General features: G+C 37.6%; 3 protein-coding genes across 3 annotated transcripts; 1 reads left to right on the top strand and 2 right to left on the bottom strand.

The window, feature by feature from the left end:
- The first annotated feature begins 10619 nt into the window (after positions 1-10619).
- On the top strand, positions 10620-59255 carry LOC120535415 (ankyrin and armadillo repeat-containing protein-like). Its single transcript, XM_039763248.1, has 9 exons — positions 10620-10718; positions 16824-17002; positions 23397-23615; positions 27472-27609; positions 31525-31769; positions 37609-37765; positions 38968-39115; positions 58709-58828; positions 58963-59255. The coding sequence occupies exons 2-9, from the start codon at positions 16888-16890 to the stop codon at positions 59114-59116; spliced, it is 1296 nt and encodes a 431-aa protein (XP_039619182.1). The 5' UTR covers positions 10620-10718; positions 16824-16887; the 3' UTR covers positions 59117-59255.
- A 6295-nt stretch (positions 59256-65550) lies between these two features.
- LOC120534867 lies at positions 65551-70887 on the bottom strand. The gene is made up of 14 exons (XM_039762382.1): positions 70641-70887; positions 70402-70541; positions 70044-70246; positions 69866-69984; positions 69590-69780; positions 69365-69506; positions 68060-68223; positions 67841-67960; positions 67718-67765; positions 67559-67642; positions 67386-67451; positions 66129-66193; positions 65944-66052; positions 65551-65852 (listed from the first exon to the last, which is right to left on the bottom strand). Exons 1-14 carry the CDS (start codon positions 70885-70887, stop codon positions 65583-65585), a joined length of 1968 nt encoding a protein of 655 aa, XP_039618316.1. The 3' UTR covers positions 65551-65582.
- LOC120534868 lies at positions 70887-72038 on the bottom strand. Its single transcript, XM_039762383.1, has one exon. The coding sequence runs from the start codon at positions 71838-71840 to the stop codon at positions 70887-70889; it is 954 nt and encodes a 317-aa protein (XP_039618317.1). The 5' UTR covers positions 71841-72038.
- Positions 72039-72089: the final 51 nt, after the last annotated feature.

The raw sequence follows: 72089 nt of genomic DNA on the forward strand, positions 1-72089 counted from the left end.
GCTCTGTTTCAGCTTTAACTAAGTCATCTAGAGAAATTGGACTTGGTTTTAAAGTTCGTTTGTACTTTTTCATGTGTTTTGTGATTAGTAATTTTTGTTCTTTTGGATTACCATTAGTCTGACTGGCTTCTAGTTGAAATGTTTTTCTTTCATTTTTTAAGTGCAATAGTATGTCTTCAAACTTGAGAAACCAAGCTACTGCTTTCTTCAAGTGATGCCAATCTGAAAAGTAAGTGATTAGTTTGTTGATGGGTTCGGTTGCCTCCTCTACTCTTGTCAGGTTAACTGCACAAATTTTAATTTCTGGATCATCTTCAAACAGTGAATCATTCAGTTGATCTGGTCTTTTTGGCCACTCACATTCTGACTTCAATAAGAAACTTGGACCATGTGACCATGTGGTGTTCTTGAGAAAGTTTTCTATGCTTCAGCCCTCTAGAGCTTGATCAGCGGATTAAGGACAGATGTGACGTACCTCCACTGTGAAGGTTGTGAATGATCTCTGATCACGGAGATTCTGTTGGCAACAAAGGTCTTGAATCGAGTGCTTTCATTTGAGATGTATTTTAGCACCGTGGTGCTGTCAGTCCAAAATGTAGATTCTGTAAGGGCATTTGAAGCTCACCTTTAAGCATTTTGTCCATTTTAACTGCCACAACAGCTGCTGTCAGCTCCATTCTTGGAATTGTGACCTGTTTCAATGGTGCAACTCTTGACTTGCCCATCAGGAATGAACAATGCCTTTTGCCCTCTTCATTTGTTAAAACAAGGTAAGTGACAGTGCCATATCCATCTTCACTAGCATCTGCAAAATGGTGCATTTGTGCTGTCTTTATGGTTCCAAACCCAGTAGGTTTGAAGCATCTGTTCACTTTATAGTCTGTAAGTAACTTCAAATCATCCATCCATTTTTCCATTTCTGAATGTGTTTGACTTCTACTTCTTCATCCCACCCACATTTCTCTTTACATAAGTCTCTTAGAATAAGCTTTGCTGGCAGTAAAGCAGGTGCTAGAAAACCAAGTGGATCATAAACTGAGCTAACAACAGACAGGATACCACGCCTTGTAGCGGGCTTGTTTTGCAACTTAATCTGAAATTTGAAACTGTCAGTTTCTGTGCACCACTGGATGCCCAGGGCACGCTCTGTGGGAAGGAGACTGTGGCTCAAATCTAAGTCCTTTTGTTCATGAGCTCTGTCTTCTTCAGGTATGGACAATAAAACTGCTCTGTTGTTACTCACCCACTTAGTCAAATGGAATCCCCCTTTGAGGCATAGAGCTTGGAGGTCCTTTGCCAGCTTTATTGCTTGTTCTTCTGTTGTCACTGACCTTAAACAGTCATCCACATAGAAGTTGTTGAGAACGGTGTTAACAGCTTCCTCAGGAAATGTATCTCTGGCATCTTCGGCTGTTCTACGTAAAGCATAAGAAGCACAACTGGGTGAAGAAGTAGCACCAAAAAGATGTACTGTCATTTTGAATTCTTCTAGGTCTTTACTTAGATTACCTTCAGGCCACCATAGAAAACGTAAAAGATCTGTGTCTTTGTCTGGTATCTTAACTTGGTAGAACATTGACTTAATGTCTGCCATTAAGGCTACTGGCTCCTTTCTGAATCTTGTAAGGACGCCAATGAGTGTGTTAGTTAGGTCAGGGCCTTTTAGTAATTGTTCATTAAGTGAAATCCCCTGGTAGGTGGCAGTGCAGTCAAAGACTACTCGAATCTTATTTTTCTTTGGATGATGTACCACACTCTGCCTTCATTGCAATTCAGGCTTTTTTTGGGTACTTTAACAGCATAACCATTGCCTATAATGTCTTTCATGAAGGCTTTATAGTCTTCGTGGAAACCTGAATTTTTGCTCAATTTTCTTTTGAGTCCAATAGCACGCTGTTCAGCAATGCAGTGGTTATTCTGCATTTTAAGTGTTTCATCCTTCAAAGGCAAATTTAAACAATAGTGGCCACCTACCAGTCTTGCAGATTCTGAAGCTATGCATGAACTTGATGTCTTCCTGTGACATTTCCTCTTTTCTTCACAGTTGCGCCCTGGAAAATCTCTGTTATACTGTTACAGCAGCATATCTTCAATTTCTGTTATTGAGACACGATTGATTGAATATTAGGCATCTTACCACTTTGTTTTGCGAGGTCATATATCTCTTTGTATGGTCCACCAACTACCCATCCAAGTGCAGTCTTCATAGCGTGAGGTCCACCTCCTTGGCTAGGTATGATTCTTGACTGCTTGAAGATTTCTGGATAGTTGATTCCTATTAAAAGATCAACTTCAGAGTCAATACGAGATAGACGTACCTCTTTAAGATATGCCCACTTATCGATATCTTCTTGTAGTGGAATGCTTTCTCTGTTCACTGGAATGGAGACCTGTGTGAAGACCTTTGGCAAATCAATATATTCAACATCATTGAGACCACAGACTTGTAAATCTGATAAAACAGAACATTGGGTTAGCATTTTGAATCATCATCGTAATTACTCATAGTTTTGAGGAATACTTGCGTCCTTTTCCCTTGAAGGCTCAGTTGTCTCTGGAGCCTTTCAGTGCAAATTGTTACTGTACTGCCGAGGTCTATAAAGGCGTATGTTTCTACATACCTTTCACTTTTCTTGGATTTTACCTTAACAGGAACTACTTGTAGTGCACATTCTTCTCCGGCCCCTGTAAAGGTACAAGTTCCAGTCTCGGTTTCCATTTCAGTAGATGTTGCCACACTAGCCGTAGCTTTAAATACTGCTCCACTGTCCCTTTACTGTGCAGGATATCTGGGTGCTGTAAGGAACATGTCTGACATTTCATTCTCTCTTTACAATTCTTACTTAGATGACCCTGTTTGAGACAGCGAAAACATAAACCTTTAGATTTTAAAAAGTCAATTCTTTCTTTATGTGGCAATTCTTTGATTTTTCTACATTCGGCGAGAATATGCTGGTTAATGCACATGTATCATTAATAGTATTTTTGACAGAGATTTCTTGAGTCTCCTTTTCGGCTACATCAGAAATATTGGTGGTGAAAATACTTCCTGATCTCTGTCCGTACTTCTGAGGAGACCTACTTTTGTCAGTTTTTTCCTTTTTCTCCATGTTACCTTGTGTAACATCTCCATAAAAAGGATCCATCATCATCCTCACCTGGCGATGTAGAAAGGTAATTAATTCATCAATACCTGCCCTTCTACCTTCCTTTTCTTTAAATTCAAAAGCCCAGCTTCTCCACTTGTCTCGTAAAGTGTATGGGAGCTTAGAGATTATTATACGAATATTTGGGTTGTTACTGAATGCATCTCGACTTCCTGCACTTGTCATTGCGTCTATACAGCTATCAAGAAAGGATGCATATTCTCTCAGAGCTGCACTATCATTTTGTTTTATTTGAGGCCACTTCAATGCCTTTTCCATGTATGCATCAGCTATGAATACTTCATCACCAAAATAAATTTCAAGTTGCTTTCTGGCCTTTTTATAACCCCGACTCGATGGCAGTCGCACACAGCCTTTAACTAGATCCTGAGCAGGACCTCTTGTGAATTGGATTAAATAATCTAATTTATCTTGAGGATTTTGTAACACATCCCCAATAGCATTATCAAAGGCTCTGATAAAATCTGCATAAGCTAATGGGTCTCCTGAAAATAAAGGGGACCTGCCTATGAGGTACTTCACCACGCGGAGCTGGGGGTGCTGGAGCAGGTGTTGTCTTTTGATCAGTTAACGATTTAGCCATTTCGGTGATTGCTTTACTACATTCGAGTTGGCCCCTTTGACATTCGGTTTGATTCTTCTGATATTCGACTTGATTCCGCGCTAGCACATTTAGTATATCATTTCCAGAGCTCTGAGTGTCGGTTTTTGTGATAGATGTGGTTTGTTCCTTCCAGATCTTCTACTTTAACTTTAAGTTGACGTAGCGTTTCTAGGATACTATCGAGTGTCGATTGTTCAATCAATACTGCTGTAGAAGGTGACGATACGGCTGCGTTTTTCTGGGCTAAAGAATCAAGTTTGATATCAAGGGCACGCTTTAACTGAGGAGATGTCTTTCGTGTTTTTGACTTTGAACGAACCCGTTCTTGTAATTGCATCTCTTTGAATTGATTAAATAGTTGTTCATCAGCTTTATATGCTAACAGTTTATTTGCGTCTTTCAGCCATGCCGTTGTAGTGACAGCAAATTCATTCCATTTCTTAGAGCCTTCCGCGAATGTCATTTTCTGTTTCTTAATCGCTCCTTTTTTACTTAACTCGGATAGAAGCCTTTTATGTAGATCCTCTATCTCACTGTGCGTCTCACAAAAGATTCCAAGCTTTTGCGCTACTTCTGTAAGATTTTCTTTAGTATATTTAAGGCTGTCGATTTCGATCATAAGCACGGAAAGCTGATCTTTCCTTCTTCTTATATGATCTTTAAGATCTACAATTACATTCTCTGGCTTTGAGTCCGTACTCAAATCACTCCCGACTTCACTTGACCGATGCTTAGACGTTGCCATGACAGCAGCACGAGTAACTGACAGCACGTTTCCTGACAGCGACAAATGTCACAGTCGAACACTGACAACAGGCGACTTCCTTACAGCGAGACTTTCATGACTCAGGCAAAAGCACAACTGATCATCCACAATGTCTTTTATAATATCACAGTCTCTCAAATCTTCTCAAGGAACGGCGACCTTGCCTTCATTTACGATCATGCGAAGGTATAGATAAGAGCACAGTATACTTCTGAATGATTCACTTCTTTTTCTTCATTGACGAGTTTTGGAGCAGAAGTGTCCTCCATTCTGATGGTAGATTCCAATTCACGTTCAAACCCTTCAGATGACAAAGTTTTCTGAAGAAAATGTAGCTGCGTTTTCCCAAAATTACCAAAGTTCAGCAGCTTCAACTCAAAAATGGGATTCAACAAAAGCCTGACGCGCAGAAATGATTCCACAGACAAATATCTTTGTTTTTAAAAGTTTAGTTAAAAGTTTCAAAGTAAAACAGTTCACACAAAAAAAGGAAAATTAAAATGACAAAAAGGGTAAAATTAATGTTAAGAAAAGTTCAATTCTAAACTTAATCTTGTTACATCTCAAATCATTACTATTTACTTAACATTTCTGAACCATTTCAAAACGGCCAGAAAACTGTATGCTTATCCCATTTCTAAGCTTAAAATGGGTCTTTCAAATCCCTCTTTACTGGGACCTGTTCTAACAAAACTGAGCATATTATCACACTGTTACTCAGTTATAGTAAGAAGGTTCTATCTCTTGCTAGGGGGGAAAAGACTATACCATAGTAACTATGAAGACATTTATATTCTATTCAAATTAAGCAAACATTAATATGAGTTTAACTCAAAACTTTAACTTTCTAAGATTGGCTCTTACAGACAGTTTTGCAGTTAATTAGCCAATCATTGCAGATCTCGAGGGACAACTCATGTACATAAAAGTGTTTGGTGGTGTAGCTTTATCTGAGCATAACAGAAGGAGAGGGGGCATACACAAATCTGACAAGGACAAAGATGAGGAAGAGTGCAGGGGTAAACTGAAAAAGCCCATGGTAAATGTCAGGAAAAAACAAAGGTCTTTAATGACGTACAAAAAATAGCTTTTGGCCATTTCCAAAATAATGGTCGCTCATGCATGAGGCTGGCCTAAGAGTTATTAATATTGCTTATTATTTTGCTGACACCTTTATCAAAGCCAACCTACAACATTTGAGTAATACATTTGGCTAAATTTCTGTTGCTTTTCCAACTACAGCACAGGTAGTTGAAGTGAGTTGCTTGTGGTCACACAATATCAGTAGCAGAATCTGAACCCACAACTTCAGGATTTAAAGTCCAAAGCCTTAATCCAGCGTTTCTCAACCTTTAAGTATTTGTGACCCGAGTTTTCATAACAATTTTAATCATGCCCCCTAACATTTTTTTTGAAATGTAGATCCATATTTTATTATACCTACTTAACTTTTATCAACATTTATCTAACTCTATATTTATTGTTCTAGTATCAGAATGTAGTTTAAGTTAATTTGTTTTGGTTTCAATAGATGTTTTTGTCATAATTTTGATTCTTGTTTTCTTTTTTTCACATCTTCGCGCCCCCCTTTTTGTTACTTTGTGCCCCCCTAGGGGAGCCCACCCCACAAGTTGAGAACCACTGACTTCACTACACCCCACTGCTTGTTCTAAAAAGTGGCTCAATTTTGCAATGAGGAGTTCAGCCTGATGTGTCACAACACATACACGAGTGAATGAGAATGAGTATATCATCACGCAGAAAATGTATTCCTGCACAGTATGTAACTCGGTTTGAAACCCATGCATGAAACAGTACAGTTTTCTCTCTCCTAATAGTGCACACCACAAAATGAGGTGCAAACTTTATAATGTATACAGCCATATCAGACAATGATGTTTGGGCATAAATCCTGACAACTGAGCAAAGTAACATCCATTGCCTTATGACATTCATTCATTGATTGGCTTTAGAGACAAGTTTCTTGTGTGTGTGTGTCCAAGAAGGATCACAATGCCATGACCAATGGCCACCACTGTGACAAGCATCCATATGACCAAATGCTGCTGATGGACACAATGACTGAAGCTTGTCAGACAATCACTGTCAATTATTATTTTATTGTATTTCTGTTATAAAAGATGTATGGCATTTTTTTAATTATTATTATTTTATAACATTTTATTCATTTTATTAAAATTAGATAACATTCCATACATGCAAGTAAAGTTTAACAAAACCAGGTTTGAGACAAATTGACACCCCCATGAGAAAGAGAGCTAGGAGTAAAACTTTAATGATAGTAAAAGTATGTAAGTAAATAAATGAATAAAAATAAACAGAATGAAAAAAGAGGGGAGAGAATCCACTTCTTCAATTTAAATGCTTATTCTAAAATGTTATTGATCAGATCCTAGAAGTTCTGAAAAAGTTTTGTATAGATGTTGGTGGTGTTTTTTAGAGCACTAAAAAGGTGAGAACAGTTTTGTCTTTTGCAGTGAAGACTATATGTGTCTTTGCACTCTTGTTTCTCATTATGTTAGTCTGTCTGAGTTTGTATTTGTCTGGAATAAATGTCTCGATCTCTGACATAACACACAGTTAAGGAACAAGCATCACATTGAACAACCTACTGCACTGTCCATGTTCTGCTTCAGGAAAAGGATAGATAGATAGATAGATAGATAGATAGATAGATAGATAGATAGATAGATAGATAGAGATAGATAGATAGATAGATAGATAGATAGAATCTTAAATATTTTAGGGAAAATGGTCTTTTTACAGAAGCTCAATAAAGAAATATTATATAACGACAAACAACAAATACACATCAGAATGACTAAAAAGGCTGCTTGTACATGTTAGTAATGTAATACTATGTGCTACTCTTTTAAACCAATATATTAACTTTTGCTGCCAGTATTTTTTGTTTTAATTTTCTTAGTGAGGATTGCAGTGAGAGTGTAGAGTTTTCTTAAACATTTTAGTGTTTTGTGGGCCATGTTGACTATTTTGAGAATGTGGGTACTGTGTTGACCTGTGTGGTTGAGCTATTGAGAAAATCTGTAATGGAAATGTTCACAATTGTATGTCTGTTTCAGTTTTTGGAAAATACAGTTTTGGATGAAACAAGATTTCATTCTTATATACACTTAAAAATAAAGATGCCAGAGTGGTTCTTCATATCCATATGTGAAACATTTTTGGTTGCCAAAAGACATATCCTCATGAAGGTTCCAGCAAGAACTTTTATTTATTTAGACCTGTAACAGGTCCATACAGTAGATAACCATGAATAGATTGTAACAGATTTGTGAAATACCAATGGGTTATGATTTCAAAAGGACTCTTACTGCATACATACTGTAACATTGGTTTTCTTAATCTGTTAGTGTCCTGCTAGATAGTCTATATTACACATTAAAGATGTCTTTTTATACATATCAAAGCACAAAGAACCAAAGACTTCATATGTATAGAACCCTTCCCAAAATGAAAAGATGATTTGCCAAGCAATAGTTCAATGAGGTACCACACAACGCAGTAAAGAACAATAAACTACCACTAAAGAACTTGTATTTTTAAGGGTATACACAGTGTAGGAAAAATAAAGTCAATTGCACACAATTGAGACAATGTTAGAATTTTAAATGTACATTATAACTGTTTACACAATTGGGGCAACCACTACTTGTAGGCCACTGCAATGCTGGGTCCTGAAATTTCTTAGTTTGAAAACTGGACAGAAGAGCAGTTTTGGAAATATTACATTGAAAGCTAAAATATGTGCATACTGAAGGTCAAAAATAAAGAAGGAATTCAACAGAAGTCAAAAGAATAGTTTTACAGGCTTGCTGTTTAATCATTTTCAGTTCTGGTGCATGTCATCAATTGATTTGCTGAGTTTACTAGATAGAAAATAAAAGAAATCCAAATTTTTGGCTTGATGTTTCAAATTTATATAATTTCAGTTGTAAAGAACTATAGTTATCAATTTTTCTAATTTACACAGGATGGAATTTAATAATTTGTGTTTATTTTCCTATTTCCTCATTCAGTCCATCAACAGAAAAACTGTACCAGGCACAGAAGACAAACATAATAGACTTCTTTTGGATGGCAAACAGAAACTTTTCTGTAGATATCCATCGTCCATCCATCCATTCATTCATTCTCAAATCCACTTTGTCCAATTCATAATCACGTCCAGTTGGAGGGGCCCAAAACCATCGCGAACATCACACGAAGTTATTCAACCAGCTTAGGGAACCAAACCAAGAACACAACCTGACAAAATTCATATTGACAGAAAACAAAAAACGTGGGAAGTTTACGCAGATAGTGGCAATCATTAAAATAATAATAATAAAACCTGCATGCAGACATGTTACATTTTATGTATGTGTAAAAACCAAACGGAGAAAGTGCTTATAAGGATGTCTTGATTTATAAAACCAAGCGCACGAACTTCATTCATTACACAGTTTCACATTCATAAATCACTGCAAAAAGCTTGGCGCACATGAACAAACTTAAGTTAAAGCTCATGATAGTGCATATAAAGTCAAAAACACATCTAGTGATTACTGATCAAATGTATTATCACATTCAAATTATTTTTTAATTGAAAAATTGCAAAACAAATCAAAAATGCAAATAGCGAAATTTCATCCATGTGTGAGACCGACGCTCTTTTTGGAGAGTGGCAGTACTTGGAAGCGGAAGCTCTGGTATAACAAATACCACAGAGTGACCTGAACAGCACCGCCGCCGTTAATGCTGTGCGCGCTGAAGTTTGGAGTGACCTTACCAGCGAAAATATTGGTGCGATTTGAAAGTGGATGCGAAGTAGCAAATTATTACAAGCACAGTATCAGTATCTGTGTCACCCATTGAACACATTGTATCCATCTTTAGAAAAAATGCTGTGAGGGACGTGGTGATGGAACTGAGTTGGCGACACCATGGCAAAAGTAGAAGCTCCACATTAGACAGGTGTGTCCTCAACGCTTATTAATGTTACTTCTTATAAAGACTGAAAGACTCAAAGTTGCATTTCAGTAAAATTTTATTTGAATAGACTTGCAAGGGTATTTTTTTACTTAACTTTTGCTGTGGTACTGTAGCACAGAATGTTGATGGTGTCGTCGGCCCAGGAATCTTTAGATCATCCCGTCCATCCGTCAAGTTCTGTGTGTGGCAGCGTCTTCGCTGTTGCGGTCCTGCAAACCCAGGCAGTCCTAATAAAGTCTATTGACAACGTTACACAGAACTGAACCGAAAAAAGCCACAAATCACCTGTTAAAAAACAAAACGTTAAAAACATTTCAGTGAGTATTTTTGCGATAGCGTACCACATGACCAGTATGTTATCGTTTTGCCATCGGTGTCTCCGTTTCTTTACCCCCGCAACGTGCGTATGCATGGTTTCAATTTCAGAAAAATGTTTTTATTTACCTATCTTTACCCCAATCTCTGTGTAAAAAGTGGAAAGAGCATCTTTTTGTGCGTGCGCACGGTCTATTACTGATGGCCTGGAGACATTAGGCGCTACCATGTGAATACTGAAAGACTGACAACCAAGGGAAATATTATTTATTTTGGGAAGAAAAAGTTGGCTAACTCATGGTATAGGTTTATAATGCTATAGCGAGAATTCTATACAAATAGGGAAAATAATAATAATTATTGAAGTAATGTTATAATGTAATCTGATGGACTTGCACCATATCCAGGATATTTTCTTGCATTTCGAGGCTGCGTAAGAGCTCTGAAGATTAGCGATCCCCCAATTGGATTCAGCGTGTTTCGTACTAGACTGTAATCTATAATTTACCAGAAAATGAAAGGATGTACATTTCAGAACCTTAATCAAAATAATTACAACTAATTACTTAATAATTAATTACTATTAATACTACATTACTATGAATATATATTTTTGTACAAATTGCCACTGTCGCTATTAATACTGTATTATGATATTACTATCATTAACTATTATACCTCAGTCTCAGGTATGCAGCAGGGGGCGCCAAGGTAGCCGTCTTACACATACGGACCTCCCGATAACTGAGGTATTGTGTGGAGAACAGAGGAGCGGCTCGTTGTTAGACTTTGAGAAAGGGATGGGAAATGAACGGATCATCCACATTCGGACTTTAGTTTGAAATTTTGTGTAAGTAAATATTTTTTGAATTGTTTCCCTTGAATATCTCTAGACGGCCGGTGTTTCATTTCGCGGACACGGCACGAGGTACTCCACTGAGCACTTCCTTGGAAACGTCGTCGTCCTAGCAGTAGCCTACAATATTAGTAGGTTTTAAATGTTATCCTACGTAAAAAGTATAACCCCATCTAGGGTGTATTTGTCAGAATTCCCAACTTTAAGTCATTTACAGAATGTGAATTTTAATTGCGGATTAAGACAATTATTTCTATGTCAAAGTAAAAGCCATTATAGCAATCCTGGCATATTTTCTCCTATTCTCTGTTAAGGCAGTTTGTGACTACAGTATTTAAAAATGTTGTATCTTGTCAGTCTGTTTCTGATTATAGTTGCTTTTTGGCAAAATCTCAGTCACATTGTTAAGAATTATGATACGTTTTCAAATACTTAAACTGGATTCCGATCTCTGCACATAAACACGGTGCATAATAAACCGTTTAGTACCTCAGCGAATTCATGATCGGTACGTAACACCCTCTAGTAATCTCCACAGGAATACACTGCACATGTATTTTATTCTTAATCTCTTATTCAATATGAATGCTGATTACTTTTGTGCACGTGTTCTCTTATTAATTAAGTGGTGATAATAAACTGTCCTGCAAGTAAGAGTGACTGTGAATTTAAGTAACAGAGTGATATCCTCTCATAGCTTGAGCCTCCTCCCTATGACCCAATGATGGTAAAAAATTAATTACATTGTTAAATGATGCCTCAGTGAATCAATAAGTAACTACAAAATAATAATAATAAATAAAACTGCAAGTTCCATGTTGCTTTTTGCTTAGCTCAAAAATGTAACAACAGTGACCAAGTACAATGACCAATACGACTGACTGGCAAGCAACTTGAATTTTTCTTTTTATTTAGGCACTAAATCATTTATCATTAATAAGAGTCATGCACTAAAGTATGAGATGTTTATATCATTTTTCCTTTACTTTTATTTTTAACTTTCTGTTTTGTTTAAATTCCATATATGTCAAAATAGAAGAACTCTTTTGTCTGAAACTGACAAGAAAATAAAATGAAATGTGCCACAGGCTTTCTGTGATATTCCAAAATTTTTACACTGTATAGACTAGTAGTCAGGTTACTGCTTAAATGTATTCCTACTCCCTGTTTTTAAAGGATGCTTTATTTTAATAATTCATTGGAGTAAAAGAAAAAATCCACTTTATTTAATACTTAATGCATATTTGCATTATATATTTTATAATATTAACTTTTTTCCCTCCTGCCCAGTCATGGCCCCTCTAGTCAATTCTATACAAATTTTTCGGTTTACCAATTGATTTCCCAACAGATTCTTGCATGGTAGCAGGGTTTAGCACTGCCATTTTATGAATCTGATGCCCTGGTCACTGTCGGTGTGGCATCTGCATGTTCTCCTCTTTTAGTTTTTCCCCCAGATATTCCCAGTTTTCCTCACACATTACAGATAACTGCACATTGGGGTGACTGGCAATTTCAAGTGGGCTCTATGTTTGTGTGATCTCCCATGCAGTGTTGGTTTCAGCCTTGTACCACTTGTTGCTAGAACCAGCTTTGTCTCCCCGTGACTCTGAACTGGATTAAGCAGATTAAATAGTTTTTTAAATAGATAGAAATACGAAAGATGTCTCAGTTACACACACTGCTGGTTTGATGCCAGTTTAATATAACACATTTTATTCATATAGCAATCTTTTTTTTTTCCATCTTAACCACACTACTAAATAATGAAGAAGAAACTTCTTTATGCTTCAATGGTCATTTGAGCTGTGAAGAATTAAAAAGTGCAGCCAAAAGAAATTCAGAATATCTGATAGCCTGACAGCACAAATGTCCATTTAACATCTTGTTTCATCTTTATTCCAGTATGCTGAATGTTGCTCAGCTACCAAAATGTGTGAAACTCACAAAGTCTTGTGGTGCGGTAGGAAATTTGAAAGTGTGTTGAGGGAATTGTGTAGTCTGTTATCTCCTGCAGTTTCTAGTCGACATCCACAAGGCAATGAGGTCCAGCAACATTAGTCATTGACTACTGTCCTCCACCTCCAAATCATGGAGCGTGACATTGTCCTAAAGCATCTGGAGCCTGTAATCTAATTACCCCTTACATTATCGAAAACAATTTGAAGTTTAACAGCATAATCAATAGAAGACAAAAATAATCTACTAAGGCTAACAGATGTAACCAACAAGAGACCAATTAACCAATTTTAAATAGAACAACTGAGAAGAATGTCAGAAACAAAATACAAAAGATACTAAAATGAAACCTCAAGGCAACAAGAAAATAAAACTAAAGTGGTACAGTATTATCAAATTATGTCACCTGAACCATTGAGGGTTCTCTAGGTGAATTTTATAACTTCACATAAAAGGACAAACAGTAATGTAAGAACACATGCTCCTGGTGACTTAATGCTAGGAATATCAAAAATAAAACATGGCTGTTAGAGGTATGTGTAGCTGAAAATAATTATCACACTGTAGCAATAACAGGTTGATGTAACTTTGTGTAGATAAACAGCAGGAATGAAGGGATGAACTTGGTCAGCACAACATTCAGGTATATATTGTCTCAGATATTCTTCAGTGCAATAAGAAGTGAAGCAAAATGACACCTTTAACTGGCTAACAGAGTATATTACAATATGCAAGCTTTCGTGGCATGTCAGGCCCCTTCTTCGGGCAAGATTTAATACAGAGACTGGAGTTTATATACACACTAGGAAAGAAACATGATTCTAAAATGCGTTAAATATGAACAGTCCTCTACAACCTAAGATTCATTTAGCAAGAGAGGACAGCAACATATGATCAAGATCATCTGATAACTGTTCAACAAACCCTTTTGAAGTTTTTGTTTAGTTTTCCCTGCAATGTGGATCTGTAATCAAATCTCTTGGGCCAGTCAGAGTGATGTTAGTAGTCCTCATATCTGGTCATACAACTTTTGTTTCTATTCAAGCCATGTTGTAATGTGGTAAATTTCAGCATTAATTTAACTTTCCATTCCTTTCTTTCCTGTCGTGTCTTGAAGTTCAGCTTAATAAGCATTGTGACTTTAACATCATTCCTATAGTACCATTGCTGCTGGAGTGAGCTCCTACATGAACATCACTGATGCCATGATCAATATGAGACCTGTGTAAATTCATTCTTTGGTGCAGTGTTTCTCCAGTTTCTCCCACATAGAGACTATTGTTGGGACATGTCATGCACAGAATATGGTAGACCACATTAGATGATCTGCAGGAAAATGTTCCTGTTGGCAGTGTGGTATAACTACCCCATCTGTAGTGTAAATGTGAGCACAGGTTTCAAATCTTTTCTATAGGTGGGAAGAATCCCTAATTTGGACTAATGTTACTTGTGCCAAATTCTGATCTTTCTATGAGCATGATGCAGTTAATCACAAGTCACAGTTGCCAGTTTATATTCACCAACTAACCTAACACAACATCTTTAGGATGTGAAAACAAAGCTGATTAAATTCCCTTGATTAATGTGAACTCCCCACACCGAATTAGGGACAAACTCATTTCAGTGGGCAATACGGCAGTAATTTTACCCACTGTATCACCTGTCCTTACTATAAACTGGAGAAATGCCGAAGAGCACTGAGGGCAGCAGCAGTGAATATACTGTAGAACTGTTTGACAATTCGAGTTTGCTAGTACTCTGTTTGCTGATTTGTTCTGTTTTTAGTGACAGAGCAAACATTTACAGTCTAAAGAGCGCAAGTGTTCTGTTGCTATACTATACGCATAGGACTGGCTCTAAACAGTAGAAGGAATAATCTGTATCTTTTTTTTAAACAATGATAATTACTAGGGGTGTAAGAATGGCATTGTTAGCTCTATCACTCGAAACGCCTCTTTTAAACTATTGCACACTCAACTGAATGTTTGTAAGAGAGCTTACTATGTAAACAGTGCCGAGGAAGGGGCTGAACAGACTGAAGGCGACTTTCTAGAGATAATCCATCAAACAAACACATGAATCTGAAATACAACTTGTATATTCTTTAAGATAAATAATAGAAAACTTTCTTAATGGTGCCAAAAATCTTAAGCTACACAAATATCTACATATGCCACACTGTGACAATTATAATTATTCAAAAAAGTGCAGTATAATAGCTGACTTTTATATAGCACCTCATATTGTTTCATGACTAGACTGCTGAACAGACTTACATGAAGAAATTAAACTTCTTATTATATAAATACTCAAAGAAAACTAAAATAAAGTGTGTGCATCACACATACAGTAGTTGTATAACAACCATAACAAAATAAACTATTGCTTACTACATTAAATTAATAATAATAAAAATAATTCTTTACATTTATATACAGTAATGCTTTTCTCACTACTCAATAGTTCTTTACACGGTAAGTAAAATCACTTAAATCACTTACATTAAAATTAAAAATTAAACTAATTAATTAAATTAAATCAAAATTAAAACCACTTAAATCACCGCCAAGGTGTAGCATCCACCTGGATGATGTGATGGCAGCCATTCTTGCACTAGTACACTCAGCACACATTAGCTGTTAGGTGGTAAAAGGGTGAGAGGTATCACAAGCCAATTAAGGACAGGGGATGCTTAGGAGACCAGAATGACTTGGCCATAGTGGACATCTGGGTATACCCTTCTCTTCTTCAAAAATGCCCAGAGATCTTTTATGACCTCACATAGAGTCAAGACCTCAGTTTTACATCTCATCCAAAGGATGGCGCCATTTCTACAGAACAGTGTCCCCATCACTGTACTGGGGCATTGGGATCCACATTCAAATCATAGGTTAAGGGCCTCCTGCTGGCCTCGCCAACACCTCTTCCAGCAGCAACCCAAGCTTTTTCCTGGACAGCCTCCCATCCAAGTACTGGCCAGGCCCAGACATGCTTAGCTGTTCTGAAGTACAAGTGGTATGACTTCCACCATGAAACACCTTCAGAGGATTATACAGGGGAAAAAGCAAACAAGTGATAACTTTTTGTAAGTAATAACTATGTTTAAAAATTATGTATAATTTATAAATGCATTAAATTTTTTTCTGTAGAAGTGCTTTTTTTATTTTAAACCTTCATTTGTCAAATACTGAATCTGATAGAGCAATTCTGTTGCCAGATTTGGATTCAGCACCCTCAAATCTATAAAGAACACCTCAAATTTTTGACTGGAGTGAATTTTGTTTTTCAGATCAGTTTAATTTAATGCTGGTGTTAAAACCAAGCAAAGGTCTTAATTCCTGACTAGGCAGAGCTTAAATCTGTACAATTTCTGTTCAATTTTATCCTTATAATCAATTTCAGCCTTTCCAATCAAAGTTATACATCCTTCTGTGCTACATGTGCCTCAATAAGTCACCTTATTTAAAAGGATTTTTTTTATTTAATAATGCAATAAAGATTTGTTGATCCCGAGTTTATTGCTAGGGCAAACATAAATGCTTTTAAAACAATAAGTGTTTAAAATGCTGTATCTGTGCTTCTTCCTTTAAACATTTCCCAATTTTAATTTGAAAGCATCCATATAAGCTGTTAAGTTGTATTTTCTGTATTTTGCGTTCTCTTTTCAAGTCTGTCTTGTAAATGAAGAGAAGGTGAACACCACTGTGATCAGTAGAGCCCAGCGACACTTTGGCTGTAGATTTCTGAGGCCCCTTAGCTGACCTGTGCCTCCCACCACCTTGTACTGAATAAGCAGAATAAAAAAACAAACAGATGAATAATTGATGTTTATAGTATTTTATGTTAACAATGGCCTGGTCACTGTTTATGTGGAGTTTATACATTATGTACATGTATGCATGACATAAAGTTGAAACTGAATGTGATATAATCATTTCATATTGTAAGAAAATGTGAAAAAGTCCAAAAGAGTGACTACTTTTAGAGCCACTACTGGAACAATGATTATAGGAAATAATGAAAACTGTGCGTTCGTTGTCTTCCTTATAATGGTCCTATTAACATTGTGTCCAGTAACATCCTGTAGCTCACAGTCAGTTTTCACATTTACATGCATCCATAATGCTGTTTTCTCTGTAGTCTGGCAGAAGGAAATGAGGCCGCACAGAGGCTTGTTCAGGAGCAGGGAGGGGTGAAGCCACTGATGCAGCTGCTGAAGAAAAGTCGACTGGTGGGCACACAGGAGGCAGTGGCTGGAGCACTCTGGGTCTTGGCAGGGACAGACATTGATGACCAGAGGAATATGGCCACAATGATAGGTACTGTATGAAAGCCATCATATACCAGTCATATGTATTTCTTCACTTACTGTATTTTTCTTCTTTCTTTGCCATTTTCATAGTCTCTATTATGGCCTTTAAAGACTGACTGGATGAACTCAGATACTGGCATGTTTAGTTGCTGTGGGAGATATTTGTTATTATGCTTTGCCTTCATGCTTTGGTTATCCATTACTTTTGACTGCTTAAGTTATGTAACAGTCTGCTGTACACAATGCATTAGAAGTAATGCTCTTCAAATATTAACTTTAGTTCAATTAATCCCCCCCAAAAGATTGACATTATATTTTGTTTTAATTTTCTCTAGCTTTGTTATATATTCAAATGTGGCCTTTAAGGGCTTACTGCAGTGTATCTATTAGTCACTTATTGCTATATAATACAAAGAAAGTCTTTGTAAGGTCTTTTAACATAACAGTAAATGACTAATAGATGCTCTATAGGTAGCCTCCATTCCAAGGTTGCAATTTGTGTTTTGTAAGTCTAATTAAAACCAAATAAAGTGTTTAAAGGTTTTGTTACAAAGCAGTAATTGACTAATAGATGCACCAAGGTAGCTCCTTATCCAAAGAGATACCCCTTTGTTCTCTGACTCTCTCTCTCTTTCTCAATTAGTTATCTTACAATATACTCTACATCAAAGTAATTACAGTGTCATTATTTAAAAGTACAAGTTTCTGCATATTGTGATAAAGAGTTTGTGTGACTGAGGGATATAAGGAAGAAGAAGTGCAGTAGAGCTGGAGCAGCCATATGAGGATTATGTGTTAATGTTAGCCACAGTGGTGAAGGAAGAGCAACAATTATTGATGGCAACCATGTAATATTACAATGGAGGCATAGTGTGTCAGTAGCCGTACAACATTTAATATGATCTCCAGAGCTTGCCGATGGAAATTCACTAAAGGTTAGAACAATGCCAACACTGGTAACTGCAGGTACATGTCTTCATCCTTAGGAAATAAGCAAACACATACATTCACTGGACTTGCAGTATGGCTGACAACTTTGCAAGAGCACTTAAAGAACAGGGATGAGCCAATGAAAGCATGCTCCCACACTAATCTTAAACCCAACAAATAACTAGAGTAGTTTCATTCAACTGAACCTGCCTTTTCCATTGTAAAGTCATAGAGACCCAAGGGAAACCAGGATTCATGATACAACCAGCTATAGACAGGCAGGGCACTTCTCCATTCTCTAACACACACACATACACACACACACGCATTTATACACAAAATGTCAGTTTAAAGCAATGGTTCCCAACCTTTTCTCTGCCCTCTGCTTTATGTTCGCATCCCCTACAAAAGTAATATCACAATTGAAGATGAAGAAGTCAAATTTCTAATTTTTGAACTACATGCAGTACTATGGGTGAACACACTGAAGTAAAAAAAAAAAATTAAGTCAGTGAATAAAATTTAAATATAAGTTGAGTAATTTATGTTTATAAATCTCTATAATCTTGTAAATGTGTCCCCGTGAAGCTTTGACACTCAATTAACAATCCGGTTTTGAGGTATCCCTAAAAGCAACAAGTGCCACAAGGAATGACACATGATCAATGATCAAAGAGTTTTGGGGATTGGAGACCTTCATGAAGCAACAGGTGCCTGCACCTCTAAGCAATGGAACACAGTCAATGACCTCTGTCCCAAATAACACCTGCACTGCAGTTTAAAAGCATGTGGCGCACAGTTAAAATTGCAGCGTTATTCGTAGGATCACCAGCATGAGAGATGGGCTGAGTGTACGCAGCAGGTGTTGCATCCAATTAAGTGCCCCTTGTTCCAACCTGGCAAAAATATCAATCAAACCTTAATATCAGTGATGTTTCACAATCAGAGAAACAATGACCAGGACTTGAAATTCAACCAGACGCTCTGTGCAAGAAGGCAGATCACCACAGTACTGTGCCTTCCTGCAAAATATCATTAGTTAAGTAATTACATCAGTTTCATGTGTCCATAAGGGCAAGTAGAAAAGTGACAGGAGATGAGCCCTAGTCAATGGAAATATGTTAATCAATGAATTAGCAGCACAATGAAGCAGCAGTAATCTCGTAGTAAGGAGTCTGGTGGGTCGCACCCCAGGTGCTGCTTGTGTGGAGTTTACATGTACATCCTATGGTTTTGCTTTGGTTTCCTTTTACAGTCCAAAGAAATGCAGGTTAGGGGCACTGGCGATGCTAATGAAGTCTCTGATGTGTGTACGTGTGTATGTGTGTGTGTTCACTTTGTGTTGTGCTGGTGCTCTGTCCAGATGACCACAGGAGTATTCTCCAACTTTTCTGACTCACTAAGATTATGTAAATGATGCTGGAAAAGTCATATAGTGTGCTGTAATTACCTTTACATTCAACCATTGTTTACAAAAACTCAACACAATTAACTATTTAGTTGTGTTCGCATGTAGTTTTTCTATACTTCTGTCTAAAGACCAGGGCCCTCATTTCTAAAGTTCATGTAAACATAAAAAGAGCCACAATATGGACACAATTTAGATAAAGATAGTGCTATATACAATAAATGTCATCACTAATCAGTGCCTCATTGGGATTTATGTTTTAAACGGTTGTTTACCGTTTATGAGATATTGTTGCTATATTTACATATACTGTATATTTAGACTTTAATTACTGTATATATGTATGCCTTTGTTTTAGCTTGTACTGTGAATGCTTAAACACCATTAAGGATGATCTGTAAGCTGTAAGACAAGGCCCCTTTCAAATGTGAACACCTATGTACAAACTACTAAACCAGACAGATCAGTGAGTCAGGTAAAAGATTTTTTTGGTGTAAAAATGCGTACAAAAAGAGGCTCAAAATGTGTGTACGCAACTTCTCACGCAAACATTAGAATTTATAAAAGAAAAGTTGAAGGAGAAACATGCATATACTGTATTTACAGCAACTCTGACCCCTGCGTATGCAACATTTCAGAGAAATGTAAAATGACGACACCCTTGATCAAGTAAGAAAATGCAGCCCAATCAGCTAAATGATGACTCACATGTATAGTAATACGTATCACAGAGTTGTTATTATAATGTGACAAGGGATGAATATGATGTACAGACTGAACTTTGGTTCCCTTTTAAGAAGGCCAATGCTGAATATTTGCACTAAAGAGCTTTTTTGTTTTTTTCCTCAATTTATATCAGCTACCTGTTGTCACTTCTCAGACAGGTCAAGAATATCTTAACCAAGCTTCACTCCATCATGCCCATTGTGCTGGAAGCCATTAACCAACTGGTGAGAGGCTACATCCAGTTTTTTGTATTTTTTTTTTTTGCCAACATAAAAAGGCAATTTGCAACAGTGTCCAGTTCTAACATAATCAGAGCAATTTACTGCATTCATATTGTCATAGAAGCACCTAGCGAGAATGAAGAAGCTTTTGTTAACCGTGATCAGTGACATTCCATTAATGAACAAGTCATCTGTGATGCCAAGATAGACCTACAAACATTGTGGATCAGTGGGTCCAACCATGATTCATTTATTTTGAGGCAAAATAGCTTTGATAAATGTGACGGCTTATTGGTAATGTAACTAGCTGAACCTTCTATCTTTCATATGTTCATATTTCATTGTTAATTGTAACAGCAATCATGTCAGTAGATGTGTCAAATAAGAGTGGCTACCTGCTAAGACACTGGTGCCTTACGCCTTTCCCTGACCTCCCAAATGCAAAGGAGAGACTCTATAATGCTGCGCATCATCATGTGATCTCCGCTGTGGAACTGTGTCAGGGTGTCAATATGTCAGTTGAGAGGCTGTTCTAATAGTCAGTGAAGGTCTGCAGCATCATGATTGCATATTTATGAGGTTGATTAGCATGCTTCATATATGGACTTTCCATGGTGGTATTCGAGGTGCACTAACCTATGCATATTTACAAGGAGATTGTGATTTATAAATGGTAAATTTAGTAAAAATGTGCATACCCCAGGTTTTATAAATCTGATTTTTTTTTTGGTGTATACATTTTCCTGTTTTTTTTTGTTGTTTTTTTTGTAGGCGCTTATTTTCACACTCAAATCCTTGTAAAGTTATGAGAACTGGACCCTGTTGTAAATTGCCTTTTTATGATGGCAAAACACATTATGTTTCATGTACAGTATGTGTTCTCACACCATGCAAAAACTGCATGTAGCACCTCATTGGTTGGCTAATGGCTTCCAGCACAGCAGGCATGATGGAGTTAAGCTTGACTGAGATACTCCTGACGTGTCTGCCAGTTCCCTGAGAAGTGAAAACAGGTAGCCGATATAAACTGACAGATAACCACAAAAATTCTTCAGTTCAAACATGCAGCATTGGTCCTCTTAAAAGGGAACTAAAATGCAGCCTGTGCATCATATTCATCACATGTGAATTTTAATATGTTTGTCACGTCAACACACATTATAATAACAGCTAAATGATATGCAGTCATCATTTATCTGATTTGGCTGTATTTCCCTACTTGATCAAGGGTGTCATCATTTCCCAGTTTCTCCAAAATTGTGCATACACATGGGTCAGAGTTGCCATAAATATAGGCATGTTTCCCTTTCAAGTTTTCTTTCATAAATCCCAATGTTTGTGTCGGAAGATGTGTTTGCACATTTTGTGCCTCTTTTTGTGCAAGCACAAGCTTTATAAATGGGGCCGCAGAACATTTTTACATCTAAAAAATCTTATACCTGACCCACAGATCTGCCAGGTTTAGAAGTTTGTCAATGGATGTTCCCATTTGAATGGGGCCTTGTCTTATAGGTTACAAATCATCTTTAATGGTGTTTCAGTGTTTACAGTACAAGCTAAAATACATGCATACAGGTACAGTATATACAGTAAATGCAGTCTAGATATATGTGTAAATATAGCAAAAATATCTCAGAAACTGAAAATATAACCATTTAAAACATATATCCTAGTGAGGCACTGATGAGTGATGACACTGATTATACACAGTAGTGTCTTTATTTAAATTGTTTCCATAATCTTTTACAAGGACGCTAATGATGTTGGGATAACTAGGAATGTGCCAAATTAGTTGTTCACTGAAAATGTACCTAATTTTTTACTGGCATTTTTTTCTGAATCTTAAGGTTTTTCCTCCAGTGCTTCTTAACATTTGTATAGGAAAACTGAAATGCTGTGTCATTTTAAAAATGAGTCAAATAGCTTAAGTCAGTTTTGGAAATGTTTTCTTCTACTGAACTGCCTTAAAGACACATTTTGCATGGTTCAGGAGCCCAATACTAGGCAGCGTGGTAGGAGCTGGCACCACAGAGTCTTAGAGAGTGCAGGGTGCTCCCACACTTGTCTACTTTGTGATTTATTATGGAGAAAAGGAAAACAAAACTGTGCAATTCTTTAGATATTTTAACATATATGGACAACCTTGTAAATAGCAAAGCTTCTGAAGGGTTGATTTATTCTGTCTGGCTTTTAAAGTCTTATAGACTAATTGCAGCATTCCCTTTCTTGAAAACCAGCTAAGAATTTGTTGGATCTTATTTCAGAGAATATGATCTTTCCCACATATGAGACATATTACTTACTTGTTTTTTTTAAGCATCTGATACCTTCTACAGTATATATAGTATCGCCTATCAAACACTTTTAGTGCCTACCATGACTATACTCTACAGAGATATTTGATTTCAGGATCATTACTTTAAAATACATTTTTACCGTAGAATATATTAATCTAATAATAATAGATTAGAGAACCAGATGGGCAATAACCCATCTTTACTTTTTTCAATATCTGCTTTATCTTGCAAATCTGAAATGAATCCAGAAAGAGATGCCAGTTACCTCCAATGCACACACAAGCACGACCCACTCACCTTTAGATTCTCACACTAGGGTGACGACATGTTTTTGGAATGTGGATGGAAAGCAGAGAAGCTGGGGAAGTTTGAAAGGCAAACAACCTCAGATTTCATCAGGATTTCACCAGCTAGTGTGGAGTTGTCTCACAAGGTGAAAGTATAAGAAGCTGTAAGAAAGTTAGAAAATGAAGCTGTGTTACAAAGTTAAAATGAGTCTAAAATCTACATGTATGCTTCTATAAATTATCAAAATGAGTGTCAAAGTGAAAATGAAAGCATGAACTGTTATTTCAAAGAATTAGCACATATATTTAGGAGGAGGAAGAATGAATTGCTTTGTCTCAGTAAGTGAAGTGTTGCTTCATCTTATTTGCATTTGCCCTTGATAAAGGATATTGATGTTTCCTGTAAACTGATCCAGAACTGGCAACAATGAAAATTGGTAAAATCTAAATAAATCATAGCAACCTGTTAATATTACAATTTAAAACTTGTAGAAATGTTCAAAATCACATATTCTTATTTTTTCTTGCCCAGGTGTAACACATCTTAGTGAATTTCTAGACTCCCCATCTGAGCACCTGCAGTTGCTGGGTTTGGAAATATTCTCCATATTGGCTAGTGGTCCAAAAGATTTTGGCAGGGCCCTGGCAGGCATGGGTGTGCCACAGCTCCTGGTAAGACTGCTGCACTCAAACAATGAGAGGATTGTTTTGGCATCTGTTAGGACTATGAGGCACATCTGTTTAGGCATAAGTGAGTATTTATTAAGGTGGTGTTTCTCTGCTTTTTAAATTTGGTAAGCTTATAAAAATGTACCATATGATGGTAAAACGTGGCGGCACGGTGGCGCAGTGGTAGCGCTGCTGCCTCGCAGTTAGGAGATCCAGGTTTGCTTCCCGGGTCCTCCCTGCGTGGAATTTGCATGTTCTCCCTGTGTCTGCGTGGGTTTCCTCTGGGCACTCCAGTTTCCTCCCACAGTCCAAAGACATGCAGGTTAGGTGGACTGGCAATTCTAAATTGTCCCTAGTGTGTGCTGGGTGTGTTTGTGTATGTCCTGCAGTGGGTTGGCACCCTGCCCGGGATTGCTTCCTGCCTTGTGCCCTGGGATTGGCACCAGCAGACCCCCGTGATCCTGTGTTCAGATTCGGCAGGTTGAAGGATGGATGGATGATGGTAAAACTTGAGCAAGCACATTAAAATGTTCAGGACATTTTAAAATATCACAAAGCTCCTCTGTCGAAGTGCTGTTTCACTTTGACTTCCGTATTCAATAAAAGATTATTTCAGTAACCATGATATGCACACCTCTACAAAAATGTCTCCATGTTGTTTTGTTTGAGTGTCTGTTTTCTCCAACATTACCCACCTAGCCTCAAAAAAAGAACAGGAACAATACCTTTCCTAAATATGAAAAGGCTTGGTTATACTGATGTAAAGGCCCATATATTAAATAAAGATGTTACTTTAATTAGGTATTGCAGACTAATCTCTATGATTGCACTCATTAACAAGTAATCATTGTGTCTGAAGAGGTGTGGCTGCTTTTTTTTGTCCCTTTGCTACTATAACTGTAAATGTTACTATTAATGAAGAGGTTTCTCTTTTAGTTCACAGTTCTATGTAATTTCCATGTATTAAGTTCCCCTTTAATTAATGCCTTGTGTAACATTGATAAACAGAGATAATTTCATTGTTATGTGATTATATAAAATTTAATGTTACAGTGTTGTTTCCTGCTGTACATTGGCTTGCCTATCCCTTAATAAAATAAAAAAAAAAATAGAACAGGAACAATAACATAATCCTGCAATTTCAGACACATTAGTTACTACAGTTACTACTTTTTTGTTTGTTAAATATTTTTGTAATTGTGAGACATGCAAAATCATCAGTGATAACAATGCAACATGTTAGTAGATTACATTACATAAATGTTTTTTTAATAGAACTTTACAATATAGTATTTGAAAATGTAATGCTAATAGGCTTGTGGTAGTTCAGTATCTTACAAAGACAGCAGAGTTCAACTAAAATAGTGTAAAAATGGCAGTAATTGATGATCTATTGTTAGGTGATAGTTGGGGAGAGATCAAGTACTAAATGTTGTTCAGATTTAATATTTTCAAAAGAAGTACCCAATGAAGAGTTAAAATCGCTTGTTGAAATCTGAAGGTAAAACTGTTAGTTGCGCTGGAGTTTTGCAGATAAATGATAGCATCAGAGAAACACTGAATCATTATAATTTGCAGATTTAGTTATATTAGTAAATACTGAGTATATATTTATTCACTCTGTACTTTTAGAGTGATGCTTACATAATTCCTGTCATCTTATATTCACTTCCAGTTCAGTTACTTGTTTTTATTTATTTTTTTTTACTTTAACAGTTATCTTAACATCAAGCAGCAGGCGAAGTGAGCTGCTGTACAAGTGGCTTACATGCACGCCTGTCCAGCCGTTTGACTAACTTGTATTGGGGATCCGCTTTGCCTTCAGGAGCAGCTGTTGAGGGAGTAAAAAAGGGAAATATACAAAATATAGTATTTGACACAACCTCCCTTGAGGTAAATTTGAAGCAGCAAACTAATCTGCAGTTCATTTTACATAGAATGTTACTCTATTTCAAGATAGATCAGTCTGTAAACTTACCAATTCTTTTCAAAGGGAGATTTTGAAATTTCAGATATGTGCACAATACAGTGTATTCGGCACATCTCAATGACTATTTAATTTTCCCAACAAATCTCCCTGAAGAGTAAGTGTCCCACATTTCAACAAATTTGCTCCACTTTGGAACCTAGTTACAAGTTGCATAGCCTTGGAAAAGCATGAAAAGGAATGTCTGCTTATGCAGTGATGCAAACAGATGAAGTGTCTGAATATACCACATACACTGTCAGAAAACAATGCCAATCAGTCACCACCGACAATAAAGTTATGCCATATCTCAACCTGACAGCTTGCAAAATGTGCTCTTCTTCCTAAAATAAGCCAGATGAATACAATTTGTATTGATAAACTTCATTAGATTGCGATGTTAAAGATTGACTGATGGGTTTGTGCATCTTACCAGGATACACAAAAAAGAAAAGAAGCACCCAATGAAGAGTTAAAATCTCTTGTTGAAGTCTGAAGGTACCTTTAAGGACAGTAGTGCAGTAATCTTTACTTCAGAGGTTTTGATTTCTATTTTAAAAGAACTAAAAAAAAAAGCTATTGGCATCACCCACTTTAAATAGGTACTGGGCAGCTTTCAACTCTGCAGCCCTTCATAATAACTGCTTTATAGCCAAGCCAACTTTTAAGATAGTGATGGTCTTTCACAAACTGAAAGCAAGATACAAACAGTCAAATATTGTCCTTTCCAATGAATGACTACTGTATTTAACTTTAGTCTTGTCTTCTTGGACAGATTTTTTAAGTGTAGCATTATCCTTGAACCACATGTACAGCCCTCCTAAATCCTCAGTTCTGGTTGCAGACCAAAAATAATTTTAAGGCCACAATTCTGATCACTGGAATAATTGTGACAACCCCTAATGCAATAAATCATGCTGGAGTTTTGGTATTTTACTGGTCATATCTAAAGAAACCTTCCTTTCAAAATGTACACAGTCTGTGACACACTGAGAATAGCACTCAAGGCAGTTTTGCTCATTTCCCGCAAACATGCCACAAAATGTAAAACTGTCCATTTATGTATGAAGTCAAACACACATCAAATATAGCATAATGAATAAACAAGGCAAAGCCTAAAAACATCATGTTAAAAGAGAACAGAAGAACACAAACAACGAAATGATGTTGATTCAGGACAAAAGCAAATCAATATGGACCCAGAGTCCAACCTCCCACGCCTCTCTCTGGTCATTCTAACGATATAACAAAGCTGATTACCCTGCGTCAGCTTTTGTTGAAAGGACTGTCTTGTAGACATCCAAGCATTGATTTTATGCTATTGAGGATGGTTTAGGAGAAAAACAGATTATATGATGGGCTGTATGGCCTGTTCTTGTCAAAACTATTTGTACAGTACACAATATGTATAATACAATAATATAAAGAAAAAATCCACCTCTGTGATCATTGTTTAATGACACTGCTTCTGCCACATGTCCCAACTCTAAAGGACAAGACCTGGGGATTAACTTCACCACATACAAGATATCAAAGACTAATGAAGTTAGGATGAAGTCTCCAAATCATGTGTACCTAAGGCTTGCTGATTGTTCTGGTGGAAGGGTGCTATTAAAACATTTTCTGTGGTTTTCATATAAATGTTTTTAGTTTTTTTGATTTTCGTATACCCAAATTTGTTAATATACTGTAGTTTGCCAAAATAGCTAAACGAACAAAACCCCTTTTGATTTACAAAGTAGGAAAAGTACCTGCAATCAGTCAAGGCTGCCAAAAATTCTTCACACTGGGAGAATTGTTACGGATGCTGCTTGCACATGTGGAGGAAAATTCAAATGGCAGATTAAAATTGGTAGAATTATGCTTTACAATAGTTTACAGTTCTTTTTTATTCTTAGAAGGTTAGATTGTTGTAGTAGACAAAAAATCCATAATTGTTCATGTGGTTCAGTATGTACTTTACTCTTTGCAGGCTGGATTCCAAATACTGAAAACCAAGAAATGCTCTTAAATTCTCAGGGATTAAATTTCCTGGTAGCACTTATGTCTCACTCTCACTCGGATCTGCTGCAGGCAGAGGCAGCCTGTGCTCTCGCTTCAGCTGTGTTGGGTAAGCAGACTAAAAATGGTCATGCATGTAGCTTCTCTTTTCTTTTTTCATTTATCTTTCCTGCAAATGGTGGCTTCTTTAGAGCTTCATTGGCTTAGTGTAATACCTAATTACGTTTGCTTTTGGTTAGTATGTACCTTGAAATATACTATCTTTTCTTTCAGGGCAGGTTCCTATTTTACTGCCAGATTAGATTAGATTAGGTCAATTTTATTTATTTCAATGGGAAATTCAGATACATGCAGCAGCAGAAACATAAACAAGGATACAGACTCACAGGACAAATGATACAACCAATCAAATAATCAATAGATAAATAAATAAATAGAAACAGATACATGTATACTGTTCAGTTATTTCAAAATTAACTTAGCAATTACATCAGGAGGAAGCAATGAATTGCCTGATAACAGAAAAGAATAATGAATACAATAACAAGGTTTGAAACAAGACAGAACAATGCTAGAATTATAGAACAATGAATTTTGCAGCATATTATATATTTCATGTTTCCACTGAAAAATCTGGTAGGTTTTTTATTCTAGTAATAATTTATATTAAAAGCCAAGTATTGTAGATAATGTTACACTCATACAGTTGTGCTTGAAAGTTTGTGAACCCTTTAGAATGTTCTATATTTCTGCATAAATATGACCTAAAACATTATCAGATTTTCACTCAAGTACTAAAAGTAGATAAAGAGAAACCAGTTGAACAAATGAGACAAAAATATTACACTTGGTCATTTATTTATTGAGAAAAATGATCCAATATTAAATATTTGCGAGTGGCAAAAGTATGTGAACCTCTTGGATTAGCAGTTAGTTTCAGGGTGAAATTAGAGTCAGGTGTTTTCAATCAATGGGATGACAATCAGGTGTGAGTGAGCACCCAGTGTTATTTAATGAACAGGGATCTACCAAAGTCTGCTCTTCAAAACACATTTTGTGGAAGTGTATCATGGCACGAACAAAGGAGATTTCTGAGGACCTCAGAAAAAGAATTGTTGATGCTCATCAGGCTGGAAAAGGTTACAAAAATAACTAAAGAGTTTGGACTCCACCAATCCACAGTAAGACAGATTGTGTACAAATGGAGGAAATTCAGGACCACTGTTACCCTCCTAAGGAGTGGTCGACCAACAAAGATCACTCCAAGAGCAAGGCGTGAAATAGTCAGCGAGGTCACAAAGGACCCCAGGCTAACTTCTAAGCAACTGAAGGCCTCTCTCACGTTGGCTAATGTGCATATTCATGAGTCCACCATCAGGAGTACACTGAACAACAATGGTGTGCATGACAGGGTTGCAAGGAGAAAGCCACTGTTCTCCAAAAAAAATATTGCTGCTCATCTGCAGCTTGCTAAAGATCATGTGGACAAACCAGAAGGCTATTGGAAGAATGTTTTGTGGATGGATGAGACCAAAATAGAACTTTTTGGTTTAAATGAAAAGCATTATGTTTGGAGAATGGAAAACACTGAATTCCAGCATAAGAACCTTATCCCATCTGTGAAACATGGTGGTGGTAGTATCATGGTTTGGGCCTGTTTTGCTGCATCTGGGTCAGGACGGTTTGCCTTCATTGATGGAACAATGAATTTTGAATTATATCAGAGAATTCTAAAGGAAAATGTCAGGACATCTGTCCATGAACTGAATCTCAAGAGAAGGTGGGTCATACAGCAAGACAACGACCCTAAGCACACAAGTTGTTCTACCAAAGAATGGTTAAAGAAGAATAAAGTTAATGTTTTGGAATGGCCAAGTCAAAGTCCTGACCTTAATCCAATCAAAATGTTGTGGAAGGACCTGAGGCGAGCAGTTAATGTGAGGATATCCACCAATATCCCAGAGTTGAAGCTGTTCTGTATGGAAGAATGGGCTAAAATTCCTCTAAGCCGGTGTGCAGGAACGACCAAATGTTACCGGAAACGTTTAGTTGCAGTTATTGCTGCAAAGGGGGGTCACACCAGATACTGAAAGCAAAGGTTCACATACTTTTGCCACTCACAAATATGTAACATTTGATCATTTTCCTTAATAAATAAATGACCAAGTATAATATTTTTGTCTCATTTGTTTGACTGGCTTCTCTTTATCTACTTTTAGGAGTTGAGTGAAAATCTGATGATGTTTTAGGTCATATTTATGCAGAAATATAGAAAATTCTAAAGGATTCACAAACTTTCAAGCACAACTGTATATCTCTACAATGTTCCGCCTTTCCCTAATGAACAACATTCCAAGACATTTTCAAAGTTGAAAACTACAGTATCACTTACATGCAGGGAAGGTATATTTGAAATACAGGAAGCTCAAAGTTAATCAGTGAGACAGGACTTGGGATTAAACCGACAGCTGTGTGTTCTATGGTCTAACCGCTTAGACACTGCACAATAAATGATAGCCGGCTAGCATTCCAAAATGCATTGGTCTGCACTGATAGCATGTCGTGGTGTGGCACTCACGAAAGTACAAAAGATGGTAAAAGGGAGAAAAATGCATTCACAGAAATGTGCTATTGGATGGAATATAAGAAACATCTATGGATATAGTAACCAACCATCACTTTTGTGCCCTTTTTAGGCTCCATTATACAACTGGGATAGATAGATAGATAGATAGATAATGTTACTACAGTATATGATAACTAGATAAATAAGGGAGACAACATATAATATATAAATAGACTGAAAGTTACACATTCTTCGGTGAATTGACAAAAGCTTTTAAATGCTAATCTATAATTCCTGACCACTAAAGAGCCATTTTTTTTCCATTTTTAAACTCCAGTGTTTCTGGCTTAGTGCAATATTTTAATGCATAGAGTGGTGTCACTTTCTAGGAGAAGTGAAACCAAACCTTGTGGCACTCATAGAAAACACTGCCTTTTTAAGACTCATTCTGTGTTTTAGGTTGCCCAACTATTCCATCAGCTAGGACTATTCCTCTGCAGAAAGGACTTAAAAATAGAAAATAAAAAAATTTTTAAAAAAGCTGTGGCATTGTCCTGTTTTGTTTAATCTAGTTTGGGTCTCTAAATTTGTTGGTACAGTGCTTTAGTTGAGTAGGTTTAGAGTGCATGTCAAAAACAGAATATCACAGATAATCTGCCTACACAAATTGCTGCATCAGTGCATTTGAGTATATAGTACATTGCACATGTAGTGCTATGTTATATGGTGCTGCCTCACTGCTCCTGATTTTTGCGTTGTAATACAGGCCAGGATATTTTCTGTGTAAAGTTCCTATGCTTGTACAGACATTTCTTTCACTACTCTAGGTTTTGTCTCACATCTCAAAGACAGGCATGTTCTGTCATACCATATGTGTATGTGTATGTCCTAAAATGGGCCAGCACCTCACTAATGGTTAGTTCCAGATGTGTGTCCGATGCTATCTACATAAGTGCAGGGCCCACATAATCCTGAATTGGACAACCAGGAAAGGGTACTGGATGGTTTGTACAATGTCTGCAAGAAGAGGGAAGAAATTGTTTAATGTGACCCATATGTTGAAAGTGCTACTTGGCAGTCAGAGTATGGTTTTAAATTTGTTTCTCAGTTAGCAAAGGTAGTTTTTGTTGATGCAATTTCCAGGCATTGAGTTTAAATAAACAAGAACAAACTGCTCCTTTGAGATGTTACGTAACAGTCAGCGGCTGATTAAAACTTGTTTAAGAATGGTATAAACCAACATGGTAAAACACTTGACAGGCAGAAGAAACTTAATCACGTCTCCCTTTACAAAACCAAGTTTTGCAGACTGCTAATCCTTTGTTCTGGCTTCTTTTGAAGTACTGCTGCCTCTTATGTATGCCGAAAAACTACTTGACTTCCCTGCTTATTAGTCTCTTTCATTGTCTTCTGTAACATTTAAACCTTCTGATTTATGGTATCTATTTGTCCTCCTAGGCAACCGTGGGAATGCAGAGCTTCTTTATGGCCATGGTGACTTCAGTTATAGCTTCATCCTTAGACTCCTGTACTCCCAATTCAGAGAAGTGCGCCTGCTCGCTGGGGTTGCTATAGCAACTTTTGCCTTCAACAACATGGCTCAGCAGAAGCAGATAGCAGAGGCTGGTGGGGTGCATTGGCACAATTTTCAACCTTTCTTCCTTTCCAGTGACCCACTTGAACGTCTGAATGCTGCCTTCCAGGTGAGGAAGGACTAGGCTGATGCTGTAAACCTTTTGCTTTGTATGTATCTAATCCAAGAGGTGTCAAACTAATTAATCATGAATTCCATTTATAAAGAGAAACACTTCATGAAAACATTCACTAACATCAGTGGTCTCTAACCCATATATGAATCTGAATGTAAATTCACACCAGTTGACAGAATTAACCAAAACAAGAAGTAAAATCTTCCCTGACTACAAGCAGACTAGAAAATGAAGAATGGAAAGTTGTGTTTGGAGGTCTTACACGTGATGTTAAAAAGGCTTGCCCAAGAATATAAGACAAAATTGGAATTTTTGAGGAGAATGGATCAGGATGTGATGTTAGGGTCAAAATGAAAAAATTCTTGAAAAATGGGGTACAGTTCAGAAGCCAGGAAGTCAATAAATCTGATTATAAAAACCACAACAATACATAAAAATAACAACGCCAAAAAGTTCCCTTTTCCTAACTAGTCCTTTGTGAAAAGTTTGTTGTGTGTTTGTTTTTAATCCAAAAGCTTAGAAATCAGGTGAAAATGTTTGGGAACCCATCTCAGCCTGCATAATAATTTACTCTACTTTCAACAAAAAAGATAACAGTGGTATGTCTTTCATTTCCTAGGAACATCTGAGTACTGGGTGTTTTTTAGTGAAGCAGTATTTAGTTGTGAAATGTGAAAAATTGGCTGTGCAAAAATTTGGGTACCCTTGTAATTTTGCTGATTTGAATGCATGTAACTGCTCAATACTGATTACTTGCAACACCAAATTGACTGGATTAACTCATTAAGTCTTAAACTTCATAGAGAGGTGTGTCAAATCATGAGGAAAGGTATTTAAGGTGGTCAATTGCAAGTTGTGCTTCCCTTTGACTCTCCTCTGAAGAGTGACAGCATGGGATCCTCAAAGCAAATCTCAAAAGATCTGAAAACAAAGATAGTTCAGTATCATGGTTTAGGGGAAGGCTATGAAAAGCTATCTCAGAGGTTTAAATTGTCAGTTTCAACTGTAAGGAATGTAATCAGGAAATGGAAGGCCACAGGCACAGTTTCTGGCAGGCCAAGAAAAATACAGGAGTGGCATATGCACAGGATTGTGAGAATGGTTACAGACAAACCACATATCACCTCCAAAGACCTCCAAGAACATCTTGCTGCAGACGGTTTATCTGTACATCGTTCTACAATTCAGCGCAATTTGCACAAAGAACATCTGTATGGCAGGGTGATGAGAAAGAAGCCCTTTATGCACTCTCACCACAAACAGAGTCGCTTGTTGTATGCAAATGGTCATTTGGACAAGCCAGCTTCATTTTGGAACAAAGTGCTTTGGACTGATGAGACAAAAATGTAGTTATCTGGTTATAACAAAAAGCGCTTTGCATGGCGGAAGAAGAACACCCCATTCCAAGACAAACACCTGCTACCTACTGTCAAATTTGGTGGAGGTTCTATCATGCTGTGGGTCTGTGTGGGGCCCTTGTTAAAGTCGAGGGTCAAATGAATTCAACCCAGTATCAACAAATTCTTCAGGATAATGCTCAAGCATCACTCACAAAGTTGAAGTTACGCAGGGGTTGGATATTCCAACAAAACAATGATCCAAAACGCAGTTCGAAATCTACAAAGGCATTCATGCAGAGGGAGAAGTACAATGTTCTGGATTGGCCATCACAGTCCCCTGACTTGAATATCATCAAAAATCTATGGGGTGATTTGAAGCAGGCTGTCCATGCTCGGCAGCCATCAAATTTAACTGAACTGGAGAGATTTTGTATGGAAGAATGTTCAAAAATACCCTACCCAGAATCCAGACTCTCATCAAAGGCTATAGGAGGCATCTAGAGGCTTTTATATTTGCAAAAGGAGGCTCAACTAAGTATTGATGTAATAACTCTGTTGGGGTGCCCAAATTTATGCACCTGTCTAATTTTGTTATGATGCATATTGCAAATTTTCTGTTAATCCAATAAACTTAATGTCACTGCTGAAATACTACTATTTCCATAAGGCACGTCATATATTAAAAGGAAGTTGGTACATTGAAAGCTCAACCAATGATAAACAAAAATCCAAAGAATTAAGATTCCCAAACTTTTTCATATGACTGTCTGTATGTATCTCTGTCTTTAATAGTATAAGTGCAAAGTTATTATGCTTCACTCTGGTGCCCACATGGCAAGCAGACAATAATATGGTAATAAGTACCCGCTATAAAATAATATTCAAAAACCAATGCGAAAAGATAAAACTTTAAAATGATATTATTTTACCATAAAAGAAAAGAACATTATTTTCAAGCCTACCATAATTGAACTCACAAGAGTTCACACAAAGTGTGAGAAGATGAACCGTACCTCAGTAAAAAATCTGTATGCAAAAAAATATTAAGATTAAATGATGCTGAATGTTGAGATTACCATTTTATTTTTATTGAAAATATTTTGTTTTTTGAAGCTATTTTCAATATTTTAGAATCTTAAAGTATGTTTTGACCCATTGAAAGTAACACATTCCAAACGAGTGCTATTGCTTTTTCTCACCATGAATGGTCCTTGCTATAGCAGGACAGTTTACAACCAAATTCGCCACTTTACCACTAACACTAAGAACCAGCTGGAACTAAGCTGAACCAAATTCCTGTCTTTTTTGCATTATATTACTTATTAAAGGTTTGTGGAAGCAGCAATGTAATTTAGTGGTACAGCTGCTGTAGCTTCTACTTTATACGTAAAGCCCTGCCAACCTGAAATTATCTCAGTTAGGCTATGGAGACACTGTAGTCTCAATTTGTTTCAGACTCTCTCATTGTTATCATTCTATGCTACATTTTTAAACATGTAAAATTAAGTGGTAAGTTCCAAGAAAAGAATAAAGATTAACCCTTTTTTGACAGTGTCCTTAAAAATCTGTCAAACAGAAGTCACAGTATGTAAGGGGACATTAAAGGTATTGGTAGAAATAGGTGCCCTGCACTGCTTTACACTTTGCCAAGAAAAAAAGCAGCAACAAAAAGTGCAATTAGCATCATGACAATTTCTTCCATATGTTCACTGTCATAAAGTATGCAAATATCTGACCTACACACTCACTGAGCAACTTATTAGGAGCACCTGTTCATCTGCTTATCCAGACCTAGGTAGATCATCAACTACAGTGACAATAACATCTAATACCGCCACGACAATCAAACGGTTTGTAATGGATCATACCTTATCAGACCCATGCAGATTATGTGCATTGTTGTTAGTGACAGCTCCCCACTGATACCAAGTGACAGCTTGAAGAGCACCACATAACATCATCACACCAACAGTATTTAAGATGGAGGTGCATAGACCAGTTTGCCCAAGTTTCTGGATATTGTAAAAATCCTCATGGTGCTTTCAGTTATTCTCAGTGTTGGGAGTTAGGACTTTGAATGTTTTTCTTTGACTTCATATTTTGGACTGTGGTACTTTGATTAACAGTCTTTTTGGCTTCAGACCCTCACCTGTCTCTGACCACTTTTTTTTTCTCATCTCCAGGTCCTGTTCTTTAAGATTTTTATTTGTGTCTGCCTCTTCCAAAACTAAGTGCCTAAGCAGTGGCAGGTGCAGCAATGGTTACTTAAATATTAACTGTGATTTCTAAACAGATTCAGATTGATAACAGGTTAGCTAAGGTAAATATGGAAAATACCTGCTTTGAGGTAGAAAATTACCCTCTTCTATTCAGAGAACTCAAAGACTACCCTGAACTCGCAAAACTGTGATGTAAAGCTAATTTCTCAACTCATTTCTTTACGTAAGAAAAAAAAATAATTTTAAAAAATCATCCAGAACAATTATTTTCTGGTTATGCTGTATTTGGAGTATGGTGGCTTTCCTTTCTTGCTTTTTTATTTTGTTAGGTAAAAAAAAAGATGTCTAAAAAGAGAAACCCAGTTCTCAATGTGTGTTTTTGTACATAGGTACTCTTCAAAATGCAATTTAAAGATGGCTTTTACTCAACAGACCATTGTGTTAGATACACATTTCCTAGAAATTGATTATTTTGTGTGTTTAACTTATTTAGGGATCACTTGCTCTTATGCCACATAAAGCATAGCAGTAATGACTCTTTAACTACTCTATAAATATTGTCCAGAAATGTGTTGTTCATATTTGGCCTAAACATTGAAAGTAAAACCCAATGTCTAGTTTTGCCATCTCTTTATTTTGAAAAAATATTTAGAAAAGGTAAATTCAGGCTAACTCAGTGTTGCCCAAAACACCAGGTAAAGTTGATAAAACTTTCCAACAAAATCTCCAGGACAAATAAACATCCTGTTATGTGTTCTTCTATTTTACTGTGCTTGGCAAGTGAGACTTTCTTAACCTATTAGCTCCAACTTGCACTGGAGTGATTTTTATTTCCCAGTTTGAATCTGCTTCAGAGTGACTCCTCACTAGGAAATCTTTGCATTATACTCTGTCTGACTGAAATGATATCCTGCTCACTTTTTCCTGGCATTGATCAGCTAAAAATACATTTACCTAGAAATGTTTTCTGTTTTTAGAAATAACATCATGTCTAGCCCTCTGTGAATGTAATAGAAAACTATCTGTCTTTATTTAAATGGGGAAATACATTGGAAATTGTATATATTTATCAGGCTCTGGAAATATTATCTGCTGTGAATTATTAATGTGAGACATCAATGAAAATGACCCTTTTATTATTGAGATTGAATGGAGGGAAGAGTCATATTTTAAGGAGAAACATAACATCTGTAAATCATTTTAGAACAACATGCACAGCTTCCAAAGTCATGCCATCCAAAATCTTTTGAATTAGCCAGGTGTCTGATAATATTTTTTACAAAGCTTACAAGCATTCAATGTGAGACATAAAAACAAGTAGGAGTTTCAAAATTCATGCAACGTAAAGGGAAATCATGCACATGTCTTGACTTTCATTACTATCTAGAGGTTTTTGATAAAATATTCCCACAAGGATAGCGAATAATGATGTATTACTGACCCTCAATGTTTAGTAATTAATTTTGTTTAATTATATATGTGTTTCATTTAATTTTTCCAAAACATAACAGCACAACATTGTGGCAAATGGGAACGGTTGCTGGCTCTTGAATGTTTGCACTATTTGATACCCCAGTTAGAGTGTAGTGTTATTAATGCTGCATTCATCTGTCATGGCAAACATGTGAAATGTTGATTCAGTACAGAATGCCTGCTTTGCGGCATTCACAAAGATTTCCTCCAGCATTACAAAGACATGGTCTTAGGTTCATTAGAGACACTAGTATAGCTCATTATGGGTGTTCTTTTGAATGTTCCATGCAAAGAACTGGATTCTCATCCAATGTTAGTTCCTGTTACTAACTTGCTTTCTACAATCTTAACCAGGAAAATGTCTTTGATCTATCCTCCAAACATACCTGGTCCATTACATGGCTGCAGAGTGTCAGAATGTATTACAGCAGCACCATGTGCAAGGCAGGAATCACTCCTGAACAGACTAACAGGTCATTAAAGTGTAACTTACATACAGTGACCATGGCAGAAAGATTCACTGAACCATAAAAAACACCTGTCAATAAAAAATACTTCAACTCTAAAATTTTGCCTGTGAAGACAATTACAGTAGCTAGACATGTAAATTTATTTTTGAATACAAGTGTATGTATCGATACATACTTCTGTTGACCAAAGTCTCACAGTAACCCCTGCTTCTCTAGTATTTGTGAAATGGACTGGACAAATGGATTAAATAATGAAGGATATAGGCCCATAACTGTAGTTTTGAGAAAGTGGTATTACAGTGGATTAAAGTTTGTCTTTCTTCTTTCTAAGTGTGTAGTTCTATCTAGCATCATACCAAATCAAAAACCTGCATCAATCCGTGCTCTTGGGATTAAGACTATTGTGGACATTATGGAAGAACCACACTCCAAGCCTGTCCTAGCTCTGGCTGCAGATTGTGTGGGACGTCTTGCACATACAAGAGCAGGTATGGTAGCTTTTTTATCAAGTAAGTCAATGTAGGACATAACTAAAACACAATTAGACTAGATAAAATTATTGCTTAGTCTAACAGTGTTCATAAGGTCAAGCAACAGATAACCTAACCTGCTCACTGAGCTACATTATTCATTTTGAGATTCAAACCTAAACAACATAATCAATATTCTGCATTCAGGGCTGGTGAGGCACTGACCCAGTCCCCCAACAGGTGGCCCTGTTGTAATATAAATATTAACAAATTGTAAATATAAGTATTACTTAAGTCAGTGGTTCTCAGCCTGTGGGGCGGGCCCCTCTAGGGGCACGAAGTAACAAAAAGAGGGGCGCAAAGATGTGAAAACAAGAATCAAAAATATGAAAAAAAATCTGTTGAAACCAAAACAAATTAACTTAAACTACATTCTAATACTAGAACAATAAATATAGAGTTAGATAAATGTCAATAAAATTTAAGTAGGTATAATAAAATATGCATCTACATTTCAAAAAATTTTGGGGCGATTAAAGCTGTTATGAAAACTCGGGTCGCAAATACTTAAAGGTTGAGAAACACTGACTTAAGTAATAAACCTGTCTCATAAATGTTACATATTTTTCAAATTTGTACAGCAAACTCAACTCAGTCATCATAATGATATTTTTCCCATTTTCAAGTTAGGCTCAATGCAATTTCTTATCCAGAAATGTATTTCCTTTTGTAGTATGTGAAATTTTCTTTGTGCCTGACACTGTTAACTTTTTTTCTGGATTGCTTGGACAGGCCCCTAAACCCTGCCATATATACACATAGACAAACAACATTTTTTCAGCTCCTCCATGGGGCTTTAAGGCTAGATCCCTTTCAGTACAACCCATTGATTGACTTTTTGCGACTCAATTTAACTGGTGTGTGAACTTCCACATCTTGCTTTTTTGAAGTAGTCGTCATCATTATCATAAATTGATTAGTGCTGGTAGCTTAATATATTATGAATTATACATTGCCCTCACATTTAAAAAATAGTTAAATATTAATAGAATAAATTATATATAATAAAACATTTGAGCTGTCTGTTAAGCTGATATCCTTCCATTGTTTGTTTGGATTTCCACTGACAGTCCAAAATACTTTAAAATAGCCCATTGTCTGTGCCCTTTGATGAACCGTATTTCTGAGTCATGATGATTTGCTTTTGTTGCCGAGGTCAGGAATCCCGTCTGCAATTATTTCCATCAATTCAGTATCTGTTCTTTGTGATCTGATGACATCTTCTTCTGAGCAGATTCAGGGATCTGCTGCCATTGCATTGGGATTCTTGAGTTTCAACCACAATGGCAACAGGCAGCTGCTGAAATGGTCAGTAATGCATGTTTTTCATTATACTTTTTTGTTTATCATATATTCTATATTATACAGTATATAGTAAAGTGTTGATTATCTTAACTAATTTGGAGCAGTGTTGATTCAGTTAATTAAAAAGTTCAGATAATGAAACATACATGAGAATACCCGGTTATATGAAATAAAGTGCAATTAGGCCGACACTTAAAATATTGTACGCAAGAATATTACTACTCTATTTAGAAATACAAAGTATTACTAAAAAGTGATTTAGGAAATGGTCTGTAAATACAGAATTTGTCATTCTGTCTTTGACTGAAAGCAAATTGAGGTTTATTTTACCTGTAGACAACAATAGCATAATAGTGTGGAAGTATTAAATAAAAAAATGACACAGTATTTCACTTTGAATTAACCATGACAGAAAACTAGAACAGTGACTATTTAGAAACAAAATGCCAGAAATAATCTAAACACTAGTAACCGCCACTTCCTCCAATACTCCAGTGCTCACAACAATCAAAAGTATCAACAGACAGTGACAAATCAGTGTTATAGGAAACCATTCTGTGCTCACACAGTAACTAAAGCCAATATTTGATTTTTAACTCTTGTAATGACAAATTAAGACTATTTTATGTTATACTAAATATACCTCTGAACAAATAATCAGAAACAAATGCATTAAAAGCCAGCATAACAACCAGCAAAGTAAAAATAGTAGATATTATAATTTTTGATAAGGCTGGGTTTGGGGTGGGCAGCAATTCAGAAAATCGACAGTTTGGATTTTTAATGTCCAGATAACTTTAACTATATATAGTATATAGTATATGTCAAAAGAAAGACAAGAGAAAAGAAACGAATTGGTGATTAACAATATGTGACAACATTGGTATTGATTTTAATGAATTTATAGGAATACGAAGTAAAGTGTCTTTGTTCCCCATTCAGGTTTTGAAATAGCTGAGTTCTCTGCCAGTTTAACCTATATAAAATAGGAAGCAGTGGACAAAATCAGTCTGGGGCTAAAGTTCTAATTCCAGGTCAACCAGTTCCAGACTGTAATAGAAACAGAAGGATTTAGCACTCTTTCAGATAAAGTCATAGTTCCTTTCTGTGATCCAGTTAAGTGGGTCCTTGAAAATATAGCAGAATGATCACATTCTTAACTATACAGTATACAATATACTGTGTATATACATTTACTGTATACTTGTACAATATATACACAGAACACAGTATGTGTGCATTGAGTTAATGTAGGAATGCATCAACATGCACCTGCAAATAAAAAAATGGTTAAATGTTATTTCTATGCTGAAAAGGAAAGAAAGTTCAAAATACATCACAGCTGTATAGCCTTGATCAGGTGTGCAACCTGATGAAGACTATATATACAGTATTCTCATAAATTATATTCTTTCATTTTCTAAACCCACATGTTCCAATACTGAGACTAATAATACAGATTCAAAAGTCTCCTTAATTTAGCAGTTCCTATGCCATATTAAATGACTAGATGTTCCAAACAGTGACAAAAAGACCAGAAGCTTGTGACTCACCTTCTGACTCACCTCACTAGCAGCCTGGCTGTGTATAGGGACTTGTTTATTTTCCGTGTTCTCCATGAACATCCACATTTAACTAATGATTGCTCCAGAAGAGTCACTAAAACTGGAGCTGACGCTGTTATGTATGCAGTAACTTTGTGGCAAATTTATGATTGATGGCTTATTAAGCCCACATGTTAATTTTAAAAATGCTATAAAATTGCTAAAAGAAAATAAGAAAGATAGTTATATGAAAAGTGTTTCACTACCAACAATAAAAAAGACCATGAGATTATATTTAAAAAAAAAAAGAAAGTCAAGAATCTATCAGATGACATGTTTAAACCCACTAAGATTAATAAAGTCTCTTTTGTAGTTAAATCAGACAAACTAAGAAGAATGAAATATCTAAACACAACTGAAAAATTAAACTTTATGTACAAATTTGTGTGTCAAAAGTAATGAATGTGTGGAGAATATTATACCCTAACTAGTACTTCCATTTATTGTCTCACACCTGAATGAAAAATTCCATCATTTACATGTTCATTGTTAATTGTGCAATTTCAAAAAGATACAATGCTTTAATTTTAAATGATGGAGGGGATTATGAATTTGCAGCATGAATTCAGTAAACATATACAGTTGAGCAGAACTGATAAGGTAGTCTTCTTTGAACAGCTGCCTGTGCCACATGCTAGTTCAGGAAGACTGAGAAGATTAGAAGGCTTAACATGTGGCTTAAATCTTGGTGCAGGGTACAAGGGTACAGGTTTATGGGGCATTAGGACTCCTTTTGGAACAGATGGGACGACAGGTTACATCTGAACCAGAGGAGCACCGCTGTATAGGAGAGGCATATAAGTAGGCTATTCAAGGATTGTTTAAACTAGGGTATGGAGGACAGGGGGTTTAGGACAGGCCAGGTTTAGAACTACAGTATACATGGAGGAACAAACAACAGTGTAGAAATAAAAATGTGTAGTAATCTAAATTCTAACTCAACATTTAAATGTAGAAGGAGTAACACATTAAAAATAGCTTAAATTAATGGTAGAAGTATCAAATACAATGCAAATGAGTTGGAGCTGTATGTAGCAGAGCATAATCATAATCTAATAGCAATAACGGAAACCTGGCTAAATAACAAAGATATATGAGTATAAGTATAGTATGAGTATAAATAGAGGGATACACATTTTTAGGAAGGACAGAAAGAAAAGGAGGTGGGGTTGCTCTTTATGTCAAACAGAATTTAAACACAAGTCCTCTTCAGTTGGATGATGAGCCCCGTCTTAGTGAGGACATATGGCTTCTCCTGGAAAGCATTAGGGGAAAAGGCCTTATTTTAGTAGTATGTTATAGACCGCCCAATGCAGACAGTAATTTCAACACACATCTTTTAGTAATATTAAAAAAGGCAAGTTTACAGGGGTAATATTATAGTTATGGGGGACTTTAATTATCTGAATATTAAATGGGATAAACTTGCAAATGGAGGAGCACAAGAGTTTTAAGAAGTAATCAGTGACTGTTTTTTAACACAGTATGTTAAACCGCCAAGAAGGGATGAAGCTTGTATGGATTTAGTATTTTGTAATAATCAGGACAGAATTGAGGCTGTAGAGGTGATTGAACCACTAGGGTCAAGTGACCATAATATAATACAGTTATCAGTGTTTTGAAAGAGTGCCAAGGCTAAAACTGTTAAGTTTAACTTGGGTAGGGCAAATTTTGACCAGATGTGACAAAGTCTAAAGAGGATAGACTGGGATAAGCTTTTCAGTGTGGAGACAGTCAAGGAACAGTGGAACAGGTAAAAATGTCTTACATGTAATGCACGAGAGGTTCATACCTAAATTTGGAATTAATAGAAAATTAAAAAAAAAACTGCAGTGGGTTAATAAAGAGTTAAAAAAGAAGCTGCAAAGGAAATAAACAGCTTTATAAGGCATATAAGACTAATGACTGCAAAGTGAATTGTAGGGCATATGAGAACATGAGGGCAACTATTAAGAAGGATATTAGGGAGGATAAAAGACAGTTGGAGAGGAATATAGCAGATAAGGCGAAATACGACCCTAAGAGATTCTTTCAGTATTTTAGTAGTAAAAGAACAGTCAAGGAGGAGGGGAAGTGCATCAGGAATAGTAAAGTGAAATAGCGGACATTCTAAACTTGCATTTTTCTGAGGTCTTGACAAGTGAGGAAGTAGATAACATCCCAGCACTAAATGGGACTACTAAGGAGGTACTGAAGGATTTGGAAATTGTAGAGGGAGAAGTACTGCTCAGATTAAATAGGCTGAAATCAAAAGGTCCTCCAGAACTACATAATATTAACCCTTGGGTTCTTAAGGAGGTTAGGGAGTACATATATAAAACCTTGACACATATTTTTAGAGAATCACTGTGCACTGAAGAAATTCCAAAGGACTGGAAAAATGGCAAACATTATTCCATTACTGTATATTAAAAGGGTGACCAGGCAGATCCAAGCAACTATAGGCCAGTAAGTTTAATATTCTTCACAGGAATATTAATGGAAGGATAAGATTAAGCAGCACATGGCAAGCACATGAGTTGTTTCTGAACAGTCGGCAAGGGTTCAGAAGAGGAAGGTCACGTTTTACCAACATGCTGGAATTCTATGGGGAAGCAAAAAAATTATATGATAAAAGTGGAGCATATGATATTGTTTATTGTGACTTTCAGAAAGCATTTGATAAGGTGCCACACAAGAGGTTGGGCATCAAACTAAAAGAAGATAGAGTTCAGGGTGATGTTTTTAGATGGGTGCAGAATTGGCTCGGACACAGGAAGCAGAGAGTGATGGTGCGATTCTTATCAGAATTGGCCGATGTTAAGAGTGGTGTTCCACAAGGGTCAGTTTTTAGATTAGAATATAAGTAGGAAGCTGGTTAAATTTGCAGATGATACCAAGATGGGTGAATTGGCAGATAATTTGGAATCCATTAAATCATTACAGAAGGACTTGGACAGCATACAGGCTTGAGCAGATCTGTGGCAGATGAAATTTAATGTCAGTAAATGTAAAGTGTTACACATAGTAAGTAAAAATTTTAGGTCTGAATACATAATGGGAGGTCCGAAAATTGAGAATACACCTTATAAGAAGGATTTGGGAGTCATAGTGGACAGAAAGATATGGAAAAAGATGATCCACTGTGGCAAACCTTAAAGGGAACAGCCGAAAAAAGAAGAAGTGGACTTTACACTATCAGCTTCCCAATAATGTTCAGATGCCATTAAGAAGGCAAGCAGAATGTTGGGTTATATAGCATGGTGTGTGAAATATAAGTCCAAGGAGGTTATGCTCAAGCTTTATAATGCACTGGTGAGGCCTCTTCTGGAGTACTGTGTGCAGTTTTGGTCTGCAGGCTGCAAAAAGGACATAGCAGCACTAGAAAAGGTCCAGAGAAGAGCGACTAGGCTGGTTCCAGGGCTACAGGGGTTGAATTATGAGGAAAGATTAAAAGAGCTGAGCCTTTTCAATTTAAGCAAAAGAAAATTAAGAGGTGACATGATTGAAGTGTTTCAAATTATGGAGGGAATTAGTACAGAATGTTCTAATATGGCGATGCTTACATGGGTGTTAGTAGTGTCAGACAATGGGTATAGAAATTTAAAAGATAGGAGCAGTAGAATTACTGATAAAACTCATGTTGACAGACTGTAAACTGCTCCATTGAGTAAAAGTTTGTTCTTATTCTTTCTATCAGTTTGACCTTTTTTGTTTAAATGGATTTAATATCAGTTTTAACTTCAGTCAAATGAAAAATGAAATAAATGTGAAAATATATTACCGAATCAAATCATATTACTTAATACATTACAAAAATTTGAAAAAAAAACGTGAGCCAAGTATCAGGATAATATTTTATTGTGAGGATTCTGACAATACTCAACCAAAGTCTCCATATTTAAAACGGCAAATATTGAGGCCTGGGAAACAAATGAATAGTTTGATAAAATATCTTGCATGAGAGTGCTAAACTGGAGCATCTCTATACCAGTTTCAAAGTCTCAAAAATAGTGTGGTTTTAGTTTAAAAAAAAAAAAAACAAAGGAGACTCAAAAAAGGGAAAGCGCAATGTGAAAAAATAATCTGAAACAAAAAGCTGTTATCTGTCTTGGCCAGCCTTCATCAGTAATTTATCAGTCTATTTCAGTAGTGTGGCTCTGCCATTTCCCCACCTTGCAAGCACACATCCCCCCTTTCTCTCTCTGTTCCTTCTGACTCTGACTTCTTCCATCTACTAGAGAGGCTTCTCCCAGACCTCTCCTCCAGATTCCAGACTCAGTGAATCCCTGACCTAAGGCAACTTAAAAATTCCCTCCCAAGATTAGTGCAAACTAACCCTGCAGTCCCTTACCAGGCTAGAGCTCCCTCCAGATGCTCTTAGAATGCCTGCACAATGGGTCGTCATTATTCCTTGTCAAGGGAACAACATGGGCCAATGTCTCTATACCAAATGTTCTGTGCTTTAAAAAGACAGCCAACATGGGAGCTGACTACAAATCCTGGCTCTATAAGGAATAATTAAAGACTCTTGCTGGAGACCATGTGCTGCCCCCCTGGAAGACAGAAGGGAGAATACTGCATTTCTGCCTGTCCTCATCATTGAAAAGGCAACATGATCTTAGAAAGGGATTGTTATGTACCTGCATGCAGCACGAGGAGAGGAAGAGGTTAGGGGCATGCGCTGATTACAGAGCGTTGACGCACCCAACACATGACGAAGCACCCAGATTGGGACCCGAGCGCAACTGTCCAATGGGTGACATCTCAGCATGAGTACAGATTAAAAGATGGTAAGGAAAAAAAAAAACAGGATATGAATTTAATAAAGAAGTGAACTAAATCAAGGTCAAAAGTCAGACAGAAACTCAAGAAGCTGGGATTCAAACTAGGAAGCCAAACGCCAAAGCCCAATGTGCAGAAGTTCATATTAAATATTCATATTAAATATTCAAGCAAAACTCCTGATGTTGTCTTGACATTCTTTCCTGTAACTGTTGTAATGAGAAGTCAAGCAAAATGACACCTTTTATTGGCTAACTAAAAAGATTACAATATGCAAGCTTTCAATGCTTATTGAAAAATCTGGCCCATTCTTCACCATAGTACTGTAACTGTTGTTAAACAAAAGACCACAAAAAGGTGTATTCGATTATTTAGTGAAATCATGTGACTTGTAGTAAACATAATGAAAGTGCCTAAAAAAATATCCAAAATTGAAATGCAGGGATATCACTGAACAACCAAAAAAAGACAAAACTGTGATGTGTCAGAATTCATGAATTCACAGGTATACCATAGCATGACATGCATTTTGTGCTACCAACAGATGGTCAATGGACCTTCAGGTCACTTGACAGCTCTCCATTGCATGAGATGAGTAGGGGACGAGACTAGGGAATCCATTCCCGGGAATTCAGGAATCCTGCATGTCATTCCCAGAAATCCCGGGCTCCCAGGGATGACACAGTGCTCGGGCATCTCACATGTGAACGGTTTTAGAACAACCAACACTTATTTTTAATAAAATTACTGCAATATGTTGACACCAATAAAAGAGTAACCTTATCTACAAGCAGTTCATGTTGTCATATAAGTACATGTATCTAGTTCAGGGGTGCCCAATGCGTCGATCGAGATCGACTGGTAGATCGCAAAGGTAGTGCAGGTAGATCACGTTGCATTAAAAAAAAATTTTTCAATGTTAGTCTATCATATATGCTCCCTATGACATTTGCCACTTGATTGACATACAGGGCGGCCAGTCTGAGATCTCTTCTCTTCTAACACACTGGTCATCCCAAGACGCACGATCAAACGCTCGAGCTACTGCAAAACTCTGGCTGTGATCTAGTTAGCCTTCCAATTTATATCGACTAAAGAAGGGATTAAAAAAAAATGTTTGGGGATGACATGGGCTGGATGTGGAATTGGAAGAGGATTTTTTTGTCACAATGTCAAAATCGAAGTGAGTTTGTCTGATCTGTCAATCTATCATTGCTATTCCAAAGAAGGAAAATGTTGAAAGGCATTTTCGAACTGTTCATAAAACTACGAAACTGACGTCATTCCAAAAAGCGATCTGAGAAAGAAAAAGGAGAGGGAACTAAAATCGCAGTTAATCGGACAGCCATCATTTTTCACTTGGCTCAATTCAAAAGTTCCTTGACTTCATTATTCGGCTCTACTTATTTATGCGAGTCAGCCTTTTCCCACATGACAATTATTAAATCCAAATACTGTAGTGACCATAAATGTATTGAATTGTTATTGTACCATAAAGGTTATTCAGTTATGCAAGGTATGACAACATATATTTAAAGTATACTCAATATATATATATATATATATATATATATATATATATATATATATATATATATATATATATATATATATATATATATATATACACTCACCTAAAGGATTATTAGGAACATCATACTAATACGGTGTTTGACCCCTTTAGCCTTCAGAACTGCCTTAATTCTACGTGGCATTGATTCAACAAGGTGCTGAAAGCATTCTTTAGAAATGTTGGCCCATATTGATAGGAAAGCATCTTGCAGTTGATGGAGATTTGTGGGATGCACATCCAGGGCACGAAGCTCCGTTCCACCACATCCCAAAGATGCTCTATTGGGTTGAGATCTGGTGATTGTGGGGCCATTTTAGTACAGTGAACTCATTGTCATGTTCAAGAAACCAATTTGAAATGATTCGAGCTTTGTGACATGGTGCATTATCCTGCTGGAAGTAGCCATCAGAGGATGGGTACATGGTGGTCATGAAGGGATGGACATGGTCAGAAACAATGCTCAGGTAGCCCATGGCATTTAAACGATGCCCAATTGGCACTAAGGGGCCTAAAGTGTGCCAAGAAAACATCCCCCACACCATTATACCACCACCACCAACCTGCACAGTGGTAACAAGGCATGATGGATCCATGTTCTCATTCTGTTTACGCCAAATTCTGACTCTACCATTTGAATGTCTCAACAGAAATCGAGACTCATCAGACCAGGCAACATTTTTCCAGTCTTCAACTGTCCAATTTTGGTGAGCTCATGCAAATTGTAGCCTCTTTTTCCGATTTGTAGTGGAGATGAGTGGTACCCGGTGGGGTCTTCTGCTGTTGTAGCCCATCCGCCTCAAGGTTGTGCGTGTTTTGGCTTCACAAATGCTTTGCTGCATACCTCGGTTGTAACGAGTGGTTATTTCAGTCAAAGTTGCTCTTCTATCAGCTTGAATCAGTCGGCCCATTCTCTTCTGACCTCTAGCATCAACAAGGCATTTTCGCCCACAGGACTGCCGCATACTGGATGTTTTTCCCTTTTCACACCATTCTTTGTAAACCCTAGAAATGGTTGTGCGTGAAAATCCCAGTAACTGAGCAGATTGTGAAATACTCAGACCGGCCCGTCTGGCATCAACAACCATGCCACGCTCAAAATTGCTTAAATAACCTTTCTTTCCCATTCTGACATTCAGTTTGGAGTTCAGGAGATTGTCTTGACCAGGACCACACCCCTAAATGCATTGAAGCAACTGCCATGTGATTGGTTGATTAGATAATTGCATTAATGAGAAATTGAACAGGTGTTCCTAATAATCCTTTAGGTGAGTGTATATATATATATATATATTGGAGATTGGTCTCGTCCGATGCGAGAGATGGACGTCTGAAGTGGAGCTCCGCTAGCAGTGGTGCTATTTTTCATATTATTTGCTTATTATTCTGAGATATCCTGTATTTATTCAACCCGAGAGGGACCGCTACAGTATATGTAAACACATATAAACATGGCCAACAAGAAGGGGGGTCCGAAAGAATCGAAGACTAAAGCTACATCCAAGCTGCGATCAGCAAGCCCTAGTTCGAGATACGGCCTCTCAGAGACAGACCTGGATCAGATGGGCTCCTCGGGACCACGGTCCGCTACATCGTCGCCTGCTGAGAGCGAAAAGGGGAGCGAAGGTGCGATCGTGAGTGCAGATGTGGATAGCTCGCCGATTGGAGAGGATTACCTGAAACTGGAAAAGGCCGGGAGGTCCGCGGCTTCAGTTACGCAATCACGCGGGACTGGAGCAGCGGGACACCGGCTTCAGCAGAGTCTGCTGCTTCATCTACGGTACAAGAAGGCACATTTGAGCTATCTGAACTGAAAGTGTTGCTCGCTGACCTCAGGCAAGATATAAAGAAAAGCGAGAAGGCTAATGAGAAAGCAACGGCAAAGGCACATGAGAGACTGAAACAGGAGATGAAACAGGCCAATGAATGTCTGCGACAGGAAATCCAACAGGCAAATGAAAGGCTTCGTCAAGAGGTACAGCTTGAACTTCGACAGGTGCTGGGTAAAATTGAAGAGCGCATTGAGAAAAACTCGACTAAACTGAGCACGCTTGCTGATCGATTGGAGCATCTTAGTGAGACATTCACGAATCGGATCGAAATAGCGAACATCTAGCTGCCAGTGCCGAGGAAAGAGCAGTAAATGTCAGTTCGGAATGTAAAAAACTCGGAGAAAAACTTGGAGACAGACTGGCTGCTTTAGAAGATGGGAATAGAAGGTATAATGTCAGAATTGAAGGCTTGCCGGAGAATCGAGAAAGTTTAAACCCGGTGAAATTCGCAACTGAACTTTTTTCTAAAATAATCGGGCGACTTTAAAGCAGAATCTGAGATAGCAGCGCTTACAGCGTCTGATCAAACACCGTCAGACCCGACCAAGATCTTTTATAGTCCGTTTTGAACGATTATCATTTAAGTTAGAGGTGATGGAACTCCTCAGGAAAAAAAAGGAAGATATTATATATGAAGATTGCCAAATTCGCGTCTTCCCTGACTTCTCTCCAGCAACAGCTATCAAACGCCGCCTTCTATAATATTAAACAGCGCTACGGCAAGCCAATGTCAAATCGGCCTCCTGTATCCGGCAAAACTGAAAGTGGAATGGCAGGGCATTTCTATGTTTTCGCTAGCAAGGAGGAGGCAGAAAATGAGTTAAGAAAGCTGATCCGGGACTATTCTGATACATAATTGTGAGTCATGGCGGTAAATGATAAAGCTAGGATTAATAATCTACTGTCTGATCTATTTGTTTTAAAATACGGGTTTTTATCAGCATATATTCTCATATTCTTATATTATTATTACTTACTTATTACTTATCATTACTTAGTATTACTAGGGCTAAATGTTTGTGTTTTATTGTGCTTAATTACGTTTTCCTCCTCTTTTTTTCTTTTTTTCTTTTCTAATTATTTCATGTGTACCCTAAATGAGACTGTTCAATATCATACCCTTGGTTTGCTGTTATTGCTATTACTGCATTAAGACTTGTTATGCTTGTTTTGGACACATCTTTAACACCATCACCTGGGTTTATTATCTGGGGATATCATCTTAATGCACTAAAATTGATGAAGATTATATGTATGTATGTATGTATATATATATATATGTATATGTGTATATGTATATATATATATATATATAAGTGCAAAATTCTTTTTTTTTTTTTTTCCTCTTTTAAAGACTATATTGGTAACAGATATCTCTATCTTTTAACCTTAAAGCGCCACTGCATGGGGGCTTGATGTGCTTTGGACGTGCTCTGTCTCTGGGTATGTCAGAGGACTGGGACTGCATGAAGTGGGTTTTAGCCTCACCTGGGGAGGCAAAAAGGGAGGGTGGGGGTTAAGGGGAAGAGAAAGAGAGCAGGCTTGATCTATATCTAATCTTTCATCTCAATCTTTATAATTATAACTATCAACGTAATAATAAGCTGCATGGCAACAACTCTTGGGGGAATAGGAAATTAAGACTTAAACTATTTCACTTCCAGTTAAGACTATAATATGACACCAAAAACTCAGAATCAGTGTCTCCATGATGGGACAGTTAACCGTAAGCTGGAATGTTAAAGGCCTGAATCACGAATTAAAGAGAAAGAAAGTACTTTCTCACCTAACAGGTCTAAATGCTAAAATAGTATTTTTACAGGAAACCCACTTACTAAGTAAGGATCAGTTCCGGCTGCAAAAGACTGGACTGGCCAAATGTTCCATTCTAGTTTTACAAAGAAAACTAGAGGGGTGGGAATTCTCATACATAGAACAGTACCATTTGTAGCATCAGATGTAGTATTGGATCCTGAAGGGAGATATGTGATGGTCATGGGAGACTTATCTAACTGTAAAATGATTTTGATAAATGTTTATGCACCTAATGTTGATGATAAGGAATTTATACAAAATTTATTTGCATCCATTCCCAATCTGAACACTCATAAACTTATAATGGCTGGGGACTTTAATTGTGTTCTAAATCCACTTTTAGATAAGACTTCCTCCACAGGGGAACGCAACTAACACCGCAAAGATAATTACAAAGTTTATAACTGATCACAACTTATCAGATCCCTGGAGGTTTTAAACCCAAATTCAAGAACATATTCTTTCTACTCACCAGTACATCATTGCTACTCAAGGATTGATTACTTCTTTATAGATAATAACTTCTTGCCTAAGATTAAATCTTGTAAATACGATGCTATTGTTATTTCAGACCATGCTCCGATGATCTTGGAGCTGAAATTACTAAGCCCCATACACTCACCCGCAGATGGCGTCTCAATCCGCTTCTATTAGCTGACGAGAATTGTACTGAATTTATATCCAAACAAATTGAATTCTTTCTAGAGACAAATACATCCCCTGAGATCTCTGCAGGAACACTCTGGGAAACTCTTAAGGCCTTCTTAAGAGGACAGATTATCTCATATCTTTCCCACAGAAATAAATCCGAGCGAAGAAAGTAGCAGAGATAAAAGCGAAATTACTAAAATAGATGAAGAACATGCCAGACTACCAAGCGAGACTCTACATAAGAGGAGGCAGGCTCTACATTCAGAATTAAACCTCTTGACAACTAAAGAAACCGAACAACTAATTTACAAATCCAGACATCATTATTATGAACATGGAGAGAAAGCTAATAAGCTTTTAGCGCAACAAATTCACAAGCAAGAAGTGCGCAACGCAATCTCGTAATTACTAACACGAATGGAGATAAAATCATCGAACACAAAAATATAATGTGCACTTTTAGAGACTACTATAAATCCCTATATACTACTGAGTTTAAAGAAGACAATATACAATCTAATGCATTTCTGGATAAATTACAGATACCACAAATTGACGCTATTAGTGTGGAGGAGCTCGATAAACCTCTGTCATTATCAGAATTACTGGATGCTATAAAGTCACTCCAAGGTGGAAAAGCAGCAGGCCCTGATGGCTACCCTGCAGAGTTTTACAAGAAATTCTCCGCTCAGCTAGCTCCCTCCTATTAGCAACATTTACAGAAGCCAGAGATAACCAATCTCTTCCACAAACCTTTCGCCAAGCACTAATCACTGTCTTTCCAAAACAAAATAAGGACTTATTACAATGTGCATCATACAGACCAATTTCACTTCTGAATAACGACGTTAAAATACTCTCTAAAATCATAGCTAGAAGGATGGAGAAAGTGCTCCCTCAATAATATCACAAGACCAAACTGGATTTATTAGGGGCCGACACTTATCTTCAAATCTTCGACGCCTGTTTAATGTAATATACTCACCAACTAAATCAAACACCCCAGAAATATTATTATCATTGGATGCAGAAAAAGCATTCGACATGATTGAATGGAAATACCTTTTACTATTTTGGAGAAGTTTGGGTTTGGCCCGAACATTTGTGCATGGATTAAATTACTGTATACTAACCCAGAAGCTTCAGTTTGCATCAATAACATTTGCTCAGACTACTTTAAACTAGAACGTGGCACAAGACAAGGATGCCCTTTGTCACCACTGCTGTTTGCAATTGCCATTGAACCACTGGCAATACATTGTCGAAATACTGATCAGATAAAGGGGATTAGCAGAGAAGGACTGGAACAGAAAATCTCATTATATGCAGATGACATGGTACTGTATATATCGGACCCAGAAAATTCTGTGCCTGCAGTCTTAGCAGCACTCACAGAATTTCAAAAGCTCTCTGGTCTCAGAATTAATCTGAATAAAAGTGTACTCTTTCCGGTGAATTCGCAAGCATATAATATTAGATTAGACACCCTTCCTTTTATCATTGCAGAACAGTTTAAATACCTCGGGTAAACATCACAAGTAAACATAAAGCTCTTTATCAAAAAATTTCGTGTCTGTATGGAAAAAATTAAACAAGACTTGCATAGATGGTCAACCCTTCATCTCACACTAGCTGGAAGAATTAACACTGTTAAGATGAATATTCTTCCTAAGCTCCTTTTTATTTCAAAACATACCAATATACATTAATAAATCGTTCTTTAAGCAATTAGATTCAACAATAACCTCATTTATTTGGAATTCTAAACATCCACGCATCAAAAGAGCGACCCTACAAAGACAAAAGGCAGAAGGCGGCATGGCTCTACCTAACTTCCAGTTTTATTACTGGGCGGCAAATATACAGTCGATAAGAACCTGGACACAAATAGAAGAACATACACAGGCATGGACCGCAATAGAAGTAAAATCCTGCAGTACTTCTTTGTATTCCTTGCTTTGTGCTCCAATAAACACACGTTATCGGCAATACACTAATAACCCAATTGTGCTCCACTCACTTAGAATCTGGAACCAATGTAGAAAGCATTTTAAGACGGAGAAGCTTCTTTCTGTGGCACCCTGCAAAAGAACCACCTCTTTCAACCCTCACAAACATATGCAGTTTTAATATCTGGAAAAATTTGGAATTAACTTGCTTAGAGACCTTTATATAGACAACGTCTTTGCATCCTATGAACAATTACGTTCCAAATTTAACATTCCAGCTACAAATTTCTTTCACTATCTTCAAATCAGGAACTTTGTTAAACAGAACCTTCCAGATTTTCCTCATCTTGCACCCTCATCCACGCTGGAAAAATTATTGCTCAATTTCAAGGAGTTAGACTCCATCTCTACAATATATAAAATCCTTTTACAATCCCTTCCTTTCAAAGATCCAAGAGGACACTGGGAAAATGACCTCTCAATTAATATATCAGAAAAGGAGTGGAAAGTAGCAATGCAGAGAATTCACTCAAGCTCCATATGCAAAGCATACAATTATACAACTCAAAATTATATATCGAGCACATCTGTCTCGACTAAAACTCTCAAAATGTTTCCAGGGCATGATCCAACCTGCGACGTTGCAACCAAGCCCCAGCCTCACTAGGTCACATGTTCTGGGCCTGCTCCAAATTAACATTATTCTGGACAAAAATTTTTAATTACCTCTCAGACAGTCTTGGACTCACAATCCCTCCTAACCCATTAACAGCTGTGTTTGGGGTTCTTCCAGAGGGTCTTAAAGTGGAGAAAGACAAACAAACTGTGATTGCATTCACTACACTGTTGGCACGCAGACTTATTCTGATAAACTGGAAGAACCCAAACTCTCCTCTTTAAGTCAGTGGGAAACTGATGTGTTATATTATTTAAAATTGGAAAAATCAAATACTCAGTTAGAGGATCTGTGCAGACTTTTTCAAAACATGGCAGGATCTAATCAGTAATATTTTGAAATGATTTTATAAAGCACAGAGAATTTGTTGATTTAGGTATTTTTAAAAGCCTTAAATTTTACACCGTTTGGCTTGCTCTCTCTCTCAAGGGTGGGGATCGATCTGTTCTTAGCATAATTCTTTTTTTTTTGTAAAACTTGATTGCTATGTATTGATTGTAATAAAATTAATAAATAAAAAATATATATATATATATATATATATATATATATATATATATATATATATATATATATATATATATCATTTTGACCTGGTCATTTTAAAAGTATCTTGCAATCCGAAAAAGTGTGGGCAGTGCACCCCTGATCTAGTTAGTTGCGGTAACAAGAGCATAGAAAGCACAACGTGTCCAGCGTGCCGTCGTCCAGGCGAGAGCGTACTTCGTGCAGAGTATGCCAGCCGCTGAGAAAGCACGCTCTACCTCCACTGAAGTAGGCAGCACAGTCATCAGATACTGATACACTTGTTCTAAATAACGCCCACGCTTGCCGTTGCTCTGAAACACCGCCATTTCAACTTTTACTGATGCATCCAGTTTCTTGTCATCATTCTGTGATGGCAAGTTTCTTGGCACAGATAATGCGGATGCAACAGACTGACACATTGCAATTTCAAGTTGCTGTTCAAAGCTGTTGTCTGACAGACGTCAATGAAGTCTTCAGTTTTCAACTATAACTCTGTTATTTCTTGATCAATTTTTACACTTTTACACGCTACATATGCGAGCTTGGCCATTCCTGGTTTCCCGGGAATTACAGCAGTTTCATCATTGTCTTATGCCACATTGGCTGACAAATTCTTGCCACCTTGGTACTCCATTAACCTTGTTTATTTGTTTGAACTAAGGGTTGGTAGAGGCAGTCAGAGAGGCCTATAGAGGTATCAGATTTTAATTACCACTAATTCAACAGTAACTATGAGAATTAGATGGAATCTCTAGCCAAATTCTACTCCTTGTTCATTACGACCAGCATTTATAAGAACCTGTCAGGGCAATTTTTGGACTTCTTCTAAAATACCAATGCTGGACTCACATACCATCCAGCTGTGAAAACCTTTGAAATCCACTCATTCATTAATGTCCTGAGCCCACTCAGTGTATTTATATAGGCAGGGTCAGAACTTGAGTTAGGAAGCAAACCCTGAAAGGGATGCCAGACCTCAACGGTGTATACTCATACACACAGAATCCAGATAATTAACTTAACCTGCATGTCTTCAACATGTGGTAGACAGCCACGAACAACACACAAGGACACAGGAAAAATGTTCAAACTATGCACAGAGAGTGGACTGAGCTGGGAATTCAAACCAGGTTTTTAGGGCTGTGCGGCTGCAGCACATACTAGTATTCCACCATGCAAGGATTGATAGACAGGTTGAATCAGGCTAACCAGTTCAAGTGACCAAATGTGGATTCCATCCAGGAATTGCATAGCAAAGTAATTCATTGTTTAATTAGCTCTAAAATTTTGTTTAAGAATTTTTATGTCAGTTTTAAGCTTTAGTGCAATGTTATAGTTCACTGACACAAAATTCCAAACAAATGAATTTTCATTTTAGGTTATAAAGTAATTAGATCTGAACAAAAATCAATCAAAATGTATTGTGTATACTGAAGTGACACCAGCTTTTCTGATCTGTTCTTAATTATAACTGATGTAATTTTTATTTGCATTTACTAAGAGCAAAATAAGTGTGATTTATAAGGCAGCAACTCATAAGATGTTTAGAGGTCAGATTCAGACAATGGTTCTTAGTTCTGAATCACTGTTGATGAATTACAAATATGCCGTACATTTCATTAGCACTCAGTGACAGTATGCCTTTTGTATAAATAGTCATCCATCAATCCAGACAATAATCATTACAGAGTTCTACTGTACATTTTGAATTACACACATTACAGCAGAATGAATAGAAGTACAACACTGGAACATTAGAGCAATTTTGATGAGAACAGGCAATTCATCTCAACAAAGCGTGTCAGTCCCATTCACCTAATTTCTTCCAAAATAACATCAGGTTGATTTGAACATCCTAAAGTCCTACTCATTACCTCTTCACCTGATAACTCATTCCATGTGTTAGTTGTTCTCAATGTGAAGAAAGACTTTGAAATGTATGTGTGAAATTTACCTTTAATAAGTTTCCATCTGTGCCCCAGTGTTCTTAGTGAAGAATTGTGTTTAAAATAACAGCTTGGATCCATTGTGTTAATGAATTGTAATTTTGAATAGTGTAATCATGTCATCTTTTACTCTCTGTTGGAACTGAAAAGGTTCGACTCATTTTGTATTTCTTCTTACGTCATACCTGACAGTCCTGGAAGTCACTCTTCTCCAACTTTCTCTAGTACTGCTATTTCTTTTTGTAGCCTGGAGACCAAGCCTGCACAACAGTATTCTAGACAAGGCCTTATTATAAAACGTAAGCATAACCTCATTTTCCTTGTACTCAACACACTGCGCTACATAACACCACGTCCTATTGGCCTTCTTGACAGCATATCTGACTAGATGCTGATAGCGTTGACATCGCTACACCTCCTAGGTCCTTTCGTAGGTTGTATATTCAAGATTCGGACCACCCAATGTGAGTATATGTGATGAGAGGTCCTTGGCAAAGTGTAGTAAATTTAGTTTAAATAAATCATGACCCGGAGTATGCAGGCTCCGATCGTGAGCACGCTTCGCTCTGAGGTTTATTAGGGTGCTTAGCTGATCACACATTTGTGTGCAAATGTGAGTGGATCAGTCAGGTGACTCGTTCACAGCTCAGAGGAGGCAGTGCCTCACATCTGCACCCAATCAGGCCATATATAAGTTGCCTGCACCGCAGTGAAGGCAAGAATCAGAGAGCAAAGAAACAGAACAGAAACAAAGAGCCATGAGAGCAGTATCGGGGTGTGAAGCAGGACAAGCCAACCAGCAAGTGTGTTAGAGGCTGCTCAATTTGTATTCTTCACAGAAGGGGGGAGGAATTGCCATTCTAGAGGCAGAACATCCCCGCTGATTATTCTTTGAGGAGAAGGTGCGATTGTGGTGGAGTCCTACCCAGGGATCTGAGGTACTCCAGGTGAGTGAGAAGAAAGACGGAGTACAACTACCAAATTGTCTGGCCACCATGGACTGAGGGAGCCAAGACGGGGGTCATTGGTGTTGACCGTGGTTGCTAGAGTCTCCACCACCTGAGCAAGTTACGAGTGAGCTGGGGAGACAAAGAGTGACTTGTGCTGGGCTCATCTGGGATTAGAGAAGGAACATTGAAGACCCGAAGTCTGTTTGTGTTTGGTTTTATTCTGGTTTAACTCTGGCTTTTAACTCACAGACTGTCACTGTTTTTAATAGATTATTTATTTATTGATTGACTCTAATTGATGCATTGTTTGCACTTTTGTTTTGTTAGATTTTTAATAAAAGTACTGAAGCACATATTTACCAACCCCTTGCTGAATATATGTGTCCTCATTTGACTGGCACATCTCAATACATGACTATCGATGGCTATGGGTTAAAGAGGCTGGAGGAAGCACCTGGTAGCATGCAGCCAACCTGGACTGGCACAGTATAATACAAGTTGACACACAAAAAAACTAGCCCTGCACACAATAAGGAGTCCTGTCCCTTGATTTAGCAGTAACAAACTTGTCAGCTGACACTACCAAGAAGTCCACATTCATGTTTTGTTTAGTTTTGTTAGTCCTACTATATGTATAACTTCTAAAGAGAAAACATGTCTTATATTGGATCAGCATATTTCAGTTATGGAGATGTATATTTGTATGGGCTCCTTTAAATTGTCATGTAAAAGGTTTGTGGAACAATTTTGTATTGTGAATGCGCCACCAAAATATACAGTTCAGCAACTGGTGAAAAGGTGGCTTACTACTTGCTTTTTGAGTACTACACCAAAAGCAAGAACCCTTCCTTTCAGGTTGTCACAGACATTGCTAATCATATGGAAAGAAGTCCTCATAAGTTGATGGGGTGATTATCACAACAAACAAGTGTGTCACAAAGATCATGCTAGCTGGAACTCCAAGATTTGTAGGCTATTTTCTTGTGAGCCATCTGGTACTTATCATTTACTTGGAAAAATTTGCCCAAGTCTACATTTTGCCCAAACTAGTCTGTAATTATTGTTAATTTCATCTGCCATAGTATCTGCCATATGGTATCTTCTGCTAACTTTACTAGAGTGTTATTGAAATTTTTATCAAGATCTTTAATACATGTTCTAATTTGTTCAATGTTAAATTATTCAGGGATGTTTATTTTAAATCTGCTGTTTTGTCTATTTGATAAAGTTTGATAACTACAGTATATTTTTGAAGTGGTTTTCTGAATGACATCTTATTTTTTAAAATAATATATTCATATGTATATACAGCTGCAGAGAGAGTCCACTCCTTGCCAAAATTCTCCTTCATTACACTCGGGGGCGCAGGTTGTCCCACAATTTCCTTGAGGGCTGGAAGCACCTGACAAAACTGGGGTTGCCTCCCATCAGGTAAAATATAATAGCTTATGTTCATACTGGCAGTAGGAGTTTTTACAAGGTTTCATCATGTCAAGTTTTTTCATCAGATAGCCTTATTACACTAAGCGCCTAGCATCGCATCAGTTTTCTGTTTTTAATTACAGGGTTGGAGGCAGCATCTATCCTGACAGCAAGGCAGGGTCCAGTCCTGGATTGGCCACCAGCTCATCGCGGGGAACAGCTTTACACATCCCTTCACTCACACCGAGCCAATTTAAAGTCACCAATCCATCGAATATGCACATGGTGAGGATGTGAGAGAAGAATCAGAATATCAAAGACACAGAAATGATGACCCCACAGGAAATCTGCCACACATCTGGAATCGGGTTTAATTAACAACAAGACTCAGCACCTAATTAAGCAACTGGTTGAAGTGAAATTGGTTGGAGTTTGAGGCCTTGACTTAGTTGGTCTTCTGTTGGTTCACTAACTTCATGTTTCATTTCTGTTTTGGTGCCATTTAAGGAAAGAAATGAATCAATTCAGCGGAACGAAAAAGAAATTCTGGGAAACAAAAATTAATTCACAAGAAGTTAATTAGCCGCAAAAACAGATCACTAATTAAGAAAAGGGTTAGAATGAAAACCTACAGCCACTGCGGCCCTCCAGGATTGGAGTTTGAGAACCCTGATGTTTGGTGTTTGTACTCTGTCGAGTTGGTGAAAGGATGGTTCCTCAAGCGTGTGACGCTAACTATCAAACATGGAGGAGGAAGTGTGATGGTCTGGGTTTTTTTTGCTGGAGGCAGAGTTGATGACTTGCACAGAGTGACTAGCATTCTGAATCAAAAGGGTTACCACCGCATTTTGTAGCACCACAGAGTATCTTCTGGTCTGCGTCTAGTTGGTCCTCCAGGCTATGTCAGAACAGCGTTAAAAGAAAAGAACAAGAAGGTACACTTCAAAACATGGAGTGGCCAGCACGGTCTCCACACTTAAACCCCATTGAGTTAGTATGGGATCAACTGGACAGAAGGGTAAAAGGAAAGCAATGTACAAGTGCAACACATTTGTGAAAATGTCTTCAACAGTGTTCGGAAGATCTTTCTGACCAGTATTTGTTTTTCCCTTATAGAAGGAGTGCCACATGTGTGCTTGGCTGTTTTATCAACAAAAGGTGGCTACTTTGATGAATCAAAATTTGAATAGAATTTTGTACATTTAATGATTCCCTGACTTATTTTTTTTTCTTTTTATTTGCCATTGTTTGTTTGTTTGTTATACTGTATGCCATGATTTCATGAAACATAAAGGTATTAAACTGTGTGCATTTCCATTGAAACTGAAAAAGCTTCAGTGTTCTAAAACTTTTGACTGGTAGTGCAATTTGTCATATCAAATGCAAGTATGTGTTTTAATCAATCGCAGAATGACATGTACTGTACCAGCTATTGTTAAAAATAGTGGAAATTCAACTTCACTCTCATCTATCTCAAAATAATCTGTATGAACAGTTCCAGTCTGATTTCCACCCCCTCCATAGTACAGAAACGGCACTTATCAAAATGACTCCTTATGGCAGCTGACCGCACTCAGTTTGTTCAGCTTAAAACTTTCACAAGGGTCCCTCCTCCTCATTATTTACCTCCTTCCCCTTGGAAAATTTTTCCTTTCCACCCTCCTCGCTTATTGATTGCATAGCAGAAATCCAATCCTGAGGTTCTCTTCATTGGTACAAAATCAACATTATCCAAAGCTGATAATTTTTCATTTGCTATTGATAATTCCTCTGTCCCCCCTTCCCCACAGGTTAAGAGCGTGGGTGTCATCCTTGACAGTACTTTATCCTTTCAGTCCCACATCAATAACATCTCCCAATCTGCAAATTTCCACTTGCGTAACATTAATCGTATTTGCCCCTCCCTCACTCCCCACACTACTGCTATCCTTGTTCATAGCCTTGTCACTTCTCGTCTAAATTATTGTAATTCCCTTTTCTTTGGTCTTTCTCACAAAACTCTTTATAAGCTTCAACTGGTCCAGAATTCAGCTGCCCGCATCATTACTAGAACCCCCTCTATTCACCATATCACTCCCGTCTTGCAGCAGCTTCACTGGCTTCCAGTTAAGTTCTGCATTCAATTTAAAATTCTTCTGTTAACTTTTAAGGCTATCCACAACCTTGCTCCTCCATATCTCTCTGACCTCCTCCATGTTGCCATTCCCTCCCATACCCTTAGATTCTATTCTTCCATCCACTTGACTGTCCCCTTTGTCCGTCTTACCACCATGACGACTGAATGCTCTGCTCCCCAGCTCTGGAATTCACTACTATCTGAGCTTAGAAATATTGAATCATTTTCACTTTTCAAATCTAAACTTAAAACTCATTTGTTTAAGACTGCTTTTTCTCTTTAATTACAATGCTCTGTCTGATTTTAATTTTTGTATTTTAGTTTTGTTTATAATGTGTGTTTTATCTGTTGTTCGGTGTCCTTGAGTGATTAGAAAGGTGCCTACTAATAAATAAAATGCATTATTACTATTATTGTGACTGGCTGCTCAGTGACCTTACAACTCGTGGACTGAAAGGTCTGGGGTCTGAATGCCAATGGCCCTTTACTGTTTGCCAGAAGGGAGGAATAAGAAAAGCAGCTGTGCAAGATGGCAGAGGTCTTTAATTATTCTGTCTGTGTTTTGAAAGCAGCAAGTGTTATGTGCTGAGCAGACAGCAGCTGGGTGCCAGCAATATTCTGTGCTGCTAACCAGCAGGGGAAAAAACCTGGGGGTTGGTGGCAGAATTGGCACTCCAGCCGCCATAAAAACCTCACATTGGTTCCATTCCATCTGAACTAGTGTGGTGCTGAGGTGTCACCCATTGTATGGCTGCACTTGAGTGCTAATCTGGGATCGTCATGTGGTGGGTGTGGCAATGCGCTGTATCAGAGTGTGCTCCTAACCTCCTCCTTCAGTACCCTCTGCAGAGCTTTACTAACAGGTTCTGTGGCAGGATGTAATGCAGACAGTGAGGATGGATTCCACTGTGCACCTGTAGAAGTTACTGAGAAAAAAGAGGAAATATGAGTTTTCCTCCAATACCCAAGTAAGTAGAAGCACTGGTGAGCTTCCTTGACAATAAGTTCTTAACTTTGTTATGCTCCATTCGGTTCATTAGTCATGATCTCTCCAAGAACTTTAAAGCAGCCCAAACTCCCCAAACCATTCTCTCTACAGTACTACTACAACTGTTTACTAATAAACTGTAAGTGCCACATGCGATGGAGAGGGGATGGTTCCTTACCCGGACGGGAGGCTTCAAGTGGACACAGTGAGAAAGGTGTGATATCCAAACAGGACTCCCCAAGTGGGTGGACGAACATCCCAGCCAAAGGAGATGAAGATTCCTCACCCAGATGGGAAAACCCCAGGCAGATGTGCAAGCGTCCCAATTGGACCTATCTGTAGTACCTTCCCTGACTGGGATAAAATGAAGGACAGAGGACTGTCTCTAGAGGATGTTTATTCTCCCCGGACGCTAAATGACAGCGGCCCTGGATATCGGTGCCCATTCAGAAACCAGCAGGGAATGCCAGGAGTTGTAGTCCGGTAATGCAGCCCTGCTGGGGTCTGTGGGCTCCGCAAGAAGGTGTTGAAGGGAGATAAACTCCCTGTTATTTGGGACTTCAGTATGACCTGGCCAAAGCCCTGGCACCAGATGTACACCTGGATCCTTAATAAAAGAGAACACACAGCCTTGACCAGGCGAATACTCGAATGGAGGAGAGCAGTGCAGTAGAGAAAGAGTAAGAGGAGGAGAAAGAAGACACAACAACTGGTTTATTTGATTGTACAGTGGTATTTTTGTATTATAAACACTCTTTACTTGAACCCGGGACAGTTTTGTATGTTTGTGGCTCTGTGCCGAAACAACCTTCACACAGCTTATTAGTTGGTATACAGTTTAAAGGAGTAATGGTGTAAAAGAGCTGTTACATTTCAGTATAGAGATGTTGGCCTACATGTCTGCTCTGCTTGTCCTTATTAGGATACAAATAAGGAAGCAGAAAAGATAAACTAATGGTAAAGAAAAATAATAATTATGGTAAAAATATACATATTTCTAAATTTATTCTAAATGTAACACTCATTGCTGCACTTTTCTGATAGCACAGTAAGACAAGAAAAATAAAAGACCAGTTAATTAAGCAATGAGATTGATTAGAGGGAAAATGACTCACCAATTATGAAACTGGTTGGAACAAAAATCCCACGACAACAAAGGTCCCCCAGGCCTGAGAGGGGTCTGGCTGCAGACACTGTGGAGCTCCACAGTAGGCGGAAACACGTGACCTCCACAGTCGGCGGAAACCGCCGTCAAGCATTCACGCATGCGTTAAACAGATCCATGACGTATCCTTTCAATACGCAAGTGCACGCCGCGCGTTATTCATATACAAATGTGACGTTAGTATTTTATAATTCTAGTAATCAACTAGTCCGCTTACACTGATCATGTTGGCACTTTCTATGCGTTACAACATGGAAATATTTAAAACGAAGGTCATTTTTAAACTTTTTTTTTTTTTTTTTTTTCGTGCACCATGGCAGAGAAACACACAGATATGTTTATTTCCTGGCCCTTGTTTAAGTAAGAGAGCTGGATTAAGGGCTTCTGTGGGAGATATGACAATAAATAGTCTCTAAACCACATTTTCCATTAGAATATAATTTATTGTGGGCATATACAGTGGTGTGAAAAACTATCTGCCCCCTTCCTGATTTCTTATTCTTTTGCATGTTTGTCACACAAAATGTTTCTGATCATCAAACACATTTAACCATTAGTCAAATATAACACAAGTAAACACAAAATGCAGTTTTTAAATGATGGTTTTTATTATTTAGGGAGAAAAAAAATCCAAACCTACATGGCCCTGTGTGAAAAAGTAATTGCCCCCTGAACCTAATAACTGGTTGGGCCACCCTTAGCAGCAATAACTGCAGTCAAGCGTTTGCGATAACTTGCAATGAGTCTTTTACAGCTCTGGAGGAATTTTGGCCCACTCATCTTTGCAGAATTGTTGTAATTCAGCTTTATTTGAGGGTTTTCTAGCATGAAGCGCCTTTTAAGGTCATGCAGGTCATAGCATCTCAATTGGATTCAGGTCAGGACTTTGACTAGGCCACTCCAAAGTATTCATTTTGTTTTTCTTCAGCCATTCAGAGGTGGATTTGCTGGTGTGTTTTGGGTCATTGTCCTGTTGCAGCACCCAAGATCACTTCAGCTTGAGTTGACGAACAGATGGCCGGACATTCTCCTTCAGGATTTTTCGGTAGACAGTAGAATTCATGGTTCCATCTATCACAGCAAGCCTTCCAGGTCCTGAAGCAGCAAAACAACCCCAGACCATCACACTACCGCCACCATATTTTACTGTTGGTATGATGTTCTTTTTCTGCAATGCTGTGTTCCTTTTATGCCAGATGTAACGGGACATTTGCCTTCCAAAAAGGTCAACTTTTGTCTCATCAGTCCACAAGGTATTTTCCCAAAAGTCTTGGCAATCATTGAGATGTTTCTTAGCAAAATTGAGACGAGCCCTAATGTTTTTGCTTAACAGTGGTTTGCGTCTTGGAAATCTGCCATGCAGGCCGTTTTTGCTCAGTCTCTTTCTTATGGTGGAGTCGTGAACACTGACCTTAATTGAGGCAAGTGAGGCCTGTAGTTCTTTAGATGTTGTCCTGGGGTCTTTTGTGACCTCTTGGATGAGTCGTCTCTGTGCTCTTGGGGTAATTTTGGTCGGCCGGCCACTCCTGGGAAGGTTCACCACTGTTCCATGTTTTTACCATTTGTGGATAATGGCTCTCACTGTGGTTTGCTGGAGTCCCAAAGCTTTAGAAATGGCTTTATAACCTTTACCAGACTGATAGATCTCAATTACTTCTGTTCTCATTTGTTCCTGAATTTCTTTGGATCTTGGCATGATGTCTAGCTTTTGAGGTGCTTTTGGTCTACTTCTCTGTGTCAGGCAGCTCCTATTGAAGTGATTTCTTGATTGAAACAGGTGTGGCAGTAATCAGGCCTGGGGGTGGCTACGGAAATTGAACTCAGGTGTGATACACCACAGTTAGGTTATTTTTGAACAAGGGGGCAATTACTTTTTCACACAGGGCCATGTAGGTTTGGATTTTTTTCTCCCTAAATAATAAAAACATCATTTAAAAACTGCATTTTGTGTTTACTTGTGTTATATTTGACTAATGGTTAAATGTGTTTGATGATCAGAAACATTTTGTGTGACAAACATGCAAAAGAATAAGAAATTAGGAAGGGGGCAAATAGTTTTTCACACCACTGTAGTGGTCAGTGTGACCTCCACAGTCGGCGGAAACACGTGACTTCAAATTTGAACACAATAAAAGGTTTAAAAAAATATAGGATGTACTTAAAATAGATAAATTAAGAACAATCGACTTTGACAGTGAAAACTAAAATGCGTTTTTGTTACTGTTGATTTTGCTGAGAAATATACATGGTTCTAAGTGTTTTTTAATGCGTAAAATGTATAAAAATATTATTGATTACAAGGTACAAGTATAAAAAATGCGGTTACATTTACACTATAATCTTATATTTTAACTTCTAGTAGTATATACTGTAGGTATGAACATGGAAACAAGTGAACAAAATTTTGAAATAAGTTTAATTGTAATTTTGTATTTACATTGAAAAAAACAACACATTAAAAAACAAACAAACAGCCAGTGTCTTCCTCCGTCCATTAAATGTCAAACATAGCATTGACCCTTAGTCCCTGCTCGTCAACACAAGCCTTCAGAAAGTGCTCCATGTCCTCCGCACACTGAAAAACAAAGAAGAAGAAGTCCTTTGCTTCAGTGTCTTCTTCCTCCAGCATGTCTCTTAAGACCCTCTGCTGGCCCTCTTTATTTAAGGACAGATATTTTGGCATGGTTACGTGTCCATGGAAAAGCGCCTTATTTTGGACAACCCACTGCACAGCAGTATGCAGATCTTGAACAACTGCTGGCTCCTGTGTCAAGCAAATGGGGATAAAAACTTAGCTATTCTCTGATGCAGAACAGTTATTTTAACAGCGAGTCAAAAGTCACTAAAATACTGACCTGACTGACTTCCGGTAACTTACGCTTTTTCAGTCTAAAAATGGGCACATGTTGTCCTTGAAGCACAGCTTTGGCGTCCTCTCTCCAGTGTGCAAAAAGCTTGCCATAGCTTAACAGAAAATTTTGATATTGTTAATGTGTCTAAACCTTGAGACAATATAGTACAGAAGCCAAAATATAAATACCTCTTGAGATCAAAGTTCTCCATCAACATCAAGCACCACCATTTCCGCAAGTAGGGCATGTCTGACTGTAAAATATCAATATGAAACATATTTAACAACTTTCAAAAGATTCAAGACTCCATTGCTCTCAAATTAAATAGGATACTAACTATAGTATAATCAAATGGTGCATCCAGTGCCACGTAGAGAGCAGACTGTTTGGGACAACAACAACAAAAAAATTACATTGTTTTGGAGCTTAATTTAACTTTTGTATGAATCTCAAGGGAAACTGAATAACAGAAAAAATAACCATTAGCATGAAGATCCCACAGTCAATTCCAAAGTCTTGGCTCGGAAAACCCTATATTACAGTGAAAATAAAGGCTCATTAATAAAATCCCTTAAAAGAAGACTAGCGTAATTCATGTAACACACACCCCATTACATACCTTCAAGTCAAAGCTATTTTTCACTGACCAATGCCCTGGAATGATCTTCACTGCAAGATTCCTTTTTCCAAGACAATTACATTCACGGGTTAACAGACATCATCATGATGGGTGTGAAATGTTAATTGCTAACAGCACCAACTTTAAGTACAGGCCTTAGGAACACAGCCTCGACAGAATTAACAAAATGTAAAAGTACAGTCACATGCTCACAGTTGGTTAAAGTGTGTCATACACAGCAATTTCAGTTTTATTTTCAGGTTGGCATAATTTATAAACTGATTTTTAATGGTGTTTTATGTTAAACACTAGAAGATTTTGAAAAGCCTATTAATGTGTGAAACTCTCATCTAAAGAGAGCATCATTGACTTGATCAGAATGTGAAGATGAGAAAAAGAATCAAGAGGTGATGCATCATGCTGATATAGCTTATAAGCAAGCATGTGAATGTACTGTATGTTTGAACACTCCAGATCAACAGAACATGATCTGGGTTGCACTTAACCTGGAACACTGAACAGGTTCCTGAAAACTCTGGAACAAACCAAACATGCTTATAAAAATGTGACCTCAAAAGTGAAACATATTGCTGGCCACCAAATGCTGCCTTTGTGTATAATGGGTCAAGAAAGAGGATTTCTCTTATACGTGGCTTCAGTACCTAAAAGACAGTTGCTCAGGACTTCAAACTTGCAAACAATGTCATTGCGAATGATCATAAATAATACAGTAAACAAAGATTTTTGAAAATGTGTCATCAAAATTTGAATAGATCACAGACACACTGCAAAATTGTAAAAGTATGTGGCAAAAAATAAGACTTACACACAACTGGAAATGGCCAGGTGTCCAGAGAGGGAGAACTATGATGTCCATCCACTGAGCATCAGTCTGAAGCAGAATTGTATTTTTAAGTATTCAGTATATGAACTCTTGCTAAATTTCTATAAAAATTCATTATGATCACTTGTTTTTTTTTTAAAGGATGGTACACTTACAGGAAAGGACTGCAATGGATCACAGTCATAGGGTGCAAGCCAAGTCCGGGTAACATAAAGATTTTCAATGTAAATGCTTATCCCCTAGAAAATGTTAAACAGCACATTTAAAACAACCACTCTTTAAAATAAAGCTTAAAATCTTCATATACAACGTACCTTTGACTGAACAATTTTGGTGATAAGCTCAAAACAGCCATTTCCAATCTGGAAAAAAAAAGATTAAAAAATGAATGTACACTTTATTATTATATATTCACAGACCAAATAAAAAATACTTACTGTAGATTCCATTTGTTCGTTTAAACCCAGTGTCCAAAAATCAGCCCGTGTGAGACATCCAGTAGACGTTTCAACAATCAGCTCATCTTTGGGTCTGCTGATGTCCAGAACATAGTTGAGCTAAAAAAATAGATAAGTATCATACACTGTGGATGAGAAAAGAAAATAAGCACTAAAAGTACCACTTTGTGACATGTGAAAACTCAAACTTTAACATACAAGCTGTTGTTGACCAGGGTGTGGTACAAAAGACCATGATGAACGGCTGGCCAAAATGTTCTCCGGCTTTGTCAGAGCTTTGCACGGTGGTCCACACAGGTCAGGAAGAGTTGCATCTGTTGACCTTCTATTGCCTTTCTTGCCATCAACTGGTACCAGAGGCTCTATGGGGATTTCCACAGGTTTTATACAAAACACAACATAGAATGCATATTAAATACAAATGCAAGAAAAACAAGCACTATTTCTATAAGAAGGAAATGCATTTAAAACAGCAGGTAAGGAAATCTGTTATGAGCCCTCAACTCTAACAAGATAATGAATGCAAGATTATCATTTCACCTATATATAACAAACACTATTCAAAATAAGACATTTTACCAGTGTCACCAGACATTGAAGGTGCCTGGTTCAACACAGTTTCTGTGGTTTCTCTGAGTTTATTGCACGATTGTAGGGCTAGGGACAAAGAAAACAGTAATATACACACACAGTTAGGAACAAATGTAATCTGTGAAAATTGACAGCTTTCTGGTCTTGTGAAAATCCATGTATCATTTACCTACAACAGCTTGACCCAGTGCAGACAATGAGATTTTGATCTGTCCAAGTCGACCATGTCTTAACTGCCTCTCCAGAAGTTTCTTGTTGGTGACAGTGTTAAAATGATTAATTATATTTCTCATCAAAAACACATGTGTGGATGGACTCATATTGCTTAAAAAGTAATTATTTTTCCTCATGCTTGCAAAGAACTGTTCAACAACTTGACTGTTCAGCCAACCTTTCAGCTCTGGGACAAGTTGAATTCTACGTAATATGTCCTTGGGATCTTTTGTATTTCCCTCATGAAATCTATCATACAGGACATAATGGTCAGATGATCCAGTGACAGGATGAGGATTTTTATTTACACTGTCCATCCTTTCATGAAGCCATGGAAGATTCACTCGCAATCTTCCATCCCGTGCAGCCTTGACATTTTCCTCAGTGGGCTCAGCCAGTCGACCTTCATGTGGATGAAACGGCAGTCTATTAGGAACCCGCAAGTTGGTGTGTGCCGCCAAACCCCTCGCAAAATCATAAACGCAGATGTTTGGTATTTGCTTCCAGGACAGGAGAAGGTCAGCAAAATCCCTGGGACTTTCAGCACGAAGATTAAATTTAATACTGTATACAATGCCATGCGGACATAGTATTACAGACCACCCACCTGCGAGCAAAGATTAAATAAGTTGTCTGTGTTATTGTAAATTGTAATCAATAATTTAATGCTACTTCTTATAATCACTAAGTGATGCTTACCAGAGGCACCCCATATGCTTTGAAAGACCTTATCATATGTCTGCCTGCTCTTCATCTTCTCCCTCAGTCTGGTGATGAGATCAAAGCGCGAGCCGTTGGAGTCGATGTTGCAGGCTTTGCACAATTTTCTCACCACTCCAACCTGACAGTAATTAGGGAAAACTGTAAATGGAACAACCACTGAACTTTATTGCACATATTCTAAAACCTTCAAAGCAGTGTTACCTTTTGTTTGGTGAGTTCATCAAACAGACGGTCCTCTGTGACACTGCTAAGCTGAGCTTCATGTGAAGTGCTTCTTCTTACTTTTTTAAACTCAGTGTTAAGCACAATGTCACTCTTTCGAGTTTCACTCCCGATCCATGGTGCCCAGTGCGTGTAACTTGGTGGAACTGAAAATGGATTCTTCACGCTGCCTACAGAAAATGGTATGTTTTTATTTACAGTCTAAATTACTTTAAAACACTGAATGACAGTAAATAAGTTTTTGCCATCACTTACTTGGAAAAAACCCACGGCTTATCATCTCCAGGTGAATAGAGTTCCAAAAAACTTCAATGTCATGTTCACCATTGAAGTCTTCAGGGGGGGCTTTGAGGTCACTCACTATAATAACTTGACTCATTAGGAACATGCACGTACTCCATGAATTATAAACACAAATGTACATAACACTTACCTGCTAAGTTGAACACTCCTTTTCTGTGTAAGTCCATAACTACCACAGGGGTGAAATCCACAGTTTATGCAGGAGTACATGTAATCTGTGTCAGTCAAAGCCTCAAAATGGCAGTAAGCATGAAATATGGTATCCCTAGAAGGAAACTTCACCCTTCTTAAGCCCTCCAATGAGTCAATGACCCTTGACACAGATACATGGTTCTGAAATATGACAATAGGGTGAAGAAGACTGTGATTAGACAGATATTTAAATTTAGGCACAAATGTATACATACACCAACATACCATATTCACACACACAAACGCATTTTGAAAGAAATCATCACATGAGTACAACTTATTTTTGCAATCCTCACCTGCAAATGTTCTCTCAAAAAAAGGCAGAGTTCAAGAGATAAAACAATGTGGTTATCAAAGTTATGAAGCCCATCCGTCCACTCCTGGTATCTGTACACCATGTGGCACTGAGGACACAATCTATGGTATGTTGAAACATCTGTTAAAGACAAACCACATTAATTTCAAAAAATTAGTATAGGAACAATTATAAGTCATAATTCCACACTGAGATTTAATCTGATTCATTACAACTTACTCTCAACAATTCCCATCATGCTGACAATCCTTGCTTTATTAGTAATTAGAACAGCCTCGTCAAGTTTAGGGTGGTCTGGGCACACCTGGCACAGAGCTTCAAAAGGAATGAGCTGTTTCTGAAGGTCCATTTTCTGTGACATAACATCTTCTGGAAGAGATTGAGGAATTTTTTTCTCTTTAAATATATAGCGGATACTCCTTTCCACGGCAGCATTGTCCTCACAGGAAGAACCCTCCTGAGTCATCAGTGATGGGGGCCTGATGATAGTGGCACATTTGACTGGAAGAGGTCTCTCTGTGTCTGAAAGAGATGCCATTTAGCAATGCTTTTATGAGGGCATGATATTCGTGGTTTTGCACAAGCACAATGCCAGGTATTCCTCTGAGCATTGTAAGTCACAAATATTCTGCCAAGATGGCAGAAACTGTGTATTTCAGGCTCAAATACAGAGAAACATATCTGTGAGGAGGATCCACCAAAATCTACCCTCACACAAAGTGGAACATGTGTCATCTGGGCAGCTTTCTGTCTCCTTATGCATGCCGCAGCCTTGGCCTCTCCAAAGAATTTCAGGACCACCATTTCCATCAAGATAGCTTCTTGAAGAAATACCTCTTTCACAGTTTCTCTACAGTAATCTAGTGAGCGAATGTGCTCACATAAACTGAAGCCTAGTCCGCTCCGCTGAGCCAACAACTGATATTGCTGACATTCCTCCAGCTCACATCTGACATTGTGAGATCTCCCCCATGTTTTCCTCTGAACGTGAACTGGCACAGAAAACCCATGGCCAGTTCTCTGCACAGCAAATAAGCCAGTAGTCTCGTCTACACAAACACACTGAAGATGACAGGCCAGGTAAACATCTAATGATCTGTTTGAATGACTCCTCATCATGTGAGCCTTGAAGTTTTTTTTAAGAAGACTAAGACCACAGTGAGGGCATTTCATTTTTATTGACTTCCCATAAGCCACAGTTTCATTCAGCACAGAGGGTAGAGCATATGAATGTTCTACCAAACATTCAGAAGACTGTTTAGACACTGGACATAGGACATCGGGAAGGAGACTGAGCTCCTCGGAGAGTGCAGTGGGAGGGAGACGGGGCTCCTCGGAGAGTGCAGCGGGGAGCAGTCCTGACAGTGGTGGCTGACTTGGCATTGAAGAATGCTGACATGACAATAAATGCCTTGCCATATCCCCACGCCGTATGATTGTCCTGTTACAGACAGGGCAGTGAAAGTGTCCTGTTGTCCTACATGGCAGCCTGCACCGGCATAAAATTTTGTCTTTAAGAGAGAGAAAAAACACATGTAATTTAAATGTAGTTATACAGAATGCAATCAATTTATCTAACAATCAGAGTGTACATGTTAACAAAAAACACAAATAAAATAATGGCCATCCAATCCTGTATAATGAAAGCAAAAGGGTATGGATCACAAG

The sequence above is a fragment of the Polypterus senegalus genome, chromosome 9, assembly GCF_016835505.1.
Source record: "Polypterus senegalus isolate Bchr_013 chromosome 9, ASM1683550v1, whole genome shotgun sequence".
Classification (NCBI taxonomy): domain Eukaryota; kingdom Metazoa; phylum Chordata; class Cladistia; order Polypteriformes; family Polypteridae; genus Polypterus; species Polypterus senegalus.

Excerpts from the sequence above, each read along its gene's own strand:
- LOC120534867 (XM_039762382.1), bottom strand. The coding sequence starts at position 70,887 with ATGACTCAGGAGGGTTCTTCCTGTGAGGACAATGCTGCCGTGGAAAGG. Across the intron at positions 70,542-70,640 it reads CATGATGGGAATTGTTGAGA|ATGTTTCAACATACCATAGA; the intron begins GTAAGTTGTAAT and ends TGTCTTTAACAG. Across the intron at positions 69,985-70,043 it reads AGGAGTGTTCAACTTAGCAG|TCAAGTTATTATAGTGAGTG; the intron begins GTAAGTGTTATG and ends GTTCCTAATGAG.
- LOC120534868 (XM_039762383.1), bottom strand. The coding sequence starts at position 71,840 with ATGGCAAGGCATTTATTGTCATGTCAGCATTCTTCAATGCCAAGTCAG.
- LOC120535415 (XM_039763248.1), top strand. The coding sequence starts at position 16,888 with ATGCAGCTGCTGAAGAAAAGTCGACTGGTGGGCACACAGGAGGCAGTG. Across the intron at positions 31,770-37,608 it reads GTCTGAATGCTGCCTTCCAG|TGTGTAGTTCTATCTAGCAT; the intron begins GTGAGGAAGGAC and ends CTTCTTTCTAAG. Across the intron at positions 39,116-58,708 it reads AACAGGCAGCTGCTGAAATG|CTGCAGAGAGAGTCCACTCC; the intron begins GTCAGTAATGCA and ends ATGTATATACAG.